Consider the following 69,984-nt stretch of genomic DNA (forward strand, 5'->3'; position numbering starts at 1 on the left):
TACCCCCTACTCCCCTCGCTTTTCTTAGTCAAGCTGAAATAATTAGTAATGAATTGTCTTAGTAAAATAATTAGTACCTGATAAAATTCTCAAGTTGTATAATTAGTGCATGAATTTTCTTAATATTATATTATTTACTTGATATTTCATGTCAGCTCGTACAATGGGAGTACTTGACAGCTTGCGCTATATAAAGGGACTTAAAATGGTCTTATCTATGAAATTATACAAAGGATTTGAAGTAAAGAGATGGACAAGATTAGTGAAATAATTAGTACCGATAAAATTCTCAAGTCGTATAACTAGTGCATGAATTTTCTTAATATTATATTATTTACTTGATATTTCATGTCAACTCCTACAATGGGAGCACTTGACAGCTTGCGCTATATAAAGGAACTTAAAATGGTCTTATTTATGAAATTATACAAAGGATTTGAAGTAATAAGATGGACAAGAAAGGGAAAAAGCCAACCTGCAAAAGTAGAAGTCCACGTGGGGGCCACTGTAAAATAGAAATATGTAAGAAGTAAGGACATGATTGGATGAGCTTAAAAAAAGCAGCTTATAAGCTGTAAAAAAAAAAAGTCGGAGTAGGCCAACTTATTTTATTGGCTTATAAACTGTTTTCAGCTTATAAGCTGTTTTTTTTAAGTTAAGCCAAATGGGCCAACTTATTTTAAACACAAAATGACTTATAAACTGACTAATCGAGCATTTAAAAAGGTTGAAAACAGCTTATAAGCTGTTTTCAACAGCTTATAAGCAAAGCCAAACGGACTCTAAAACTACAGTAGGGACCCATGTAGAATTAGTAAGGATTCAATTGGTTTTTCAGTCGTACAAGGATACAACTTTTGAAGGCTCAATTTACAACAACCCTCAACAACAATTTTATTTAATTTCCTAATTACCCTCACGAGCCAGCAATGACCAATATACCCTCATAGCTGACAGGCAGGTATGTTGACCTTGACCTACTAGCTTATTCCCTCTTATGTAATAGTAGTGGATATATCACTGTAATAACACCAACAGACCTAGTAATTGAGCTACTTTCAGTATTATCAAATTATAGAAATGGAGTATATATAGAATTTTTTTGATAGATTCTGATCTAATCAAACCTGTAAAATCGGATCAGAGGGAATTAAATAAAGCAATAAGTTAGAGGATAAGATCATAAAAGGAATCAACACGTGAAGGGAATACTAAGATTATTAAGTGAAACGGACAAGATTGTGATGAATTATTGTTTAACGCTATTCATTAATTGATGTTTTATTTAGTTTACATATAGGATTAAAGTTATTTTTTTGGTTAAACTTTGTCTTCCTTGATCATTTATGTGTAAAAAGTTAAAGTTTTAAGTTTGTTATACCAAACTTTATACATGATAATTGAGGTGAGACCAGTGTTTTAAAAATCGGAGGCGCGAAGTGAGGCATTTTACGCAGCACAGGGCGAGGCGTAAGCCCCGACACATGGGGTGTAAGTCACATGAATCTTCAATTTTATAATTTTTATTACTGAAAAAATGAGTAAAAGTAAAATTTTCATTAAAATTTGCAAATAAATTCAAATAAACCACTAATAATATATATATAAATTTTTTTTTATAATTATTAGGGATAAGACACTATTACCCCCTGAACTATACCCGAAATTGCTATGACACACCTTATCTTTCCCTGGGTCCGATTACCCCCTTAAACTTATTTAAAACAGAATATTTACCCCCATAAGCGCTGACATGGCAAAGAGAGTGTGTTTCACTCTCTTTGAGAGAGTGAGAAACATAAAAAAGGGGAAAACTTATTTTTCTTAAAAATTTGTATTTTCTTAAAATATGAAAAACTGAATTGTTTTTAAAAAAAAAATGAAAAATCCATTTTTTTTAGAAAATAAATCTGGAAAACTGAGTCTTCTTATTAAAAAATTTGGACATTCTTTAAACCTGGAAAACGGATTATTTTTTTCTATATATGAAAATAAATCTTTTTTTTTCAAATTAAGTTTTAAAAAATGGGGTTTCCACATTTTAAAAAAATAATTAATTTTTCCAAAATTTTATAAAAATTCAGTTTTTTCACATTTTGACAAGAAAAATATTTTTTTCGGATTTTATTTGAAAAATAAAAGTGTCCGAAAATGAAATCATGAAAATCAAGATTTTTTAAGACATCTTAAACAAACTAGTTATGTGAGGCCCGTGTTAAACTCAAGATACAAAAGTAGATATTTTAATTAAAGAAATATAATTTGTGTTAGTACAAGTGTACAACAACCATATACTCATTGTAGTCCCACAAGTGGTTAATTACGTTAGTAATAATTAAATTTCATATAAGTATATTTTCAATATATGAAAGCAAAATTTTCATTTCACTCCTTTAATATTTTAACTTCCATTTTGATGAAATTATTTACTTCAAATCAAATGTGGAGCCAGAATTTGACATTTATAAGTTATGTATCCTAATTTTCTGAAGTTATTTAGTTCTAAATAAATAATCTATACATAGTTAATGAACTTTTAAGACAAATACATAATTTAATTTGTGCCGCGGATGGAGCTGCTCCTTCCTTAATTAGGGATTAGGGGTTCGAACATGGATATGGAAAAAGTCTTTGGAGGGAGTGCTTCCCCCGAATAGGTGCGATACAGTGCGAATTATCTGGATTAACTGGGCTCAAATGCGGATATCGAGCACCAAACAGAAAACCAAAGAACATGAAAAATGAGGTAGGAGGTTCGATAGCTTTTGAAAAGTAGACCTTAAAAATAAAAAAATAAAAAAATTAACTTAAATAAATAAGATTAGGACTTAAAAGTAATTAATTAAAAAGTTTTTTAAAAAAATGGAAATTCTTGTGAGGACTGCAAAAGTCCCTAAGTTTGCTCTTATATATAGTAGTAATAATCAAGTTTTCCATATTTTTAACAAATCCATTTTTCCATATTTTTAAAAAAATCATGTTTTTAGTTTTTTTTTTAATAAAAACAAATGGATTTTTAAAAAAATCAAATTTTCATTTTTTTTAAATGGGTTTTAAAAATCATTTTTTTAAAGAAAATTCAGGTTTTCAATTTTTTTTAAAATGGATTTAAAAAAAAAATCAACTTTTAAAAAAAAAACCGGGTTTTAAAAATCATAATTTTTTTAAAAGAAAATTAAATTTTTTTCTTTTAAAAAAAAATTGACACGTAAGCTGGAAACAAAAATACACATGTGGCAAGAAGAGTGTATGTCGCTCTCCCATATGAGAGTGTATGTCACTCTTGACCATCAACATTTAGGGGGGTAAATATTATGTTTTAAATAAGTTTAGGGGGGTAATAGGACTCAGGAAAAGGTAAGGTGTGTCGTACCAACTTCGGGTATAATTCAGAGGGGTAATAGTACCTTATCCCTAGTTATGATTTGAGAAAGGTAACAACAACACAAAAAATGATAATAGTCTAGATAATTTTTAAAATGAAATCTTCATCCACTTCATCATCAATCTCCACGTCTATTAGTCTGTCCCACCCTCAACTAATATTTGTAGTTTTTATTTATATATTTCAAAGAAGGAGATGAGTAAAAAGTGGAAGAGCAATAACAAAAAATAGATAAAGCTGCTTCAAGAATATTATGCTATGAAATGTCTATCCTATCAATTTCAGGCATAATTATCTAAAAAAATTATTTATGGAAGTGTTACTTTCTATAAGTGTTGCTTTCTTTATTTATATATTTTAAGAAAACTCACTACATCATGAAAACACAATAACATAAAGTATAACATTACATACCTAGGGCATAATCTACCTAGTTTTAAAACAATAACAATCGAATTTAACGCTCTTTACGCCCGGGGCTTATGCCCCAAATTTTAGGGTGTACGCCCTATGGATCTACGCCTTTCATTTATGCATCAAAGCGTTTTGGTACGACCTGCCCCGAGATTCGCCCCGGGACTATCCCCAAAAGCACTTCTAAAAACACTGGGTAAGACTATGCTATTGCCTAACCAAAAAAATAATTAAAGCAGTAAACTAAGGAGGATCATAAACCATTTGGACAGATTTTAATACTCCCTTTGTCCCAATTTATGTGATACAGTTCAGATTTTGAAAGTCAAACTTTTTTATTTTGACTGTGAATTTGGACAAACAATCTTTAAGCTTTTTGGAAAATAATTTACATATCTAGAAACCACATAAAATGTTAAGTCACAATTATTAAATTTAAAATATTTAAAGGATATATGAATAAATCGCGATCAAAGATTTTCTTGTTGACTCTCGAAATCTGAACTGTATCACATAAATTGGGACAGAGGGAGTAATTCGATCTTGAATGATGGTAGATTCCACCTATCCATGTTAATGAAGTCTTAGATATTCTTGGGAAGATCAGCAAAAGAGTTGAACACTTGCATTTCATCAATGTTATGGCTTAAATTAGCCAATTTATCTGTAGGTTGTTGGCTTCTCTGAAGCAGTGATTGATATTGAATTCATATTCTTCAACTAAGTTCTCAATGTCAGTGATGTAACTAAGATTCTCCAGGGAACTTTCCACTCACTCGTTGTACTTTTAACAAGTAGAAGTGAGTGAGTTTCTCTCGGCAACTCTATAACTACTGGCACACTATTTGATTCCAAACAAAATGGCTGATACTTCTGCCACATTGTTGGTTCCAACTCCCGAAGGGAATATGTAGGCAAAAATGAATCTTAGTAGGCGTTTGGCCATGAAAACCAAATATTTTTCACTTTATTTGGTATTTGGAGTTAGAGTTGGGTTATAGTTTTTGCAAAAAATATTTGGTTGTTTGAATGTATTGAAAGTGAAAACAAGTTTTTTGTTTTTTTTTTTAAATTCCAAATACAACTTCAAATTGTATTTGGAATTTCCATGGCCAAGCGTTGATTTTCAAATAAAGTGAAAACATTTTTCGAAAAAAAAAGAAAAATTTTCAATGGCCAAACGGGCCCTTTGTCCTTGATAATTTCTGACTAGTCCACCTCCTCCACAAACACATTGACTGCAACTTTCATCACTATTAATTTTCACAGTTTGAGGTGGAGGTTTAATAGATGATGCTTGATTTCTGTTGTAGTGTAGCTTCACACGCTATGTCACCTAAAAAGCCACTCTATCAGTTACTATAAAAAACCGCGCGTCCATAACGTGAAATTAGTAACAAAATAGATACCGATGATACTAAGCTTAATTTACCGTGTATATAAGTAGACATATATTTATGATGACTCATTGACAATTTTGCAAGACATGGCCAAATAGTACACACAGGCACAACGTATGAGGTTCTTTTTGTTGGGCAATTTGCAGGATTGATCTTCGCTGGGTGATTTTAATTTTTGCCCCTCAAATTGGTGGTCTTTAATTTTTGTCCTCTGCTTTGAGACAGAATTTGCTTAAGACACAAATTCTACCTTATTGACAGATTTGCAACAAAGGCAGAGGACAAGAGTTAAATACCATTAATTTAAGGAGCAAAACTTAAAGACTACCAATTTGAAGGACAAAAATTAAAGACCGCCCCAAGTGAAGGACAATCCGCGCTAAAAAAAAAAAAAGGTTTTTTGTTCAATGCATGTGTGTGAATTTGTTTTGTTTGGATTTTGAGGGCGTGAGGGTGACAGATGCTAAGGAGGAAGCTTCCACACACCTCACTAAATATATGGAAACTAACGTTGTTGTTATTGACTTATTGTTGTTTCTGCTACCTATAGCTACATTACATATCATCAAAGATTATTCTTGAATCTTGATGTTCAATTTAATTCTAATGACCACACACACCTTCATCATTTGTCACTCTTTTCAACTCATGTGTATTTATAACACGTACGTACATACCTAGTGTACTCTGTCCTTCCCTTAAGCTCTCTCCCACACGACACTACTTCCTCTCTTTGTTATTTGCTTCACATGAGTATTAATTGATCGAGACCAGAACTTATGCAATTATAGAATTCCGTTCAAGTAAAGAAAAAAAAAATTGGCCGGTCCAAGGACGTTAGTCCTATTACGGACTCGGAGCACCATCGGTTCATCTGCATGAAGTAGAGATATATGCATGGCTCGTTTTCTCTCACATACCAGGTTTCATTCCTCTTCCCTTATTCTAGTCGTCTGAATTTATTCGGAATCACTATTAATCTATATAATGAATGTACCTATAATTTCATACTAGTTGCGGAATATGCATTAATTAGTTCACGTAGAAATACAATTTGTCAATGCTTTAATTTAGTTATAGGAGCGGCAATTATCCATGAAAACCCTGGATAAAGAACCTTAGGGTTTATTTTTAGAACGAGTGATCAAGATCATGATTTGATCACTTTTTTTTTGGTAAATAATTTTTTTTAATGATTTGATCACTTATATATTAGTGTGTAATATACTTATATAGCTGACTCTAACTCATACGACTCGTCAGTCAAGTTGACACACTGTTTCTTATGTAGTTTCTTGCATCCAGAATAAGTAGCTACTATTATGCTTCACAAATGATGAGTATATATATGTTTGTGGACGAATTAGTGTTATATTCTACTCAAAGTTATTAGACGTTATAACTTTGACTCTTATTTAAATCAGCTACATTTAATTAGTCAAAATTGTGAATTGTTTCATAAGAGCACCAGGCGGATCGCACAAATTAATAGACGAAAAAAGAGCTCATTACTCCTTAATAAACGGTTAAAAGGTGAGTTTAGGATCCGTGAGTTTTCAATTGCGAGAAAAAGGACTATCATGTGAATTACTATCTCATTTATTCGCTTGGGGTGTATTTGGACATGAAAACTGAACTTCTATGTAATTATACGATGTGGCTTGTTTAATTTGTTTGGCGAATACTAATTACTTGAACAACACTGAATTGAGTATATAATTGAACAAGTATAATTAAATTCGTAATTACAATAAACCTGTGACTTTAAAATTGCTTTTCAAATGTAGTTCTTTCATAAGCTAGCCCCATTTTGCTGTTCCTATATTTTTATGATTTTCTTTTATAAGGATCCTTTAAAAGCAATATTTATTGAACTAGTTTTATTTTTTATTCATTTCAATAGAGATTTCACATATACAGATCTAATTTTTTTTTTTTTGTTATATTCGCATGGTTAAAAATAAAATAGAAATGTAGTTGGATCTTTAATTGGAAAAGGGGCAAAAATGTCCTTAACTAGTTAACGTATTAGAAATGATTAAAAAATGCTCTCCTTCCACATATCGGATCAAATTTGCCCTTCCCTCCCCCTATTTGGATAAAACGTGCCCTTCCTTCCACCTTTTTGGATAAAAAATGTCCTTAATGTATTAGAAATGACTAAAAAATGTCTTACTTCCACTTATTGGATCAAATTTATCCCTAATATTATTTTTAGGCTTAAAACTACCCTTTTATTAACGACACAATTATATGATATTTAATTAAATTTTAATTAAACATGTGGCCTTCGATCTTTTTAATATCAGTCCCATTATAGTATTTATATGTTAAACAACGCATACATCTATTGGAAATTGTTTTACTTAATATTTTAGAGATTGAAATTGCACCAAGTGTTTGGCAGATTTCTCTAGTGCATTTCTTTGCATAAACAATTTTTTGAATTCGTAAGCAATGTAGGCTAGAATATAACAAAACAAATCACGACTTGGGTAAATTGATTTTTTATTTTTGGTGATAAAACGTACTTTATGTTAAACATTGCATACAACATGAGCATCTCCTTGCACGATATTTAAACGAGGGAAGGAAAGGCTAGAACTTCTACTTACTACTACATTGTCTACAGGAAACAGTATAACATAAATATTCACAAAAACCAGTATGGTGGGGAGCATTAGTAGATATCCCCATGGTGGGTTCTTGATTTGCAAAATTGGTTCGAAAAACCCCACGACCCGTTTGTTTTTTACAATCCATACTCGAACTAATCGTTACATAACTGGAATCTTAAACAATTTTTGTATACCTGAACAACAAAAAATTATTATCCACACTTTAAACCAATCATGAATATCCTGTAAAATTCATCAAGCTATTTTAACAAAATTTAAACAAGAAAGATAGAAAAATTAACAAAAATTTATGTGATGGAAGTGAGGATATTTTCGAAACAAACTAATTGTGCTACGGGTATGATTAAAGGAGGCCACGTGTTTAATTAAAATTTCAATAAATATTATATAATTGTGTCGTTAACAAAGTATTAATTTTAAGCCTAAAAGTAATATTTGGGATAAATTTGATCCAATAAGTGCAAGAAGGGCATTTTTGAGTCATTTCTAATATGTTAAGAGCATTTTTTATCCCAATATGTAGAAAGAAGCGCAAATTTGATCCAATAGATGGAAGAAGGACATTTTTGAACCATTTCTAATACGTCAAGTGTATTTTTAATTACGGAAAAGGGCCAAATATATCCCTCGTTATACTTTGGGTCCAAATATACCCCTGCCGTTATACTTTAGGTCCAAATTGACCCCTCCTCCGTTAAAGTTGTCCAAGATGGACATCTAATCTTACGTGGCACTGACATTTGATGAGATGGATGCCACGTGGCATGCGACCTCAGTACCCCTAACCCATTTTACCTTCCTCTCTATTTGCTCTTTCACTACTAAAATTTTCTTTCTCTCCACCACCATCACCACCACTAATTTGCAGATTTGGTGAAACAGAGATTTACGTTGATTCACACATTGATTTATGTTGTGCTTCCTTGGAGTTTTTAAATCAGAAAAGTCGAGCCTTTTGTTCAAAGAATCAAGGGAAATGGAATTATATGCATAAAGCACAAAGGTTGCTTCTTATGATAAATTTCCAATCCAATCTAAACCTAACCTTATTTTGTTTTTCTTGGCTGCCAGCTATGATCTTTCTCATTTCCAAGAGAAAAATCTCATGTAAATACAGAAAGAAAAAGAAAAAAAAGGAATCAATTATACAGAGAGCGATACTATTATTCCATTTATTTTGGGATTTAAGATATAAAATGAAGTTTGTTGAATAAATGGACGATATTTTGTTATTATATAATCTAATTTACTAATGAAAACAAATTAACTGAAAGATTTGTTAAGTGGTCCACATGGTAAGGTCGAACAATTGTTAAGTATTCCGCACTGCATATCAATTGACTTTGCTGCTTTGATGGCTTATAATTCTTGACGCTTGTATGCACTCTAATGGGGGTTTGCACATGTGTGATCAGGGTCGATTTAAATATAGAGATGGTCGTGTGGCGGTAGCGGTGGCAATGGTGGTGGAAGGGAAAGGAAAATTTAGTGGTGTAAGAACAAATAGAGGGAAGGGGTAAAATGGATTAGGGATGCTGAGGTGACATCCACCTTATCAAATGACAGTGCCACGTAGAATTAGATGTTCACCTTTGACAACTTTAACGGATGAATGATATATTTGAACCAATAATATAACAGCAAAGGTATATTTGAACTCAAAGTATAACAAGGAATATATTTAGCCCTTTTCCGATAGTACACAGGTATATTTGGCCCTTTTCCGTTTTAATTATTCAATTATTTTTTCGTGAAAGACATCGTATCAATATTAGTTACTCCATTATGTCAATCGATCATCTTAGATTTGATTTAAGAAAGAAAACTTACTTATTTAAGTATATATGGACAAATACCTTGTTTAAATAATTAAGTGGCAGTAAACTATTTGGGATGAATGACGTAACTGCTACATATAATCCCGATTACTAGGAAGAAGTTTAAAATGCACCAATTAGAAATTACCGTATTGCTTGCATGCGTAAGATCATTGGTTGTCCGTACGTCTTGCAATTATTTCTATACTACTATATATATATATATATATATATATAATTCATTCATTTCTGGTCTAACCATTTTTGGAAAGTCATACCATGTCTCATTCACATTTTAAAGTAAAGCACTAACTCCATTTATGTAAGTCAACTAATTACAAATAAATTTCGTACATTAAAAATGTAAAGCATGGTTGCAGCACCAAAAAGACTAGCCATACTGTTTTTCTTCATTGGGAAAGTGCATCATTGCGCCTTAATGCCAAAAGTTTATACCAAAGTTGAGGGGCAAACGGAGACCTAATCTGATTCATTCCGATCCTTTCTTGCTCATTGCCACCTTCTGTAATTGTTGAAATTTAGGGGTGAACTAGCACATAAAAAGATCACTGTTCAAATTTGTTCATGTTTGGACAAATTAAGTTGGCCATCTTTTCAAGATTAGTTAATTTGGGAACCGTTCAAGTCATATCATTTACAATAAAAACATACCTAATATATTCCCACTCGTCAGGCCATTCAAAAATTGAGTTGTTTTTGGGCTAAATATGCATCCCACATTGATCCTACAAAAAATTGTCAAACTAAATAAACAATTGTTCTTGTTTGATATGTTTGACTAGTTTTGTTAGAAAAAAAATAAATTAATTTGGTTAGAGTTGGCCAGATTGGGCTATGACCGTTGTTATTTAGCTCATGTTGACTCAACTTATCTCACCCCCTTTTGACCCGTATCATGGAAATACTTGTCAAAACTCTTCTTTTATTTTATATTTAATGTCTCCTTTAATACTATCATTTCTCTTTGAAACGACAAGGGTAAATTTGAGAAAAACACTAATAAATGACTCTTAAATTTCTGAAGCTAAATATTGTGATTTGCTAGAATATCCGAAAAATTATTGAGGGAAAAAAATCAGACAAAAAAACTTGTGGCCGCGGATAAGTGTATGACTTGAGCGATAGAACCATACTCGTAGACCTCTTTTGTTTTGTGTGCGCAAATTTTATCGAATGGCCAAATCCATCTCGCGTCGTATCTGGGTGCCAAAACTTAAACGTCATGATTTTTCCTTCAATCACTTCTTTCTTTCTTTTTATAGTAGCTCTCTTCTTTGCTGTCTTTCCTTGGCGCTTTCTTTGGCTACATACGTGGTTCACTTTTATATTTACCTAAGGTAAAATCAAATGGGTAATTGAATTTTGAAGCTTATTTCTTGGCTGTTATTCAAAAGGTCCAATAATGTATATATATTGGACATTTTGAGGCAATTATAGATCCTGGAAGGTAATTCTGATTGAAATTATATTTGATAGTGCAATGATAAAATCTAGAGTCACTACAATTGACAAATTAAATATGTTTCTGATTTCACTAGCAATTGCAGTAAATGATAGTTATACTCCAGACATTGTATCAATTTTTGTTTACATCTGATACAAATTTACATCATCATGTCAATAAGTCATGCAATTATAGGCAATAGTATGTCCAATTTGATAACTTACAAAATAATGCATATTACATGTTGTAACTAATTAAAATACACGAATACTATGTGTTACACGTCAGTGTATGTATGTGACACGAACATCGAGGATGATGTGAACGAGTCCAATATTTCTGGGCTTGCATTCCAACTTCCCCCATCATAAAGAAATTCATAACCAACTTATTCAGAAGCTTATCTATATCGCAAGAGTTCTTCAATATTATCTGATAATCTTTAACATCTAAAATTATGACTAATTAGGTTGCACTTGGATGTGTACATCATATAGCTTCTTTAAGCTAATTAGACCAAGTAGCACAGTGAACATATTATGACAATAAGTACAAAATAAAGAGTTGGCTGATACGTTCTTCATTTGGTCTGTATGTACACATGGGAAGGTAGAGTCACAGAAACAAATAAAAGGGACCCCAAGCTGCACTGGAAATAAGACCCCACAACCGTGACGTTCCGTAAGAGGTTGTTCGTCTTTAGAGGAAAATGCCAACCTCTTCATGTGCTCGCTCCAGAGACGTACCCACTTCAAAATTATTGCAATTATATAGATACATTTTGCCCACTACATCCTCTCCACAAATCTTTACTTCTTCCCTCATCTCTCTCTACACTTATCACCCTCCCCGCATGCATATATTTCTCATACATAATTGAAGCTAATCTACGGCAACCACGAATAGTGTTATCAATTGTCGAAAATCCTCATGAAAACTGTTGCCTTCTTCTTCTACATGCTTCTCTAGATAATTAATTCCCTTGTAAATTTGATCTCTCCCTCTTAAAATTGAGTATTATAAATTACTCAAATTTTGACAATAGTTCTTCTTTCTATTCCATGGTTCCGCTCCTCTCAATATGTCTTCAAGCCAAGACCTCCGCTTCTTCCTCTCAAGGTCAGCTAATAAATAGCAGAGCCAGAAATTCAAATAATGGACGAAAATAGTGCACAAATTTGAATTTGGACTAGTACTAAAGATTTCTAACTAATACATGATTTTTTTGGTTGTTTAATTTCGAAGAAAGGGATTCAATTGAATTCATGGTATTCACTAACTCCTCCCCTGCTTACGTACCCATTTGAAAATTGAACTTTTTTTTTTCTTGCACTCTGTGTAATCCGTGTTACACTTTTTATTGCATTGCACTGATCTTCTTCTTCTTTTTTCAATTTTTTGTATAGTTATAACTACTAAGTACTCCATATGAATTGTGTTTAACTTGAATTTTTTTGAACTGGGGATTTATATCAGGTGGTTTGGAATATTCCGACAAAGATCAGTTCAACCAGACAACAGCGACGACAACGATGACAACAACAACAACGACCCAATCTCAAACTCCATTGAATGTTATGCATGCACTCAAGTTGGGGTCCCTGTTTTCCACTCCACTAGTTGTGACAGAGCTCACCAACCTGAATGGGAAGCTTCAGCTGGTTCTTCACTAATTCCAATTCAAAACCGAACCGGCAAAACCCGGTCCAGCCGCCATAACCGTCATACACGTGTATTAGACCCTCGAAGCAAGCGCGTGCAGAGATGGAACAGAATCATATTATTGGCACGTGGCATGGCGTTAGCCGTTGATCCTCTTTTCTTTTACGCCTTATCCATTGGAGTTGGTGGATCGCCGTGTTTGTACATGGATGGTGGACTTGCGGCTATTGTTACGGTGATTCGTACTTGCGTGGATGCTGTGCATCTGTTTCACTTGTGGTTGCAGTTTCGATTGGCGTATGTTTCGAGAGAGTCGTTGGTTGTTGGGTGTGGGAAACTCGTGTGGGATGCGCGTGCGATTGCTTCTCATTATGTTAGGTCCCTTAAAGGATTCTGGTTCGATGCTTTTGTCATCCTTCCCGTTCCACAGGTTAGCAAAATTTATAACCACTTATGTATTGTGCTTACCTAATTATATTTTTTAAAAATTAATCAACCAAAAGGATTGGAGTTTTTTTTAAAAAAAAATTAACTTATGTCTGGATAAGTTTACATAATACTAATTTGATCTATAATACTCCATCTATTCTAATTTATGTGGCACACTTTCCTTTTTTTTTTTTTTTTTTTTTTTATGTTCCAAAAAAAATGTCACATTTACATTTGGATACAATTTAACTTTGTGAGATGATTTACAGCCACACAAATATCTAATACTTGTTTTGGATCACAAGTTTCAAAAGTCTTCCTTTCTTTTTTTTAAATTCCGTATCTAGTCAAACGATGTCACATAAACTAGGACGGAGGGAGTAACAGGTAACTGCTACTCGTAGTAACTTTGGTACCACAGAAATAAGTAATTGTAACATGATATACCAGGTTAAAATACACATGTAATGTGAAAAATTTATCGTTGTCAATATATATAAGCATTTTTTTTTTTACATGGAGTGGCGGGTTTGGAATAGAAAAAAAAGTAAAGGGTGACTATTAGAAGTGAAAAAGTCATGATAAGAAGGTTTTTTGGATATTCTAATTATACTCCTATAATATAGGAATGTTAGTGAAATGACAGGTTATTCTGCTCTAAAAAGTTCTTATTTGAAGGTCACGGATTATTACTGTTATGTACCTGGTGATATAGTCCATCTAGTATCATCCAAAAGTTGCCAAATTCTTCAAAACAAACAAATAGTGAAAAAATGTACACCTTTTATCGCAAAATGTTTGTTTTCCTTTTTTTCTAATAACACTTGTATAAGCATGTAACCTAAAGTACACAAAAAGGAAGGTCTCAAGTCATTATACTTTTCTACTGTTATCGAAATTATGACTAGTACTTTTTTCTCAATGTTTCATTTTCTGGTGTTTCCACTTTTCCCTGCAGGCTATATTTTGGCTGCTGGTTCCAAAACTAATAAGAGAAGAGCAGATAAAGCTTATAATGACGATCCTTCTTCTAATGTTCTTGTTCCAATTCCTCCCCAAAGTCTATCACAGCATAAGCTTAATGAGAAGGATGCAAAAGGTTACGGGATATATTTTTGGTACCATCTGGTGGGGATTTGGCCTTAATCTCATTGCTTATTTTATTGCTTCTCATGTAAGTTCCACTTCACTTTTGCCTTGCATACTACAGTTTTTAAGTTATATATCATTTGGTCGGTGGGATAATAATAATAATTCCAGTATAAAAATGTGGAATTATTTTATCCGGCGTTTGATTATGAGTAATAATTAACTCCAGGATTATTTTATCCCACCATTTGTACTAAAATGATGGGATTAGTTATTCCATGTAGAAGGTTGAATAGCTAATCCCATGAGATATCCCTATCTCTCCCATCCCACCAACCAAACTACCCCGAATCACAGTTAAAAAAAAAACTTAATTACACTATCTTCTATGTTACCATATCAGACTTGATATAGAGAATTACGTGTTGTTTGTAAGTTAACTTAACCTCATGGTGTAAAACATCTATTTGTAGGTTGCTGGGGGATGCTGGTATGTTCTTGCAATACAGAGAGTGGCATCATGTCTAAGGCAGCAGTGTGAGCGGAGCCGTTCGTGTAATCTATCTTTGTCATGCTCAGAGGAGGTGTGTTATCAGTTTTTATTGCCAACAGGAACTGTTGGAGATCTATGTGGTGGAAACTCAACGACAGTGATTAGAAAACCCTTGTGTTTGGATGTCAATGGACCATTTCCATTTGGGATATATCAATGGGCACTTCCTGTTGTTTCTAGCAGATCCATCACTGTGAAGATTCTTTATCCTATCTTTTGGGGATTGATGACCCTTAGGTAAATATCTGGATAATTGATTAACTTGATTCTTTATATAATAGTTAAGACTTCAATGTTGAATAACTTGGTCTAATGCATCAACAAATGTGGAACGAAATTTAACTTTTGGTTTCCTGAAAACCAGGGAAGTTGTTGGGTTCAACATCTTAGTAAAGATTCTTTTTTATTTGTTCTTTTAGTATGGCGTGAAACATGAAAAACTTTAGTTCTCTTCAAAGTCTTTGGCCAGGGGAAGAGATATGAATAAGGAAATAAACTGTCTGATTACTGTTACTTTGGTGACTACTTGTTGAACTACTAGATTTAGGTTCATTTTGGATATATGGACTTCACTTACAGATTTTAGTGTTTGACTGCAGCACATTTGGCAATGACTTAGAACCCACAAGTCACTGGCTGGAAGTTATTTTCAGTATCTGCCTTGTGCTTAGTGGATTAATGCTCTTCACTTTGTTGATTGGCAACATCCAGGTAAGCTATTAGTACTTGTATCTTTTCAAAAACATGATTCCTTCAAGCTGCTAAATTTGTGTTTTTGATTTCTATTTCAAGGTGTTTTTACACGCGGTCATGGCAAAGAAACGAAAGATGCAATTAAGGTGCAGAGATATGGAATGGTGGATGAAGAGGAGACAATTGCCATCACAATTGAGACAAAGAGTTCGCCACTTTGAACACCAAAGATGGGCTATGATGGGTGGAGAAGATGAGATGGAACTTGTAAAAGATTTGCCAGAAGGACTTCGAAGGGACATCAAACGCTTTCTTTGCCTTGATCTTATTAAAAAGGTACAAGACAAAGTCAATTCTTACTTTCCTTTTAAGCACAGAACATCGGTATATTATAAGTGGAAATATGACGATGAGTATGATCTGGATTTCATTATTTCAGGTTCCTCTGTTCCATAGATTGGATGAGCTTATTCTAGACAATATCTGTGATCGCGTTAAGCCGCTGGTCTTCTCCAAAGATGAGAAGGTTCATGTTCTTACATTCTCTAGAACGAGATACTTATTTTCTCCTTTTTAGTCTGTTTCTAAAAGCTGAATGACGCATTTTATACAGTTGGAAGCTCTCTAATTTTCTTAGTTTGCTCTTATAAACATATGAATATAATGTCATGCTTAAGACAAGTTCTAAAAGCACCTTTGATATGTGTCAAAAGTTAATCTTCTTTCTTAAACACCTTGGCCAGTTAAAACGCTGTCATATAAAATAAAATCGGAGGAAGAAACGTAACTGCTTGAAACTATGACAATTTCTTACCTTTTTGTTCTGTCAAAACAGATCATAAGAGAAGGAGATCCAGTGCACCGGGTAGTATTCATTGTTCGTGGGCGAGTAAAAAGTAGCCAAAATCTGAGTAAAGGAATGGTAGCCATGAGCATACTTGAGCCTGGAGGCTTTTTTGGAGATGAGCTTCTTTCCTGGTGCTTGCGTCGCCCCTTCATTGACAGACTTCCAGCTTCTTCCGCAACCTTCACGTGCATTGAATCCACTGAAGCATTTGGCTTAGATGCAAACCATCTTCGATTTATCACAGATCACTTCCGATACAAATTTGCAAACGAGAGACTTAAGCGAACAGCAAGGTATTATTCCTCCAATTGGAGAACTTGGGCTGCTGTGAATATACAGTTAGCTTGGCGTCGTTACATGATGAGGACTAGACGTCCAGTTATACATGTGGCGGAGAATGGGGATAATGATCGTCGCCTTCGAAAATATGCTGCAATGTTCTTGTCGTTAAGGCCACATGATCATCTTGAATAGTGATAATAACTTTGATTACCAAATCCTCATTTGTCATATTTTTCATCAATAAGCCAAATTTGTACAACGACATTGATTCATTGAACTTTAATATTTGATATAAAGGGGGTTATTTTCTACTCAAATAAATGTCATCGTTTACTGAAATAGGAATCAATGATCCAATGGATGAAACTGGGCGACTCAAACACCTCTTACTTCTATGCTTGTATGAAGAACATGATCGCATAGAATAAAATTAGAATTTTAGTAAATGCAGCAGGGGTATTGACATATTAAAAAGGAGATAGAAATGGCAATCATTGAATTCTATAAAAAGAATGTTCAAATTTAGTAAAAGCAAATAATTCTTGTTCTATATCTTATGTAATCACGTTCGTTTTTAATTTCCAACTTAAACTAATGATTAGTATAATTCGATCACGTTCAAATCCATATCTCAAGCGTAGTTATTGATTCTTTTATTTTTTCTTAATCATTTTTTTTTTGTGGAGTTATTCACGGATGCAATGCAAATAACAAAGAGCTGATTCAGGTTGGATTACCATCTTGCAAAGCTTGATTAGACTCGGGCTGGGCTTGAATCATCAACTCGACTTGATTCAATTCAATTCAACACAAGAGCCTGCATACATTCATTCAACAACATCTAACTATTTCAAATAGTTCAAATCGATATCTCAATTCGAACTATTGATTTTTTAATTTTTTTTCTTAATTAATTTATTTATGAATTTAATTGTTTCTATGTAATCAATGCAAAGCAACATCAAAGAGCTGATTCAGAATGAGTTATCATCTTGCAAAGTTTGATTAAGCTTGTGGTTGACTTAAATTAATATTATAGAAGTTAGTTTTGTATCAAATCGACTTGAAAGCCCATACACATCCATTAAACTTCCTCTTATAATTTCCAATTAGTTTATTAGCTTAATAGATGTACAAAACCAACATTAGTATTGAATCTGTAAAACAACGACTATCATTCAAAGAATTTTACACAATTAGACTCGCTATAATGCATAATTGCAAGTAATGTGTCCAATAAATGAAATTAGTTAACTTAAAAGCAAGACAGATCATCTGTTAGCAAGACGCTAATAGCGTTTTTTTTTTTTTTTCAACGTCTATACATAGAGTTTAAATCTATTTTTTTTGCATCCATATTTATATTAAATCAATAATTTATCACTAATTAAATAATTTCAACCTAATATAGTGTAAATAAACACGCCCAAACCAATTGGGGGTTGGATAATAGAAAGGCAATAGAAACGACACCGTAAAGAGTTACCTTGTAGAGTCGGAAAACTCTTAAAAGTCCTCCTTTTTCATCATCTACTCAAAATTCCAGAATTCTCTCTTCAATATTTTCTCCAATTTCATCTTCTATTTATGCATCTGTTAATTTTTCCAATTTGTACAGTTATATCAATACTCCTTTAACCATATGTTTTCCACTTACTTTTAACCATGGCTGTTGTTTGTAATTTCTAGCAAATTCCTTCTCTCAATCACAAATCATCAGTTCTTGTTTAATTTATTGTTGAAAATCATGTCGACTACTAAAGCACAGCGTACACCTGCAGAGATCGAAGACATAATTCTTCGAAAAATCTTACTCGTAACCCTAGTTGATTCAATGGAAAACGATACACGTGTCGTGTATTTAGAGATGACAGCAGCAGAGATTCTTAGCGAGGGTAAAGAATTAAGATTATCTAGGGATTTAATGGAAAGAGTATTAATCGATCGACTTTCTGGTAATTATGTATATGCTGAACCCCCTTTTCAGTATTTACTCAACTGTTATCGTAGGGCATATGATGAGGGTAAGAAAATCGCGTCGATGAAGGATAAGAATGTTAGGTCTGAGATGGAATTAGTTGTTAAACAAGCCAAAAAACTTGCTGTTTCGTATTGTAGGATACATTTAGGGAATCCTGATATGTTTCCCAATTGGGATATGTCTAAACAGAATGTATCTCCTTTGTTACCTTTGTTGTTTTCCGAGGTTTCCAGTAGTATCGATGCGTTTGGTGGGGGTGGGGGTGGTAGTGGTGGGGTGACAAGTCCGCCTGGATTCTTGGATGAGTTATTTAAAGATGGTGATTTCGATAGTATGGACCCGATATTGAAGCAGTTGTATGAGGATTTGAGAGGGACTGTGTTAAAGGTTTCAGCTTTGGGTAATTTTCAGCAACCACTTAGGGCTTTGTTGTTCTTGGTTAAGTATCCAGTAGGTGCTAAGTCTTTGGTGAATCATCCTTGGTGGATTCCAAAGAGTGTGTATTTAAATGGAAGAGTTATCGAGATGACGAGTATTTTGGGTCCTTTCTTTCATGTTAGTGCTTTGCCTGATAATACAATCTTCAAGAGTCAGCCGGATGTTGGGTGGGTTAAATTTTATCTCTTGTCTCTTTAATTCTGTGTTTTTTTTTTTAACTTAATACATTGAAGAAAGGTAATATGACACTATAAAATCGATTATAGAAACGGAAATCCTTGTTATCATGCTGGTTTCTGGAAGAAGGGTGTATGCTAAATTGTGAAAGAGCAAGTCTTTACGATATTACCTGTAAAGTTCATTCCTTTTTTCTTGATGATCGTGGTGTCTTGGCCAGCTTGCACGCACCTTGACTAATTCCACAACAGGTACGAGATAACTCTGTCCACCAAGGCTAAGGCAAATGAGATTAAATCACCTAGTATTTTGTCTCTACTGGGATTTGAACCTGAGACCTCATGGTACTCAACCCACTTCATTGACCACTAGGCCACACCCTTGGGTTACGTTTAATGTCCATTCTTTCAAGTACAGGCAGCTAGGAGGAAGCATTTCCTAGCTTCTTGTGTTAAAAGGTTGATTCTTCGGACGTCATCAAGCTAATTTATTGTTCTCTTTATTATCGGTGACTTATCATATGCATCTCTCTCATTCTCTAACCAAAAAGTTAGGACAGGTGGCCAGTTAGGGCCCTAGGTGTACAAAGATAGTCTAAGTCCTTTTACGTTGACATACTCTCTTGAAGAGGACTGATAGATTGTTTCACTTGTGTTGACAACAGCCAGCAATGTTTCTCGGATTCGGAAACACGCCGTCCTGCTGATCTCCTGTCTTCTTTCACAACAATCAAAACTGTTATGAATAACTTGTATGATGGCTTGGCAGAAGTCCTTATGTCTCTTCTGAAAAATACATCCATTCGTGAAAATGTTCTTGGATATCTTGCAGCAGTTATAAACAAAAATTCTTCTAGGGCACATTTGCAGGTAAGATTTCACTCCAGATCACACTATGGAGCTGTAAAAAGGGAAACAGACCTGCAAAGTTTGCATCTGTTGGCTCTGCCAGATACTTTATTTGCACTTGTACCTTTTCCCTCTGCTATCAGCGGATTGTAGTTTTGTTTTTGTATGTTCTGGGATTTTCTACTCTGCCGTAACTTCAAAATATTATGCATTGCAGGTTGATCCATTATCTTGTGCTAGTTCAGGCATGTTTGTAAATCTCAGTGCTGTTATGCTTCGGCTATGTGAACCTTTCTTAGATGCCAATTTGACAAAACGGGACAAGATCGATCCCCAATATGTGTTTTCTAGCACCCGTCTGGAACTGAGGTGAAATTTTCTTCTTGGCCACGTGCTCCCCTTTTCATCTGCATGTGGGTTTGTTGCTTTGACATTGCCTCTGATCCATACCAGGGGGTTGACTGCTTTGCATGCATCATCAGACGAAGTCTCTGAATGGATAAATCAAAATAATCCCGGGAAAGTTGACGTCTCTAAGGAAGGCCGTGATGGTGAAAATCGGTTGTTGGCGTCTCAGGAAGCTACAAGCTCCGGGAATGATTCTGGTGGCGCTTCGATTCTCCACTATAACAACCCAGTATCAAGTAGTAGTGAGAAAGCTAAATACCCCTTCATATGTGAATGCTTCTTCATGACTGCAAGGGTGCTCAACCTGGGCCTCCTAAAAGCATTTTCAGATTTTAAGCATCTTGTTCAGGTGAGGAATTGGGACTTGAAGAAAGGAAATACTAAATTATACTTGGTGAAAGAAGGATGTCTTGAACCATATGTAACAGTGGATGAAAGGTTAATGTCAAACTAACTATTTAATTATCATCTTTAGGACATTTCAAGATCCGAAGAGACTTTGTCTACCATGAAAACCATGCTAGAACAAGCACCCTCAACGCAGTTGCAGCAGGAAATATCTCGTTTGGAGAAAGAACTTGAGTTGTATTCACAGGAGAAATTATGCTATGAAGCCCAAATACTGAGGGTATATAAACTTCTCCTTTTGTAATACTTAGTAGGATTGTGCTATCTTGAGAATGTGAAGGAATTCTCTTTTTATAGCTGCTTTTATTTGATTGTACTTAATGCTATACTTTGTTGTTTTCAGGCAAAGTAGCTCCTTAATGTGGGTGTTACCTCGTAGTGACTGTCCTACTTTTTTCTTTGCACACATGATTTTTTTTTTTTTTTGGGTTAAATATATAATGTGCAATCAACAGCATCCTAGGTTTGAATAGATGTAAGTTATATTATTCGTATACAGAGTTAAAAGATTGCCTTGTTTTCAGGATGGAGGGCTTCTCCAGCATGCATTATCCTACTACAGGTTGATGGTTGTTTGGCTGGTCGGCATTGTTGGAGGTTTTAAGATGCCTTTACCTTCCCCTTGCCCTATGGAGTTTGCATCTATGCCTGAGCACTTTGTTGAAGATGCCATGGAGCTGCTAATTTTTGCTTCTCGAATTCCTAGAGCTTTGGATGGTGTCTTGCTGGTAGGTTTAGTCATGTTTTTTGTATGTTCATTCATATTTTGTTCTTCATGTGTTCCTTTTTCATATGCACTTCTCCTTTTGCATTGCTTGACAGGACGACTTCATGAATTTCATTATCATGTTCATGGCAAGTCCAGAATATATCAGAAACCCTTATCTTAGAGCTAAGATGGTTGAAGTCCTAAACTGTTGGATGCCCCGCAGAAGGTGATTCAATTATAGTCACTTGTGATATTGCTTTTTTTTTTTCAAAGTTACTTTCACTTGTATTTGTGTCTGTCTGCTGGGAACTCTTTTGCCTATCTAATTGAATTTCTTATGCAGCGGCTCCACTGCAACGTCAACTTTGTTTGAGGGACATCAACTCTCTCTGGAGTACCTTGTGAAGAATCTTTTGAAGACTTATGTTGACATTGAATTTACAGGTTCCCACACGCAGGTAATGCTTTCGTGCTTTGTCAATTAACATGTATTTTGAGGAACGATCCTGTTCCTACAAAATTTCCCCTACTGAGGAAGTGATGATATTTGATGCTAATTTTTTTTCTCTTGATTGTTGAACGTTAGTTCTTTTCTCATATTTTATCAGACGCTTTTAAAGTCTCACAAAGATATCAGAATGTGAGAACTTACTTCTTTGTCTCGCTTGTGTCGTTCATTTTCAAGACTTCAGGTCATTGACCTTTCACTTCACCATTACCTTCTTTAAGTGGAGATTCTTCAGATCTGGCTGGAGCGTCAATATATATATATATATATATATATATATATATATATATATATAGGGTTTTGCTAACCTACAACATGAAGGTTGTAGGTTAGCATTGTACCCATCTTTTGTTTTCTAAAAATGCCCCTAGCAGTGTATTGCAACATATTAAAAGAGAAGGCTTTATTGTCATTTCATAAATATTATACCCAAAATCTTTTTGCCAACTTCATTCCTTCCCCACCATCCCTCTGCTCCCCTATAGCATGTCTTCTCATTCTTGCAATACCCACAGATATAAGTTCATATACTACAAAAGGAAAGAACAATTCAGGGTCTCAAGAACGACACCCATTTTGCCAGAGTAGTTTTTGTGGAGAAGTAATAAGGGAAAATGAGAAATTGGATAAGAAATTAAAGAGGTATGCGTTTGCTTTCATTTGAAAAATTGAAGTCGACAATGAAGCAACGAATACATTCATAATCTGATTATTTAATTTTATTTGTTCAATTTGAGTAAGAAGATGAATAAAATCAATGGGGTGAAATTCTAATGGATGCAACATAAAATTTCTCGAACATAACAGTAATGTAAGTAAAATTGTGTTGTTTCTTTATTCCATCTGGAATGCTCTGCATGGTGTTGTGCAGGAGAAATAGGAGAAAGATTATTTGCATCCACTAATTACCAGTTATGAGATTTTCAGTTTAATTAAATTGGCTGAAATTTACAACTGTAAGGTCTATCTCATATTGTGACTGGATTCCGTAAGAACTTCGTTTACTTCCAAAAGTTTTAGAAGCTGAGAAATTAATGCTTAAATTTGTTTCACATTTTGACTATAATCTATTCATTTTGCCTTCCTTTCACATTTTAATAAAATGGCTCAGATTGAACTTTGATTTTAATCTATTGAAAGTTACGGCTACAAAGAAAATGTAAGAATAGGTGATGCAGTTTTAGAAAAACGACAATCAACATGGAAGAAAAACTTTAATGTTAGGTTGAATCTCCAGAAAAGAAATAAAAACGAGGAGAGAGAAGAAAGGAGGAGGCCAAATCGCTGGAAAGCGGTCAGACTGAAAGAGAAGCAAATTTAGGTTTTGGTAAAAGACGAAAAAGTCCCTTCTACTAGCGATGTGATAATTAAAATTGAAGGGCATTTGAGTGAACTACAAAATGGGTACATTGCTATCCTACAACCTTCATGTTGTAGGTTAGCAAAACCCATACACACACACACACTCTCTCTCGTTCTCGAGGGCTGTCAGTAATGTGTCAGCTTAAAAATAATTAATCTGTTCCTGTCATAAAAGATGTTTCTCGAACAACAATTAATGTGACATTTTTGGAATAGAGTATTGAAAAGTAGATATACTCCAAGAAACTATGTTTGTCGGTATATTTCTCCATGACTGTTTAAATATGCTTACCAACTTATCAGCATAAATAAAAAGGCTTGCAAACACAGTTCTAACTTCTAAGTAGATCATCTTACCAACAGTTCCTCAAAAGGGCTTTTTTGAAGGAATTTTGAAGTTAAGGGGGTATATCTTTAAAGTATGGCTGTAAAAACAGAACTCTTTCTGCCCAGAGATCTCAAATACTGTTTTTTTCGTTCTCTGGTGATATATTATGTCTTTAGATTTTCTTTTTCCTTTTTTTTTTTTTTAGAAGCCAGAGGTTTTGGGTACTGTTTTCTTGGTTCTTTGATGATACTTCTTTCCCCATAGAGAGGTTGAATGCTGGTCTGTCTTCAAAATTTTCTTAAGAAGTGGGGTGGCCAGGGATGAAGGGGAAAATTTTTGCAGTCTCACTATAAGAAAATGTGGTCATGAATGTTAATCTGCTCTCTGATTCAGCCTTCAGTCAGTGTTGCTGGCATTCCGTATTATACTGTTGGTTGCATGAGTTCAGTTGATGATAGGAGCTCCCAGTGTGTTTTTTAATTGAAATATCTCCGTGTGCTGCAGTTCTATGATAAATTTAATATCCGCCATAACATTGCTGAACTACTTGAATATCTTTGGCAAGTTCCAAGTCATCGGAATGCATGGAGACAGGTTGGAGTTTTTTTCCCTTTTGGGTGATATTTTGATCTGAACTTTTTATCACACAACGCTTGAACTACTCTCCAATAACACTCCATCTGTAACTTCTATATTACAGATTGCCAAGGAGGAGGAGAAGGGTGTTTATTTGAATTTCTTGAACTTCTTGATTAATGATAGCATCTATCTTCTCGATGAAAGTCTTAATAAAATTCTTGAACTAAAAGAGCTGGAAGCTGAAATGTCTAACACAGTGGAATGGGAGCGAAGACCAGTTCAAGAAAGGCAGGAGAGAACTCGGCAGTTCCATTCACAAGAGAATGTCAGTTTTTAATCTAAATGTTTTTTATTTGCTAAAGTTTTGTTCATAGTTTAAGTGAAAGATGTTGGCTGTTTTAGATAATTCGAATTGATATGAAGTTGGCAAATGAAGATGTGAGCCTGCTAGCATTTACTTCAGAGCAAATAACTGTCCCTTTTCTTCTTCCTGAGATGGTATGGTCACTATTCTATATCAATTGTTGTTTTATCGTGTTATAATCGGTGAAGCTGTTGTTTTTTTAAATCTTTTCCCTTAATATTTCTCAAATTGGTTTTCCAGGTGGAGAGAGTTGCTAGCATGTTGAATTACTTCTTACTACAGTTGGTGGGTCCCCAAAGAAAATCTCTTAGCTTGAAAGACCCTGAAAAGTATGAGTTTCGTCCGAAAGAGTTGCTGAAACAGGTGAATGCAGTTCTTTACATACTCCTATATGATATTACTTACTGCAGCTAACAAAGAGCAATGGCATTAAATGTCCCTCAAGTTGGAAAGCTCCTAATCTCTTACCTTTTGACTGAAGTCCTTGCATTTTTACACTTGAAACCTAGTAAGTGCAACTATGCTTTTCTTATGATGGTGAAATTGGAATATCAAAAAGATCTAGGTAAACAAAATATTAAAAATGATGAGCCACGTGTTGAAATGCCAGGGGCACAAACATCTTCATATTTATATCTTCCAATTGACCTCTACTTCTCTGTCCTTCACATCTAGTTCCTCTTTTTCCATTTGCTTGCTCTCCACCTAATTTGCCACCGTTGCCTCATCTCCACCAACAGTACTTGTTTCTAATATTTCCACGTCCCAATAGAGAAACCTAATTTTACTTCCACAGTTACAATATGAAGTGTTAATGGAGTATGTTTGCTAGAAACGTGTTTAATTAATGATTTGGAATGTATATCTCTGAAGAATCAATAGACTGGATATGGAAAGTGGATCACGTGGTTAGTGAAGTGTCAGATCGATTTTGAGATTATAGAGTAATTATTTTGTTCCGGTTTTTATCAGACATATTTCCTTTTGGGTCTTCCCTATATATTTTAACATTCAAATAGTCAGCTGTTTTGGGATTGACCACTTTGCTTGGAAGGATTATGTTCCACCGTGGCAAAAATTATTTTTATTCACTCATTTGTGAAGAAAATTGATGATTACTCTTAATGAATTTGTATGTTGGGAAATGACCTTTGTATATGTATGTTCATTTCTCTATGTGGATGATGACTTGGTATAGAAGTGTAGTTTTACTATAACCATAATAATACATCGGTAGTGAGCCCCCAGGGCTTTCGTCTAGTTGTAAGAATGCAATGGGAAATGTGTGGGTTGGCGAGTTCGAACCCTGCTCCAGACAAAGGCTAGAGAAGCGAGCCCATTATCCAATAGATAAAAAACATATTGGTAGTGATATCTATTCAAGATATAAAGGTCGTCATTTGTTTGATATTAGCACCAAGTATCATTTGCATACAGTGTGTGTAGAGCACTGTATTTTCCAGGAGTATCATTGTTTTAACAAAATCTAATATGATTGTTGATTGGGCCTCTGGTCTGCCGAAGCTCTGTCCGGTTATTCTTTTCTTTCTGACAAACAAAAGTGTATTTCTTTAATATTTAGCCTTTTGGTCTCCAGTTATCACATTGTCTTGGTAATCTCCTGTTCCATGAAGAGGGTCGCAGACATTTCTTTTTGTTCTTGTTGTTTAGTGTGCCTTGTAGACTCCATTGTTTCTTTACTAGAATCAGTGTGCCTTGTAGACGTCATTGTTTCTTTACTAGAATCAAGAGGAAGATATTATGTAGAAGTCTTACAATTTCTTTTGGATGCATGTGAAGATTGTGAAAATTTATGTGCATTTGGCAAGAGGAGATAAGGAGAATATCTTTCCAGGTGCAATTATAAGAGACGGTCGATCGTACAATGAACAGGTTTTTACTCTTTAAGTTAATTGCTTCTTCAAATTCATTCTCTAATTGGGCATTGGAGTAACAAATTGGATTTGCTCCAGATATTTAGTGCTGCAGCTGATGTCCTTAGGAGAATTGGTGAAGATATGAGGATCATACAAGAGTTCATTGACCTTGGTGCAAAAGCCAAGGTTGCAGCTTCAGAAGCAATGGATGCCGAGGCAGCTCTTGGAGACATTCCTGATGAATTCCTTGATCCAATCCAAGTAAGCATCGCCTTTTCACTCAAAAGTCAAATCAAGTAGCTCCTAATTCACGAGAGATAGATGGTGTCCATTCTTGTTTTTCACCTCATCCAATGATCTTTATTTGATTTGCAGTATACTTTGATGAAGGATCCTGTCATTCTTCCCTCTTCGAGGATAATAGTGGACCGGCCTGTTATTCAGCGCCACCTTCTTAGTGATAGTGTAAGCCTCTGTTTCGTAGTCTTTTATTCTGATTAGGAGGAAGATTGCATTTGTTCATTTGTTTCTACTGGTGGTTTACAGACGGACCCGTTTAACCGGTCTCATCTAACTGCGGACATGTTGATCCCCGACACTGAGTTGAAGGCGAAAATCGAAGAGTTCATTCGGTCCCATGAACTGCAGAAGCCTGGGGAGGATTTAAATTTGCAAAACACAAAAACAACAATACAAACAACTGATACTTCAAATTTGATTGAGTAGGGATTTCCCTTTTTGTGCTTTTACCTGATCATTGTATATTTAATTCAAGTGATCGAAGGTAGACCTGTGTTGGCAAAACAAGAAAATCTTATGCCTTGTTTTCTGTATGGGGTAGTTCTTCTTTTACCTTGGGGTCCAATAACTATAGGAATTTATGTGACCACTATTATGTAAACAGGGGAATCATCTGAAAAATGGTATATTAATAATTTCGTAATTTCATTTTTGGTCCGTTAGTGAATGTAGTCCGACTACGCACATTCGATTTCCTGATAAAATGTGTTATTTATCCTTGAGACAATCAAACGGAACCTGTGCCAAGTTTTGCTTTTGGTTTTTATTTTTTTTCCTTTTTTTAATTCACTTCACCGATCTTTTGATGGCATTAGTGAGCCTGAGGTTACAGAAAGAAAATGAGAAGGTCAGAAAAAGACGAATTTGACCTAATATCTATATCTGTGATTCCTATTGATGAAAGTAATTGGATGGTTGCAACTTGCAAGGGAAACAACATCCAGCAGCTCCGCGTTTTAACAATTAACAGTGATATTAAACTAATATTACATACTATAGGATTTGTCAGCTGAATTCACTAGACCTTATCAATGGTGGAACCAAGAGTTGAATGAAATAGAAAATCTCAGGTTCTCGAGTCCACAAGACCCTCGAGTCAAATGGATATAATATATGAGAGGATAAATTTCTTAGGAACTTGAACAATTAGACTGGCAAGTTTGCAAATGCGACTTCGATTGACCATTTTGGGGAACTTTTAGCCACACTGAGTTATTGGGATTCGACTCACATTTCCCGAATTCCGGTTGGAGGTGATCGTCTGCTGTGTGCTTTTTATGCATTTTTTAGCTACACTTTGGTAGAAGGTAGTATGGTGAGAGGGCTTAATTGGAAAATCTCAACTAGAGTCCACTTATTTGATGGCATCTGCCAAAATAGTATGGGCTTTGACCAGAGGTAGGGAATTAACTTTCGAGTGGAACATAGCAGATCTCATTCAGGCTATTATGGGATACGAGCAAATACCCTCAAGCCAAGTGGACATTTTTGTGCTAAGATGAACTAAGAGATAGACCGCATCTTCTGCTGTCTATTTTTCCTACCCTTTTTCTTTCTTTTTTTGTTACACTTGCGAAAAGGGGGAAGGGCTTTTTTGGATCATCAAGAGAAAAGCAATTGCAGGAGGACAACGAAAGAAAGTTCACAGTAAATTCCTAATGCTTTCGTCTAAGCAACTCTTTCTAAACAAAATTACGTAACAAAAATGTTAAAGGCATAAGTCCTTCAACATTGGTGCTATAGTTCAAAAATAACATTAACCCCTAAACATGAGAAAGCGAATCTAAGAAAGATAACTAAGCAAAGCAAACTTACAACAAAATCCTCAACGTTTTTGTAAGCTATTTTCTCTAAGAAGTTAACAAATATAACAAACCATTAATCCTTAAAAAATGGCTTTTCAGTGAAAGAAGAAACAAGTACAAAAGTAAAAGCTATACACTAAGCAGCATCAGAACAAAATGGAAATGCTCAGCTGCTCGGTTGTGTCAAATGTCTGGGCATATACATGGAGGACCTAACAATAATTAAAAACAAAAATCGACAGTCATTCAAAATCTAAACACATGAAATGACAAACATAATCATATATGAAAAAAGATGCTAATAGTATAGTTCATTACTTTTGGTGGGAAGTACCTAGTGCTACGTGCCAATAGGCACACCTTCCTTCTGAAAACTACTTTAACCACTTACTCAAAGCTTGGATTTAAGCTCAGCTATCTTTCGTTTGGAATATTCATGAGCAATTCTAATTGCAGTATCGTTGTGGCGCAAAGAAAACTCTGCTAGCAAGATTTGACGTTCCTCGCAAGTTAGATCCCCATGGCATCCCTTAAAAGAAAAAGAAAAATGAACTCTGTAAGTGGGATTTTTGAGATCATGAATAAAAGACAACTAGATGCTTTTACAGGTACGAGATCTTAAGCAACTATGATCAACCACGGCATCACCTTCATCAACCACAGAAGACACAACATCAAAGTTCAGAATTTTCCAAAGTACAATAATACAGGAGAGAATTCACTTACTTCAGGTTGATGTCGACAACCAAATATGGAACAGGTTCAAAAGATTTAACATCATAGGAATATGTGGGGATCTCAATTGTTAGTAGAGAAGCAACATAGGTAAGTAGATTGTACCATTATTTTCCTATTACCACGAGAGTTAAAAAGAAAAAGATGAAATGCTTTGAAGCTTATGCAACATGTATAACCTTTAGCCCAAACCCCCGTCTGAAAAGAGAGAAAAAACAGAGGAATGCGTGTATCACCAAAATAAAAGGTAATCCTAGTCCTTAGTTTATCCTTTCCATTGGATGTATTGCAATTCTATCATCCACGTCCCCCTCCACCAGAGGAGAACGTATTAGAAAGGGATGGAAAGAGTATGAAATAAGAATTAAGCGAATGTTCTGCAGTGCTACGGGGAACATACCAAGAGAGAAGTTCTGTCACAGACAGCATGGTGCATAAGAAGGCCAGCCGCAACAGAAACATTGAATGAATCTACCATGCCTTTCATTGGAATACTACAGTGCAAGTCTGATGATTCAAGAGCCTCGTCACTTATTCCCCTACAAACAAAAACATGTTATCTAGTTGTGGTCCATCTCAGAAAAATCAATCACATTCCGCCCATGCAAAGAAGCAAAATTCCTACCTCTGCTTTTACAAAGAAATAAAATAAGATCTTCTTCAGCACAAAGAAAATCGTTAAAATAGAGAACCAAGAAGACAAGAAAGACACTGATTACAAATTTTAACATAAAAACTGGCCACATATGCTAATGATTATAGTTTAAATGTGACAAAATATAGTACTCCCTGCAGCAGGTAGCAATAGGATCAAAGCTGAATAACTATTCTTGAACCAGGACATTAGACTATAACACCTACCTAAGTTCATTTCCCACAACAATTGCAGTTGGGCATGACCAGTCCATATCATACACAGAAACCTACAACAGAAAGACAACATTCAAGAAACATCTTGAGAAAGCAATAATAAAGAAAGAAACAAAAATTAGCAAACAAATTTTCACTGGCAATCCAGTATAAGCAATAAAAGATGATCACTATACCGTGTCCATTCCAAGATGTGTTGTTGCAATGCGATAACCACGTGATTTCAAAACTTTGAAACACTCATGAACAGAATCCCATAGTTCGATATCCAACCATTTCTCAGCTCCCATGCTGACATGGCGATTCTCCCTGTACCTGTAGGCAGATGATAAATATCAAGCACTCGGACAAACAATGCCAACAAAGCTCTACTGTAACTTACAAAATACCGTTCTCTTCCTGCAAAATTAAAAAATCGACCAACAATATTGGAGTTCTCTAACATTTTTTTTTTTTGGAGTTAGATACTAAAGCAATACTGGAACTCTTTACACTACAACCTTCAATCAACATGATGAGTAAGTAAACCACAAAATGCATTTTTTTTCACTGATTATACCGTGAGCTGGCTACAACACAGGACCAAGCATTCTTCTTATTTCCCTTGCCAAATGAGGTAAAACTATTCGATTAAATCAAGCATGTTGTCTCGAATACATTGTTGCACGTCATGTATTATGCAAAAGTACCTCTTAAACACAAGTAGATACTACTAAATATGCCAATTATCAAACAATTTCGAGCAATGAGCATGGTGAGAAACAAACAGGTATTTTCACCTAAAGCGCTGAGCACCTTTTCGAACTGTCACAAGCTACAACATGGACTGACTGAATGCCCAGCGCATCAGCAGAGCGAAATGCAGCTGAAACGTTGCCAAAATCACTCAAACCTTCAACCACTAAACATACTGAATATGTCCGATTCTTTACAGCATGGCGAAACCTCTCTTTCCTTGAATCCATTATATAAGGACTCACTGCTTCCAATATCTCCGAACTACTCAAATACACATTTCCCGCCTTAACTTTATCCAAATACGGAAACCAACGGTCCTGATTACCGAGGCCCTCAGTATCGGGCCTGCGTTCCATTTTCATCAGTTTTGATACATCATCTCTTTTGTACAGCAACTCCTCTACTGTGTCTTTGGATTTTTCCTCCAGAATTTCAACATCAACATGCGGTACGGCCATTTCCTCTACAGTTTCCAGTGAAATTGCTCCTTGAGTGCTGCCATATCGTCTTGAAGGAGCTCTACACGGTTCGATCCTAAATGCTACTTGCAAATTAAAAAAGAAACCCGATAGACAACAAGGTTAGTACATCGAAGTACAACAACAAGATGACCAGTGTAATCCCACAAGTGGGGTCTGAGGAAGGTAGGATGTACGCAGACCTTACCCCTAGCTTTGTGGGGGTAAAGAGGTTGTTTCCAATAGACTCTCGGTTAAAAAAAAAACATAGTACATTGAAGTATGTACTTGTTATAATTAAGCAAACACTACAATTGTAGTCCCTCTATTTCAATCTGTTTGTCTTATTTTCTGTTTAAAACAGAATGTCTCTTTTTCTTTTTTGGCAACACTTCAATTTCAACTTTCCACACGACATATTTAAAACCCATTTAAAACCACAAGATGAAAGGGTATTTTGGTACCTGCAACATATCTTTAGTTTAAAAACACAACAGTAAAAAGGTTATTTACTTTCTGTCAGTCAAAACGAGACAAACTAATTAAAAGGGAAGGGAGTACAACATTGAAGCACATGATTAAGTAAACACTATAACTGTAATAGTCTAATAGATACCTACCCAGAGGTAGCGGTCGAAAAGGAGAAATATTGGATGAAAAATGAAAAGATAAACTTCTCTTATAGCTGCTTCGAGTTTGGAACTCAAGAAATGAAATTGAAGAGCGAATTAGGGTTTTGCAGGCGCTCATTGCACCAACTTGATTTGGGCTGATTCTTCACTGCTAGTTGGATAGTAGGAAATGGAGATTAGACTGTAAACGGCGTTATATGTCAAGCCCATATCAACTAACCCGAGAAAATGGTTTGCTGAATGCGGGCAAAAGAGTCAAATTTATCCCTAATGCTTTAAACTATGCACCCTTATCTCTGCCGTTATCAAATTTTTACAAAAATATCTCCAGTCCTAACCGCATGCTGACCGGCTGCCCAGGTGGCTTGCCGTGTTAGTCACCTAGGCAGCCAGTCAGCATACCACGTGGAAAATATTTTTTCTAAAAAAATAAAAAAATGATTTTTTAAAGAAATAAAACAATAATTTAAAAAAAAAAACTAAAAAAAGTAGTTGTATAATTCTTTTTTAAAAAGTATGTTTTTTTTTTATAAGATTTGTAATGTTATGTTTTGTAAATAGAAAACTATCGTCACATTTCGTAAATATTTCTCATTAATATGTATATATATGTACTTAATCCTTCCGAAAATTTAATATCTCCTCATAGGGATTCAATTATTTATCAAATATTTAGTTATTAGGCATTAATTTTTTTTCCCTACATTTTAATTCATTCTACTATAAAAATAAAACATAGTAAATTTGTACAAAAAAATCATGGTAAAGAGAAGACAAAATGATGATAGGTCCCTTGGGCTAAAGATTGTGAGTAATTCACAAAATGATGATAGGTCCCTATACAAAAATAATTTTTTTTTTTAAAAGAATTATACAAATACTTTTTATTTTTTTATTTTTTTAATTTCTTTAAAAAAAATCAATTTTCTTAAAAAAAAACATTTTCAAGAAAATATATTTTCCACATGGCATGCTGACTGGCTGCCAGGTGGTTGATGTTATACCCCAGTTAAACCGGGTCCAAATTGGAGTACAACACATTGGAGATTCCTATTTTATTTATTTTAAGGAGTCGCCATCTAATTAATTTTAACGGTGAATTAGGACATCTAAACATTAACTAAGGCAAGTCAAACTAAGCCTCTATTAATGGTCTGCTTAATCAGTGAGATTCTAGGTAAGAGTTCTAGATTATCCTAAAGGGAAGGGATTAGGCATCCTTTAGAATCCGTTAACTACGGTTTACCGGTCAAACTTAGGTTAATTAATTAAGGTTAAATATAGTGTTTAAATTTTAAAAAATGACTTACAAATATTACTAAAGTTTAAAAGGAAAATTATGTTAGTTAAAATAAGGTTTATAGAAAATAGAAGATCTTTAAGGGCTATTTTAGAATAAGACTTGTAAAGGTTGTTAAGGTTTTGAAGAAAGAATGTAATAATGCTATTTTAAATAGACTTGTAGAATAATTTACATAAAAGAATATTTCCAATGCTGTTTAAAAATATGACTTATGAATGTGGTTAAGGCTTTAAACAAGAGTATAATAGTGTTATTTAAAATAATATTGATAGAAAATATAATAATTCGCCTATAAATAATGGCTTTTAAGAGAAGATTTAGCAAGCATGAACTTTAAATGAGTGTTATATTATATGAATATTGCGGTGTAGAAAGGTCTAGACTCATTTCTTAAATAATGATGAAAAGGGCATGAGTTTTCTTTTTTTTTCTTATTAACTTTATTTAACCATGTTTGGCTCAAAATATTTATAATCGAATTAATCTCAAATGTTTATAAAATATACTTGGATTAATATTTGTATGTTGATGACGTTTTAATTTCTAAGATAGTAATAAATAAAACATAATTCCTTTGATTCAAAATATACTATTTTAAAAATCAATTGTTCTGAAAGTAAATATTAAGCTACTATAAATAACTTTAATGTAAAAAGAAGAAAATGAAATTTATGGTATTAATTGAGTTTCTCTCTTAAATTTACTACCCATTATACTAAAGCTAACCCACTAAATTCGCTAAGGTTCACCTAAATTAAGAAAATAAAAACAAAATAAAAAGTTAGTCACATAATACAAGTTAAATGCAACAACATAAATAGAGGTGTAAAAAATGTAATGAGATGGGCTTAGCCCATTTTTGGGCTGCTGTGAACAATCTACTGTTGAGAATGGCTCAACCCATTTTTTGACTGCTGAGAACTGTTCACGCTATTGGGCCTTGGCCCAGAATTTCCGTTCCTTTTTGTTTTGCTGCGGACTGGGCTGATGGGGGATGACTCGAGAATATTATGTTGGGCTTGTAGCCCAACACCGAATGCGGGAGAGGAATGAGTCCCTCGGACTCGTATGCGAGGTTCATGCATAAAAAAAAGAAAAGGATTAGTACGATGAAGATTTACAAAACCCATACTTCAAATAAAATGAAGGGAATGGCCGAAATAAAAATAATAATAAAAACATCACGTGAACAGTAAAACAAGGTTGAACAAGGTAGAGCATCACAAGTCTCCTCTCAAAACGCAGCTGCCATGCCTAGAGGAAAAGTTTTCCGAAACGAAAAAAAAAAAAGAATATGCACTTGCTAGTTCAAAAAATAAATACAAATAAACATACTTAGTCTTCAAATTTCGAGATAATACTAAGGAGTATTAATCAAAACAGATTATGCCTTAATTAGCAGCTAATCCAAACATCAATAATTCATCAAAATGACATAGTTAGTTAGTTAACAAGGAGGTCTTTCAATCTTGCATTAACATTACTTGACCCTCTTCAAATTAACTAGTTACTCGTAGTTAACTACTAAACAGAGAGCATCCTTTGATCTTTATCAAACTAACAGGTTACTCGTGGCTAAATGCTAAACAGGAAGCACATACATGAATTTGACAAAGTAATATAAAAAAAGAAACGAATCCTTCAAACCACCTGAAGGATAGTTACTCAAACATGGGAGAGCTCAATTGTTTCAGGCATAAGCTAAGTTTAAACAAACTACTAACATAAAAGCTATAAGCAGCAACCTTCTTACATTGAAATAAAGTTTACATGTCGGTTTTCTCTTAGCATGGATTGTTTAGTCTCGTAACGAAATAAAAGATTCTAACGAAATAAAGTTTAGACCTCAAGGACATTATCCATAACTTAAGAAGGAACATTGGGGTTAAATGTAAAAAAAAGAATGAGACAAATATATACATCTGGAAGGTGAGTATTCCACTCAAAGTGAAAGTAGTGTGCAGGACGCAGGACAGCAAGCAACAATTCAATTTAAAACAGACGAAAGGGACTAGAATGTTCTTTCACGTGACCTGTTTGTGCAACTAAGTGAATAGGACCTTATTTCGTTAATAGTTACTATTTCGTTCTCATGACCATAACTGAATTCAGATTCCCATCTTTGTTAAGCTTTACTTTTCCTTTTAAATTCAGTCACCAAACAACAAGCCATAATAATGAGCTTATCAGAGCAGCAGCAATCCAGACCGCAATTTAAAGAGACTTAGGAGTTAGAGTCATTTTACTACTGTTTTAAAGCCTACCAGCAGCAGCTGACTGGAAAAGAGGGAATCTTGACATATCATTTCTAGCTTATACAACATGATGTGGGAAATACAAACAGGGCTAACAATAATCCATAGATGAAATGATTCCTAGAAATTCTACTTGGTTCAAAATGAGTTTTCTGATGTCAAAAAAAGGTACTGGAACTACTGGTTTTGTTGAAATCTATTAAACAAGATATTTACACTTAAGAGATGTATACATTTATTTATTCACCTTAATTTCCATTCTGTTTCAATGCTCTAAGGCAAATAAATGGCTTAAAAGAAAAGCATATCATTTATACGCAAATTACATTTCAGACCATTACGATCACAGTTCGACTCTGCCGAACCTTCTACAAACAAATTTGGACTTTTCAAATAAGAAATCATGATTTAGACAGAACTTCATTCGACATATGCATACTTAATTGGAATAACAGCATCATTAACATACAAAAATAGCTAATTTAGTCAGATTTAAATTTGTGAAAGCATTGTTAACTGAATACGAGCTCGCCATGGTCTTCAAAATAGGACACATATTAATCATATGTAAGTTAGTAACATGATTTCAAGATTGTCATTATCAGTTAATACGTGGTGCACATAATCAAACACATCAAACCTATTTGACTCAAAATTTTAAACAGTAAGTATGCAATTGCCGAACTAAGCATATAGACATAGATTAACACTAAACATGGGTATCTAATTAAACATATAAACAGGTTTGATGCCTAACCTAAATAAGCTACCAATCAAACAACATGATTAACACACTAAACAAACATGAATTTACACTGAGTAGGATTAAGCTGAGATTAACCAATTTTGGAGAAAATAGTTCAAGTAAACACCAAATAGATAAAAAAATGGATTTCAAGGAAGAGGGGAAATTTCCTTCTTCGGGTGCAGCGAAGTGGGGCTCGAGCTTCCGATATACCTCGAAACACTTCGAAATTCGAACTCGCGTATGCTCGAATTCGAGCGAACACCCATAGCAAAAACAGAGCAGGATTTAGTATTTTGTGACTCGATACTGAACAATATTGCAACTGCTAACAGAACTAGTGTTTCAGGGAATTCTAGGCGACAAAAAGACTTATATTTTCAGAGATTTTTGGGGTTCCAAAACTTGTTATTTTTTAGGGATCTTATGGCGGCTCCAAACCCCCCCCCCCCCCTTAATGAATTCAACAAGCCATTATTTATAGGACACATCTAGGTTTTTTTTTTTTTGAAAAGATTAGGCGGGATTTCAAATCAAACGTTAGACGGCTTTTCTGCCCTTGACCAGAAACCAAAGATGAAGAGACAAAAACAATTAAAATCAGTCCTCGAAAAACGAAAAAGCAGCTGATAAGAAAGAAATTTTACCTCACAAATCGACGAAACCTATTAAAAGGGTTTCAGACCGAAGCAGATGAGAAAGGAAGCAAACAAAAAATTTAAACTTGTCAACGGTTGAAACACTGACGAGGAAGGACGAAGGCATTAATTTTGTCACGACCCAACTAGGGGCCGCGACGGGTACCCGGGGCTAGCCACCGAGCACCACTCACTCTACCACTCATCTTACTCACTTAAGGCCCTTTTTTATCAACTTCATACACAAATTATAGGGAAAACATATTTTAGATAGAAATATAAATGCTTTATATACATTTGCCTCTCGGCCATCAAAATAATATACACATATAATAACATCTTGTGAGACCATCTAACCCACACTGCGTATCTACGAGCCTCTACTGACAGACTGTATACATATAGACGGAACAAGACTCCGTCGTGCCCAAAATATGCATATATACCAAAAGAGGAATCATAAGCACCTCCGAACAATGGAGTGCTCTCAATCAGCTGGCAGCTACTAAGGATCTGGATCAAGCTCACCTCCCTGTCTACCTGTAGGCATGGACACAGCGTCCAAAGAAAACGGACATCAGTACGAATATTGTACTGAGTATGAGAGGCATAAACAATGAAGAAAGGCAACAATAATATAATGAGAACATCAATATGGAACATCTGGATCTGAATGACCATCATAAGAGAAGTAATGCATGCTATCTTACTCATACTCATCATCATATCACATATGCATAATATGTAAGCTGCCCGTCCATGTCGGAACGGTGTAATAATCAATAACATTAGCCCGCGTCCAGGCATCCCGCGTCCGGGGTACCATCTCATGCCGCCCACTAGTGGTGTCTGCCCATGCCAACTGGCCATGGTGTATCGTATAGCTGCCCGCTTTCGCGGTGACTGCCCGACCAACTAGGCCCGGTGTGATGCAATCATGACATGCTCATCATAAAATACTTATAATAATATGCTTATCAAAATATACTTTTCATCGTACATGCATAAAGACTAGAACAACTGCATTCTATCGAGGTGACGTAAGGTCGTGAACCCTCGATTCCATTATGAACATATATGAACATGCTGCCTCACCTTGAAAGGATTAGTATATAAGGTGAGTGTATACAAGGAACAACATCATTTACTTTATAAGAACATCATATCATATCTCTTGACTCATATAGCTATTCATAATCTTAGGCTCTTGGCTCTCCGGGATATAGGAGAATCATGGAAAGGGAGAAGAATCATATTATGGGATTCATGCCATAGAAAGAAAAGGACTAGCCTCACATACATTTGTCGCTTAGTTAAGCTATCGTTCACTTGATCCCCTTCAATATCACGTTGCTACCTTCACGAGAGAATGCACATTACGTTAGTTAACCGACTATAGGAACGCATCGTTATTTCTAGGAAAAATTGAGCAGCATTTCCTTTGTTTGTACTACTTTTCCCGTGTCCAATCTCAATTCCCAAACTCTCACAACAACACTCACAATATTGTAATCAACAATCGTCATTTATATACATGGAGCAAAATTCACCATTTTTCTCCAAATTTCCACATTCATGGGTTCTAGCTTATTATCATGTTTTCTCATACCACACACCCATTTCATGGTCTACACGTCATTTATAACATCTTTATACTCACAACACATCAACATTCATGATTCAATCCCACTATCATTCAATTATAACACTATTCACATTTTATGACCCATTTATTACACCCTCTCATAATCCAAGTGTTTCATCATAAATACTTTAGTCATCATGGAAAAGTCATCAAACTTACCTTAGAGGTTGGTGGAACAATCCTGGAGTGAAGCCTCTCCTCTTTCACCAAAACCCTACTTCACCTCCTTTGGGATCTCTTGGTTTGGATGAACTTCACTTGAGTTTCATAGACTTTGATTCATGAATTTGATGTTGTTGATCTTAATTTCCCTTGGTCCTTCTTGTAGATGAAGTGTTTGGAGAATTCTCTAGAAAGCTCTTGAGTTGTGTAGATGAGAAAATGAAATAAAATGAGGCTTGGGTCCCTTTTACTAACTCAAAGTCTGATTTTTAATGATCAACAGTCGGGGTGTACAGTGGTCGTGAACCACAGTTTACGGGTCGTATACTGGTTTACGGTCCGTCCTTCATGGCCTTATTTAAGCATATCAAAAACAGAAGGGTTGGCTGTCATCATGGTGATTTAAGATCGAGGTTTACGGGCCGTATTTTGATTTACGGTCCGTATTCTGGGTCGTGTTTTACCATTTCAACATTTAACAGAAAGTTGAATTTCTTGGAGTGTTGGAGGACGATCGCATTTTACGGTCCGTAAATCACTTTACGGGCCGTATTGTGCTTTACGACCACTGGACTGAAATGAATTTCTGCAACTTTCTTATTTCCAAAAATTCATGAATCGTCATTCCCTACTTAGTAAAACACCGCACACTCATACCCTTCGTTGATCTATTCATTGTAGACTCACGGAAAATTTTCCGAGGTGTAACAAATTTCTTCCCTCAAATGGCCACGCATGGCCTGTTACCACGAAAGGCCCTGTGAGTTTGCTAAAAACGTCGAAGGAAAGAGAAAAGGGGTGCGTCTACTAGGATTCGAAACAAACAAATTTTGCACGGGATGGGGGTGGTCAAACTGTCCATGGTTAAAGAGTGATTAGGGTTTGCAAAAAATGGAAGGGAAGGGAGAGAGAAGGAGAAGGGAGAAGAGAGAGGGAGGGAAACGGCTGAAGGAGAAAAGAAACCTAAGGGTTTCATTTGTTTAATAAGTTGGGCCGGGTCGGGTTTAATGGGTAATGGGCTGGGCGGATTTAAAAAATGTGGGCTAGGTATTTGAATTGGGCTGGCTTTAACGAATTAGGCTTTTAGCCCAAATGGTTGTAGGATTTAATTATGGACTGAATTAATATGGACTAAAATATTACCTAATATAAAATATGTAATTATTAGTGCTCAGATAATAAAATTATATGACATTGTGATAGTCGTGCAAAATATTTTTTAAAAGTTCAATAGTAAATAAAAGATATTATTTAACAGTGCGAAAATAAATGCGATGTGTGTGCATATGGTGGTAAAAATGCTGAAATGATTATAACGCGAATTATAATAATGTCGGTGACAAAATAACAGTAATAATAATAATAATAATAATAATAATAATAATAATAATAATAATAATAATAATAATAATAATAGTAGTAGTAGTAGTAGTATTAGTAACAGTAATAAAATAAAGATAATAACAATAGTGACCGCAACAGGATAATGAACGCCAGTATTAATAAAAGCTAATAATTATAGTAAAAATATAAATAATTATTTTTAAAAAAATTGCACAAAAAATACTAGAAGCGTAAGTAGATATTTTGTAGGAAAGGCGGGACAAAATTGGGTGTCAACAGTTGACATGGCAAGCCACCTGGGCAGCCAGTCAACATGCCGTTAGGGCTAGGGATATTTTTGCAAAGTTTGATAATAGTAGGGGCAGGGATGAAAAGTTTAAAGTATTAGGGGTAAATTTGACCCTTTTCCCTTTTATAAATAAGCAGTTTCGTGTTTGAATAAAAGCGTTAAAAGGGCTTTTAGAAGTAAGGATAGTATTGGAATTAATAGAAAATATAAGACATAAAAGGGTAAAGTTGTTGGTCAAACTAAAATGGCTTTTAAGCCCAAAAAAATAAGTTGGGAGTTGAGCAACTTCTTAGTTTTGGCTTGTTTTGAGCACTTTTTAACTTATACCAAACACCAAAATAAGTTAAAAATGGCTTATAAAATGGTTTGACCAACTTATAAGCCAATCCAAACGAGCTCGTAGTACATTTCTGGCTAGGGGTGGGCATGGTACAGTATTTGAAACTTCGGTACGGTAATTTCGATTTTAGATTTCTAAAAATACTATACCATTATCATACTAAATCTATTCGGTATGGTTCGATATTTGTAAGTTCGGTTCCGGTATTTTATGGTACGGTAAATCAGTACCATAGTTTGTTCGACTTCGACTTATATATACTCATAGCATAGAAAATTATGACTTCCACGACTTAAGAAACGTCTTAATTATATTGTACTAACACCTTACACATGTAAAAATATTCAAAAGAAAATACAAGTAATCCCCTTCACAAATCAATTAAACTAAAAATATTTAAATCAAGATAGAGTTGTCAAAGTTCTAACGTTTAAACAATTAGTTTCTAATAATACTAGTTTATATATTTGTTAGTATTATAATACTAAGATATATGAATTATATATAACTATATACTTTGGTATGGTATTCGGTATTTCGGTATTTTCTTTATGAATACCGAATACTGTACCGTATATCAATTTTTTTTAAAATGCATACCAAATACCATTATCCCGAAACCGCGGTATAAACAATTTTAGTTTCGGTATGGTAATTGATATTTACCATACCATGCCCACCCCTATTTCTGACAGCTTAATGGTAAAATGTCCAAAATTGAACAGCAACATCACACGTGTGAGAATCAACTGCTGTTCTGTTACATTATGCTTTTCTTTTTTCTATTTATCTCTGTGTTTAACAAAAAAAATAAGTGTATATTCATTCAAGTATTTAGTCACCTTAAAATTATGTTTGACACTCTACTCTATTTTTCTGGGAGAGGTGACTAGAACACATTGATCATAGCTCTTGGTATCGTAATATAATTGTATGGTAGTTAAATATTTGCATTAGCATTTCCCTTACAATAATTTTAAAAAAATTCACAAGATTATGTAATCGAAATTTCATTTTAGTAGATGTATGCAAGAATATGTGCATTAATCAACCAAAAAATTTGAAACAATAGCTGGAATCATGCCAATTATCTTTTAAAATTGCACAAACGATGCGGGTAAGTCATAGAAAGCAACAGTGCTCGTGCTCTCAATTTTGAATTTTACTCGCGAGTTTGAGAGCAGTTTCTTCTTTAATAACTGCGGCATCCATACCATCTTGTGCACACCTCAATTAATTCCAGAATGCCTGCTATTATCTATTCTACCAGTGAGAGCAGTTGTACACGTGTAGGAACAAAGATATTAGTTCATGTCATATCATGTTAAAGAATTCGAACATAAACTCAAAGGTTTAAAGAGGTGATACAGATACTACAGTGAATTTCTTTAAAGAATTCTATTACGTACCATAGGTAAAAGAAACGAAAGGAAATACGACTTTATCAATCAACCTAACTAGCACAATGAACAGCCACGTGCAGGACCTGGGTTCTGCCAAAATAAGTATAGCATAGGTATTAAATGCAAGCAAGTCTTGGACCACTAGGTGTTACTATATAAGGTAGAATGTAAGGCTGATAGTCCAGCCTTCTCCAACAAACAGAAACTATGTTAGGTAGAATGTAAGGCTGATAGTCCAGCCTTCTCCAACAAACAGAAACTATGTAAGGCTGATAGTCCAGCCTTCTCCAACAAACAGAAACTATGTTAGGTAGAATGTAAGGCTGATAGTCCAGCCTTCTCCGACAAACAGAAATGTTGGTGGATTCCAGGAATTCAGAAACATATATCATCGCCATTCTTAACCGAGACTCAGAACAACTTCAATAGTTAGATTTTGAACGATGGAAACTCATGTTGCGCTGCTTCCAAGTGCTGGAATGGGGCATTTGATGCCATTTCTTCGCCTCGCTTCCATGTTAGCTTCTCGTAATTGCAAGGTCACTTTACTCACTGCCCAGCCTGCTGTCTCATCCGCTGAATCTAACCATTTGAATAGCTTCTTTACCGCTCATCCACATATTCAACGCCTGGATTTTCATGTCCTTCCAATTCATCCATCGAATCCTCACCATGATCCCTTTTTCCTTCAGTTTGAAGCTATTATTCGCTCTGTTCATCTTCTTCCTCCTCTTCTATCTTCTTTATCCCCACCCATCTCCGCTCTTTTTCTTGACATTGCTGCTGCAACATGTGTTGATCAGCTTTCTGATGACCCGTCACTGTCCATATCTTACTACATCTTAAGTACAACTTCTGCTAGATTCTTTTCTCTTATTAGCCACCTACCTCACTTGACACTTGAAGACCATTCCAAATACAGTAATAAGAAACTGCAGCTTCCTGGTTTACCCCCATTTTCAATATCGAATATTCCTCCTCCTTTGTTCAACCCAGAGAATCTCTTCACCACCCAATTGATCTCAAACAGTCGAGCTATCTCGAAAGTTAAAGGTATTGTTTCCAACACGTTCCGTTGGTTCGAGTCAGAGACAATTGAAGCCCTCAACAGTGGCAATACCAGTATTACTCTTCCACAATTTCTACCCATTGGACCTTTCAAGCCTTATGAGGACGATGGAAAATGCTGTTCTCTTTCTTGGTTAGATGAACAACCTACCAAATCAGTTGTATATGTTAGCTTTGGAAGCAGAACAGCAATGTCAAAGGACCAAATAAAAGAACTAGGAGAAGGGTTGTTGAAGACCACGCAAAAGTTCCTTTGGGTATTAAAATCCGTCAAAGTGGACAAAGTAGAAGAAACAGGACTAGAAGAATTACTAGGAAGTTCACTCTTAGGGAGAATTAAAGAGAAAAGACAGGGAATGGTTGTTAAAGAATGGGTGAAACAGGAAGATATTTTGGCACATCCCGCCATAGGAGGATTCTTTAGTCACTGTGGATGGAATTCTGTAATGGAAGCAGCTCAGAGAGGAATGCCCATGCTGGCTTGGACACTAAACGGGGACCAAAGGTTTAACGCGGAAGTGGTGGAAAAGGCAGGGTTGGGGTTGTGGCCAAAAAATTGGGGTTGGCTGGGCGAGAGATTAGTAAAGTCGGAAGAGATTGAGGAGAAGATTGAAGACTTAATGCAAGATCACAAGTTGAGGTCAATGGCTCAGAAGGTCGGCGAAGAGGCTATACAGGCTTGGGAAATTGGTGGTACATCAGAAAAAGTTCTTGGACAAATAATTGAAATGCTGACGCTCAAAGTTTGAAAGGTCTGATCTCACCTCATGAGTTTTTCCTGTTCTTACAAGAAGTAGTAATTTACAAAGTTAATAAGATTGATTGCCAAGTCCAATCAAGATTATCAAATTGTTTACTTAATATTACCCATATACGCCTCATGTGATTTTTTCTTTCCCGCCAAACTTTAATGCAGTAGCACACAGAATCCTTCAAAATCAAAATTCCTCCTATACTGCAGTGCATTTATGCCGACATGAAAAGGACAGAGAATTTAGCATCACAAGTTAAATAGGCAATGGCAAAATCACTTAGAAATTTGAAGTCAAATCTTTTTTTTTTTTTCAACAAGTCAATGGGTTTCACTTAGCAAGAAAATAATTGATGCGAGCCTCCTTCATACATATGTCGCACCCTCTTTTTTCTCATAACAGTAAACACTAAAATTTGGAATAAGGGTAGAGATTAAAAATGTGTGATAATTTGGTAACTCTTGAGGATTCTAGTTGTTTTAAAATCGGCAACTAACATTTATTCGAAGGTTCTTCTAAATCGAGCGTAAGGTGTTAGGTATCCGCCGAGATCCGTGATGAACAAGATTTCTTGTCTAGTCTAAATTGGTGTTCTAAGTTTAGTTAAGGCATCCAAAACGATAAAAATTTGAACTAAAATGAAGGGAAAAAAAAGAGGATATGAAACTAAATAATAAAGAAACTTTCCACTTTTGGACCTGTGTCACAAATATTAATTTAAAAGAAGTTAAAAGTCATAACCACAAAAAAAATATTCCAATAATTTAGTGGAGTACTATCTATTTGTTCTTTTTCCTAGGTCATTTCAGCAATGAAGATATCTTTCACTAGTATCTATTCCACAACAGACTACAGGGATTAAAACTACTGCAACATGTCAGGACTACAGATATTCTCTTTTCTCTTCACCTAAACTGACTCTCCTTAGTTAAAGCATAATTTACGGGCAGCATAAGGAACAAGTGAATGAAAGTTTAAAATGCTTTTTTACAAGAACAAGGCGCAAAACTCCATTTGGCAGTAAATAAGAAGAGATGAAAACAATTATGCAAAGGATGGAATCCAACATGCAATGCAGAGCATGAGAATGTAGAAGCGAACACATATATGTTATTAGAATCAAATAACAAAACTGGGAACTCCAAATACATACTTATTTCACTTTTTTCAATTTGTTATTCCTCAATATAATATACATGATGAGATGAGATACAAAAAAATTGGACTGAACTGAAGATTGTACGTAGTCTAATATAAATAGAAGAAGAACCTCAGTTAATGACAAAGGCTACTTTCATTTTTCGGCAGAATCCAAATAGCTTTGGCTTAAACTCTGAACTACCATTCAGTTAACAGTTCTCTTTGAAATAACATCAAAAGATATTCCATTCTGTTGAAGCCTATCTTGGAGGTGTGTCGGGCCAAATACAATCCCAGGAGGGAAAACACCTCCCTTTGGAAGATTGTCTCGTTCCTGGAGCAAAGTGAGGGCACACTGGACTAGAATGATTGGAGTTGTCAAATAACCAATCTCAGGTCCCATTACTCTTGTAATTATCTGCATATCAGGTTTCCTGTTCCCTTGTGACGCAAGACTGCCATCAGTAAACCCGTGTCCGACAAACCACATCTTAAAGATAGCACTGGCCACTTCATCCTCGGATGGACCTTTTTTTCTGAAAAATCCAAGACTGAACACTGAAGGGAAGTTCAAGAGCAGCCACCTGCCTATACCAGTTTTTCCAAAGAGAGCAATGAACTTGCCAACTGTAATGAAACGAACAACACCTAACAGAGAATTCGAACCTATCTTCATACCAAAGTGAGCTGGCTTTATGCTAGACCAAAATGCCTCCCTCTTCTCAATCTGTTCAGTGATTTCATTAACACCAGATAAACCACGAGGATCCTCAGCCAAACATGAAAGTGTTCTCCGGACTACAGTTGCATCTGCTGATGGTAATTTTACAGCCCAAAGCCCAACTTCATTAAGGTGGTTTACCAATGGACCTCTAGGAGAAGTACCAGGAATCTGAAAGAAACGGGAAAATATTGGAGAGTGAGAGAAATAGTATGTCTCAAGATCTGATGTGTCATTTTCGGAAAACATGAACAATGCTGTTTCCACAGCTGCATGGTATATGTGTATGGCTTTGTGCATTGTAATACCTATCAAATAATGCAAGGATCAATATAGAGAGTCCATCTAAGAATGAATCTCTATCATTTGGTTTATGAATTCCTATCATCTAATCATTCATTCCACCAGAAATCAGCCATAAGTTTATGAATCCCTATCATACATGCACTCATGCTATCTATCAATAAATTTATAAATCCCCGCCATCTACCCATCAACGTCAAATTGGATTCTCAAAGTTCCAAATGTAAAATACATTTGTATAACACCGTAAACATTCTGCAAAATGAGAAAACGGCCTTAAATAATTGACTGTGGACATTGACTAAAGCTTACACCTTCAAACTCATAATGACTAGTCGACATAATGACTAGTCGACTTCTAAGCTTTAAAGATCAATTGGTTGTTAACATACAACATTTTTTTTTTTTGATGGCATGGGAACCCACAGCCGCTACCCTTCGGGTGCGCACAGGGTAAACCCAGCTCCTGTGCAATAGCTCGCAAACCACATAGGAGAGGTAACCCGCACTAGGCAAGCCCGGTGCGACGAGCTCGACCCAGAAGGCAAATCCCCTGTTGTCGTAGGCTGGCGGTTTCGAACCTGAGACCTCCGTTATGAAAGCCCCATGCTCAACCAACTGAGCCACCCTTGCGGGTAACATACAACATTTCTCCAGTGAAAGAAAAGAGTAGTGAAGAAAGAATAGTTATGCAAGGATTTGACGTGTGTAATAGAACTGAGCCTTCCGTGGATAGAGCACACTCCTTCACTTCTTCTCCTATTCTTTTTTCTTAAAATCTCTTTCCACTGCATTAACATCTAAATACTCTTTCTCGTTATAGATGCAATCTTTTCAAAGACAAAAGCAGTTCTCACTTAGCATCCTCTGAGGAGCCTATCTACTATCATTCCCGGCCACTTGATCAGCCAACCACAGGACTAGATAGTACTATTGCATCATATAATTGTTGGCCGTTGAAAGTAGAGTGATGGAACTACTTGTTGTAAAAGTATTTATCTGTGCATGCCTTCGTAGATGAAGGAATAGAGAAGAGAAAGGGTAAAGCATGAAAAGGGAAATTCTCACAGCAGGAATTGCAGTTTAATACCACTCACAAATTACGATTCAGCTTATAATATCCCTTGTCCCATTAAACAAGATTTAAGTGCCAATCGGTTAAAATCAGAGGGATATATTGCTTGCTTAAAAGCACACTCCCGGTTCATCTGTTTCTGTTTCTTCTGGCTCATGCTATGGAGTCAACCATTTCAAATTACCTAAAAAATTTTACAACAAAAAGAATGCAATAGTTGGCAGAAATGCAGGATTAGAGCAAGCCATATCTAAATTTGTGATTAACACATAAGTGTTGAGTTACATTTGTCCCACATGAGTTGTTTAAGGACTTTCAAAGGAGTTCAAAAAAATCATGGGGTACTCCACCCATGGCCTTAAACTTTTGAATTGGATGTTTAGATTCTTTGATATGGTATCAGAGTCAACCAGTGGCGGAGCCACCTTATGCTAAGGGTGTCAATTAACATCCCTTCGGCGGAAAATTACACTGTTTAGATCGGTCAAAAGTTTAGTTTTATGTATAAATACTATATGTTGACTTCCCTTATTTCTACATGTGTTTACTTTTTAAGAGTTTGACACCCCTTAGTAGATTTCCTGGCTCTGCCATTGGAGTCAACATTTGGTAAGTCTATTCTTACACTTGTAATCCCCTTTTGAAGCACGTAGCCCCAAAATCGGGTTACACTTGAAGGAAGCTGTTGAGTCATGTTGGACGTGCATGAGCTGTGTAATGGCTCTCAAAGAGGCTTATAAAGGTCTTAAAGTTTTTGGATTTGGATTCTATGTTGAATTCTTTCCAATCTAACCTCCTTAAAAAGTTTGAATATATCTTCATACACATTGATCGACACGAGTATACAAGTCATTTTATGTTGCTGACTAACCAGCCTTCCATTTTACCGTGATTGCAGTTTTACAGAGCCATGAAATGGAAAGTAACCAGTACTAAAGGTTGTTTGGATGGTTGTTACCTACTGTATTGTATTGTGCTGTGAGTTTAAATACAATGTTTGTTTTGATTGTTATTTTAATTTTATTGTATCGTATTAATAAGTCCATGTTACGTAACGACGAAAAGTCTCATTTTATGTAACAACCGATTTGGTGTTATTGCATCGTTACCTTATTTATTTTCTCATTTTGTCTTTACTTATTATCTAATAATCATATTTTATCATTTGTCATATATTTTTATAATAGCTCTACGTTGTACCCTACTTTCCTTGTAGATTTGTCCTTCAAATTGTTGATGTCTAACATTATGTAACGATGGGAAAAATGCAATCTATCTAAACGCTGTGTTCATCAAAACAATACAGGACAATACAATACAACACAATATAATACGATGCATTATGGAACAATACGTAACAACCATCCAAACAAAGTGTAAAGAGCAAAGGTGATAGGATCTTACCATAGGACGAGGCCTCTTGGGCCTGGAGCGCCTTAGTTCCTGTAATTTGTCCGCGTTAGCCACACTAAGCACCGCTGACTCGTAAGTGCCCAAGTTTCCAACAATTCTCTTGTCCGATTCTAGACTAATGTAGGCCTCAACCTGATTGATAAGTGCAGGGGGCAGCCACTGTCTTGAGTTGAACATCCAGCCCAATTCAGCAGGAATAGAATCAAATCCACAGGCCGAAACAACTAACGACCCATTTTCCAAAGCCTTATCATGGTACTTCACTTCCATCCTCTCCATAAACTCGGGCTCCCCACTAATATCCAAGTAATCACAACCCGAATCAACACAGGCCTTAACAACGGGCTCACCGTAAAGGCGAAATGGGCCGACACAGTTAAGGATAATCTTAGCCTGGGAAGCGAGGTAACGGAGTGAAGATGGGTTGGATGTGTCAGCGTTGAGGATGGGGATTTGGGCTGGTGGATTTGGGCCGGAGGCCCATTGCAAGGCCCGCGAAAGTTTGGTAGTGTTACGGCCTGCTATGGCTAAGTTCTTTAAGGGGGAAGAGGGGATGTTGAGGAATTTGAGAGCTTCTCTAATGACATACTTGCCAGTAAAACCTGAGGCGCCTAAGATTATGATGTCGTAAGTTGGGCTTGAATTGAGGTTTTGTGACATGGCCCGATTGGAAATCGTAAAACATGTTGGATAGTGTGAGTCTTTGAGATAATGTCCAAAATAGTCCACTATCTTTGGCAAAATCATCTTATTTCTTTTATATAGACTATTAATAGTCCACATCTTCTTATAAAGTACGTGTTAGGCCCAACTTCCCGTCAAATTTTTAACGGCAAAAATCCCACGTATGCCTCACGTGGTTTTTTCTTTCCCGCCAATCTTCAATGCAGTACCACCGAACCCCTCAAAGTTTATTTCTCCTGCATTGCAGCAAGTAGAGGTGTCAAAAAAAATAAAAATTATAGTACTATTTTTGACGTGATTTTTTTACCAGATTCAGGCGCAAAACTCCATTTTGGAGTAAATAAGAAGAGATGAAAACAAAAGAAAAGAAATATTTAAGCTAGTTCCGGATACGGTGTTAAATTAGTTTGTAATATTTGAAGGTTTCAAGAACACACATATACATATATATGTATGTTCATAAAAGAGTATTGACTTTTTATGAAGAGTCATCTAAAAGTTCTATAAATATAAGAACTCGTAGAAAGTTCTATAATTATAAGGATTCTTCTAAAATAGCGTAAGAAGAAAAATTTGTAATAAACTAGGCTTTGTTGGATCTCAGAAGGAGTTGCTTGCTGTAACTCCCTAAAGATAACACATTAAATCACGTTAAATCTTTCCTTTTTCATTTTTGTTTCCTATTTTTTCTAACAATCTTAAGAGATATGGCCGGTCTTACGTTAAAGTTTTTTTTCTTTTTTCTTTTCAATTTTGTTAATTTCCTAATTTTTGATGCATTATAATTTCTTTATTATAAGTAATGACCCTACATCCAACTAAGCCGTTATATATGTTTAAAAGTACATAGTAGCAATAAGATTTATGGTAATGACGGAATCCAACATGAAATATAGAGCGTGAGAAGGTAAAAGCAAAAACATATACGCTATCAGAATCAAATAATATAACAGAACCAGGAAATCCATATATCTACTTATTATATTTCATATTTTGCAATTTGTTATTCCTTAATATACTTGAGATGAGATACGTAAATAATTAAATTAAACGGAAGATCATTGTATTGTAACATAGAATGGAAGAAGAACCTCAGTAAATGACAAATGAGGACCGAGCAAGAGCAAGCCTTCAAAGGTTACTTCTTTAGTGATTTTCACTAGCTAGGACTTCATTGTTTTGGCTCTTCAAAGGTGAGCTCAAGTTGGGGCTTAAATAGGGAGAAGGACCTTAAGAGTGACAAGATCAATGATTTCCTACATTTAATTTGGCCTAGGGAGCGGGGACAAAGCTTATGGTTGTGACATGAATGCCAATTAATGCGATGCTTTTTCATCAAATTATCCAGTACTAAAACGTTTTTTCCATTTATATAACAAGCACCTTAATTTTTTTTATGGGTCAACAAAATAAAATATATTTTCTTTCACATTACAAAAAAAAGGGTAATATGCGGAGGTTGAAAGTTGCAATTCGCAGAGATTTTAGCCTCCGCTAGTTGCTAGAAGAGGCTAAAACCTCCACGAATTGCAATTTTCAACCTCCACAAATTATCCATTTTTTTTATAGTGTCAATAGCTTAAACGATAGAATTTATACTACACGATAAGAGCAGTGACAGGTTCAGAAATTTCTCAAAGAAAAGTCAAAATATTTTTAAAAAAAATACACAAAGGAGTCAACAAATTCAACATATAGATACATACTTTATCTATTTATACAATATAACTTTTCAGCAAAGGGTATCAATTAAACAAAGGGGCTTCTCCACTAGATAAGAGGCATAAATGTTACTTGTATAGTTGCTCAATTGTGAAGTACTTAAAAGGGGAAATAACCCATGTATACGACCCACACATCTAGTTTGCAGGCGTTGTAGCCCACTGTATTATCAGTGTATAGATAATATATCTATTCTGTATAGCTATATATAAATATATGGCCCATACATCTAGTTTGCAGCCGATATATCTCATTGTATCATTGGTGTATAGATAATGTATTTATTCTGTATAGCTTATATAAACATGACATATACTCTGTATATATGATGTATATGTTCTTTAAAATCATGTATAAACATGCGAAACCAACTCAAATTGGAATGTGTATATAACGTATTTCTTTTGTATACCTATATAACGAAGAAAGAAAGAAATGGAGTATTAGGTTTCTATTAACATGAACACTTGCTGAAATCGTTCCCTCGATTCTCACTCAATAGAATATTGTTTACCAATTTCATTGTATCATTGGTGTATAGATAATGAATTTATTCTGTATAGCTATATATAAACATTACATATACTCTGTATATATGATGTATATGTTCTTTAAAATCATGTATAAACATGCGAAACCAACTCAAATTGAAATGTGTATATAACGTATTTGTTTTGTATACCTATATAACGAAGAAAGAAAGAAATGGAGTATTAGTTTTCTATTAGCGTGAACACTTGCTGAAATCGTTCCGTCGATTCTCACTCAATAGAATATTGTTTACCAATTCCATATTTCAAACCGAAATAAAAATGGAAGAAAGCAAAGATGGTCAGTGAAATTGCTGCCATTAGAATCCGCCCGAATAGAAAAATATTATATTATGTTTCATATCTCGTTAAATACAAATTTTGCTTTTGTCCAACAAAAGTACAAAAATAATATAAGAGTTCGAATGGTTCGGATGAGCCCTTAGCCGTATGTGTATGTGGCTCCACTCCCGACTCCCCTGGTGTTTGGGTTATATATTTTATTTATGATTTTTTTCCCTGCATACGAGAGACGTCTTTTGCTATGTTCTAGGCTGCCCATAAAGTCTGAAGCCTTCACAATCGCCATTTATAATTTCAGATTCTGAAGTCGATTCCTTTACTGTTCCTCAAACTACCAAACAAGCAAACGAAAGCGATCAAATACCTAATTGTACTAAACTGCTTTTTAAAAATAAAAATAAAAATTGAAACTGTTACTATTAGAATTGTACTAAACTACTTTTCTCTTTTCCTCTGAATTCGACACAATGTGATCGGCTTAATCTTTAAAAACATTCTAATCACTCTGTTTCTGCAGAATAACTTGTTCAATTCATCCATTTGAAGAGCCATCAAATGTCTAATTCTGATGTCAACTCTGCGAAGCCAGTTCACATATTATTTCTCCCTAGTGGTCTGGGAGTGGGACAAATGGTTCCGTTTTTCCGACTAGCTTCCATGTTAGCTTCACAGAAATGTAGAATCACCTTCATCACTATGCTACTTGAAATATCTACCACAAAGTCGAGCTTCATCTCCAGCTTTTTCGCCGATCACCCAGAAATTAATCGACTAGATTTTCAAATTCTTCCCTTGAATACCTCAACTTCTCCAATTAATGATTCATTCATCATGCAAATTGATGCGATTAGTAACTCACTTCACCAGCTCGGCCCTCTGGTATCTTCTTTGAATGAACCAGTTTCTGCTATTGTCTCCGACTTTATCATTGCTTCTAGTCTTTCGCAAATTGCTACTAATCTCAACATTCCTCTTTACATTATCTCCACAACATCAGCTAAATTTTACTCTATTGTGGCATTCCTTCCTCTGCTATTATCCGAAGATCCTACCGCTTTTAAAAACCTTTCTGGCAATCTTGAGATTCCAGGTTTAGGATCAGTTCCAAAATCAAGCATACCCCGTTCGTGGCTGGATGATTCACCTACAAATTATGTATTGAAAACCTACTTGCTGCCAAATGCTCGAGCTCTCCCTCTAGTGACTGGCGTCTTTCTGAACACATTTGACTGGTTTGAACCAGAAACGATTGCTGCCCTCGATGGTGGAAGAGTGACCAATTCTCTTCCACTTGTTTTTCCTGTTGGTCCTGTGGGAAATAACAAGCTAGGAGGAGACAATCAGTGTTCATGGTTAGACGAACAACCTGCTGAATCAGTTGTATATGTCAACTTTGGAACTAGAGAGCCGATTTCTTCACAACAACTAAGAGAAATAGGACAAGGACTGGAGATATGCGGATATAAGTTTTTATGGGTGCTAAAAGAAGAGCTTATAGAGTTGTTTGGAGATACAGAGATGGAAAAGAAAGGGAAAATAGTGAAAGCAGGGGAGAATGAGGAAGCTATTATGGAACATTCATCCATTGGACTTTTCGTGAACCAGTGTGAATGGGATTCAGTGATGAATGCAGCTTGGTTAGGAGTGCCAATGCTAGCGTGGCCACAACATGGTGATCAAAAGTTGAATGCAGAAGTTGTACAGAAGGCAGGATTGGGGAGGTGGGTAAAAAAATGGGGTTGGGGTGAGGAAAATCTAGTGAATGGTGAGGAAATTGCAGAGATGGTGAAAAACTTGATGGGAGATGTTAATATGAAGGTTAACGCTATGAAAGTGAGGGAACAAGCTAGGAAGGCCAATGAAATTGGAGGGAGCTCTGAGAAGAGGCTGAGGAAATTCATTGAAACATTAATAGCAGAACAAAAATGATGTATCTACACAATTCCTGGAAGCTTCTAATTATCAACACTGCCTTTCAGTTATTCCTTTGGTTGTAAAAATTATAAATGGACCTTGCATGTTGTTCAAGTCAAAAGATTGCAACAGAATAAGAATCAAATGCAGCCACCTATAGCAGGGTTATAGATGTAAACTGGAAGCTCCTGATATCGGATATCAACAGGGGTTAACAGACATAACAAATAGTCAAACTAAATAAAGCTTATCCAGTTATATAAATATGTTAAAAAGAAAGATGGCCGGGGATTCTGGATTTAGTCCTGGAAAGAACAATGTTGAGGAAACACCTTAAGCATTCAGAAAGCATGTCAGAACTTAAGAAAACAGTCGGAAGAAAATATGAAATGAAAGCAAAAGTAATTAGTTTCATTCTCTCTTTGGCAGAAGTTTGTATTTTTCCCTATTAACTAAAACTGCACTGTACGACCATTTAGTTAGACAGTCTTCTTTGAAATGACATCAAAAGATATTCCATTCTGTTGAAGCCTGTCTTGGAGGTCTGTCGGACCAAACACAATGCCAGGTGGGAAAACACCTCCCTTTGGAAGATTGTCTCGTTCCTTGAGCAAAATGAGGGCACACTGGACTAGAATGATTGGAGTTGTCAAATAACCAATCTCAGGTCCCATTACTCTTGTAATTATCTCCGTATCAGGTTTCCTGTTTCCTTCTGATGCAAGACTGACATCACTAAACCCGTGTCCAACAAACCACATCTTAAAGGTAGCACTTGCCACTTCATCTTCAGTTGGGCCTTTTTTCCTGAACCATCCAAGACTGAACAATGATGGGAATTTCAAGAGCAGCCACATCCCTATACCAGTTTTACCAAAGAGACCAATGAACACACCAACTGTAATGAAACGAACAACTCCTAAAACAGATTTCGAAGCTATCTTCACACCAAAGTGAGCTGGCTTTATGCTTGACCAAAATGCCTCCCTTTTCTCAACTTGTTCACTACTTTCATTAACACCAAGTAAACCATGAGGATTTTCAACCAAACATGAAAGTGTTCTTCGGACTACAATGGCATCTGCTGATGGTAACTTCACAGCCCAAACACCAACTTCCTTTAGGTGGTCCATCAATGGACCTTTAGGAGGAGGAGGTCCAGGGATCTGAAACAAACAGGAAAATATTAAAGAGAGATAGAAATAATATGTTTCACAGATCTAATGTGTAATTTGAAAGATGTTGTCCCCACAGCAGCATGGTACATAGGTATGGCTTTGTGCAATGTAATATTTAGCAAACATTGCAGGTATTGAGTAGCGCCCATCTCTAATAATGAATCTCTATTGAAGTATTCAAAGTAATAACAACGCCGATCTAAGGTTTATGAATTCCCTTCATCTACTCATTCATGCCACCAGAAACCAACCATAAGGTTCTCGAATCCCTCTCATACTTGGATTCATGCTATACATCATAAGGTTATGAATTTCTACCATATACTCATCAACTCATCACATATTGACTACGACACACATTTTATGGAAAGAGTTAAATTGGTTCTCAAAGTTCCACATGTAAAATACATTTTTATAATGATGTAAACAATTTGCAAAATGAGGAAAACAAATTAACATGATTGACTTTGGACTTTGATTAAAGTTTACACCTTCAAACACATAGTAACCAAATGACTTTTCTTTTTTTTTGAGAATAGTAACCAAATGACTTCTAAGCTGTAAAGACCAATTGCTTCTTAACCTACTGTATTATTCCTCCAGTGAAACAAAAGAGTAGTGAAAATAAAATAGTTTGTGTCAAGCCTCCCAGGATGGAGCATACTCCCTTCACTTTTTCTCCTATTTTTTTCTAGGTCCCTGCCTTATTTCCACTTCCACTGTATTCAGGTCTAATTCCATTACTCTTGCTCAATACTGATGCAATCTTTTCAAAGATAAAATCACTTCTCTTTTTGCATCATTTCCGCAGCCTATCCACCATCATTCCCAGCCACTTAATCAGCCCACCGCAGGACCAGTTAGTACTGCTGCATCAAATAGTTGTTGGCTGTAGCAAGTAGACTGATGGATTCATGAAGATGAGAGGGGGTCGAGTTATATTTGTCAATTTATCCTACATGAGCTGTGTGATGGCTTTCAAAGAAGTTTCTAGTAGTTTGGGATAGCGATTGTATCTAAATCCTTTAAGTTTTAGCATTGAATGCTTATATTCAATTCAATCAACTTCACTTAAAATTTTGAAAGCTCTAACGCAAAAAAAAAAAGATAGCGATGTATCTAAATCCTCGAGAGTTCCTTACGACTATATAAACTATAAGACTTTACCTGCAATTTTTCAGGGAGGCAAAATAGAGAATGCCTTTTGTTTTGTAATAACCGTAGTGTCTGAGCCAATTTCCACGCACCTCGACTAATTCTACGTAATACCTGACACCTCCCACCAACGACAGGTACTAGGTAACACTGTCCAAAGCCCTTCCATTTTCTATTTTAACTTATAGAAAACTATGCTTGGGAACTTACCACAGGACGAGGCCTTTTTGGTCTACTCCGCCTTAGCTCCATTAATTTATCCGCATTAGCCACACCAAGCACTGCTGATTCATACGTAGCGAAGTTTCCAACAATTCTCTTATCCGATTCTAAACTAAGGTATGCCTCAACCCGATTAGGAACAGCCGGGGAAACCCACTGTCTCGAATTGAACATCAACCCCAATTCAGCTGGAACAGAATCAAACCCACAAGCAGAAATTACCAAAGAACCCTTATCAACAGCCTTATCATGGTAATTAACTTCCATTCTCTCCATAAACTCAGGTTCCCCACAAATATCCAAGTAATCACAACCCGAATCAACACAGGCCTCAACAACGGGCTCACCATAAAGACGAAACGGGCCGACACAGTTGAGGATTATCTTAGTTTGGGAAGCGAGGTGACGTAAGGAAGATGGGTCGGTTGTGTCAGCGCTGAGGATGGGGATTTGGACTGGTGGGTTTGGGCTGGAAGCCCATTGGAGAGCTTGGGAAAGTTTGGTAGTGTTACGGCCTGCTATGGCTAAGTTCTTTAAGGGGGAAGAGGGGATGTTGAGGAATTTGAGAGCTTCTCTAATGACATACTTGCCAGTAAAACCTGAGGCGCCTAAGATTATGACGTCGTAAGTTGGGCTTGAATTGAGGTTTTGAGACATTTTTTGGATCGGAAATTGAATACTAGTTGGATTGTTTTTGTGATTTCGTTAATGGAGGTAATGATCAGAGAGTGGACTTTGGAGGTGACAAGAGAAAAAGGGGACTAGAAATGTGTGCCTTCACTGCCAGATGTCCAGATCCAGTGATTCGTGTCTTTTTGTTATATATTCATCTGGAACTAACCAAACAGGTTCTATGGTGTAGTGGTTAGCACTCTGGACTTTGAATCCAGCGACCTGGGTTCGACTCCCGGTAGGACCTTACTTTTTTAAGCCATATAATGTTCTACATTTTCTTTTTTCTTTTCAAGCGAGGTAGTTGATTACGCCATGCATTTCAGCGTCTAATCATTTCATGATTCACCTTCCATCACTATCAATTACTCCCTCCGTTCCATAATAAGTGTCACTTTAGAAAATCAAGACATAAATTAGCTTATTTTTTTCAATTCTACCCTTAGACAATAAAATAACATTTAAATGATGATTAAAAAAGCCACATGATAACTTGGTATTGTTGGATTCCCAATGTCAAAAGGTTTACTTCTCGTGCATGCTCTAATCAAAAGGTAGAAGTAATTTATTTTTATTATATAGGGGCAATTTGGTAAACTTTACATTGCATTATTAGCTTCTTAATATGCTTATTTTTGGCTAAGATGACACTTATTATGGGACGGAGGGAGTACCACCTTGCAAATTTATAAAACTGCTCTATATTTCTCCTTGTAGCGTGATCTTAAAAGTAACTTCATTAATATTTCTGGCTAATTTTTCTCTCATTATTTACTTCTTAATCAAGAACGCGCATGCAAGAAATATAGAAAAAAGAAATTATGGTCCCTGAATTATGACTATTTTCTAATTTTGGTTATTTGTTACTGTAATAAGTATATCTAATCTTCAATTAATCTAAGGTGTGATTTTGATCCACCAATTAAGCTAAGGTGTGATTTCTAAGAAGCATGAAATTTCAATCTTCTAAACCTCACTGGACTACCAAAACCTAGCATTTAGGGGGAAAAAACACGAAAGAAGGTTTCTCCAACATAGACCAACTATTTCATTTCCAATTAGATTGATCTCCGTAAAGGGGGGAAAAGTAGCATTATTTAATTTAATAGTCTTACAATAGTGTACTCGAAGCAGTGAACGTGACATTTAAGTTCTACACAGGATGTACAAAATAAGCTCTAATTGTCATGAGATAACCTTAAGGGAAGCTGAAAGAACCTTGGTGCTCATTCCACACCAGCTTGTCCATGATTTTAAAATTGTTCTACCCCGGCATTCCACCCCCCTCCCCCCTCCTCAACATTTTTTTGATCACGAAAAATCCCCGAGGGCCAGCTGGCACACAGTTCAGAACTTGATGGATAATGGGTCCGCCCTTTATCCTTCTCCACTCAAATATCAGGCTTTTGTTTGCAACGTGGAACTCACACATCAACATTGCTTCAGAGGAAGAGCAAGATTACTGTTTAGATATCTCTGCCTAGGCAAGCGCCTTGTTCTCTTTCCCCATCCCGTCAGACTTTTTTCCTCGAGCCCCAGCTCGCTAGAACATGGCTGGATTACTGGAGGTGTGCACTCTGCAGGAATTGTTGGGGAGGGATCAGCATTTGCTAAACGCTTCCTTCCCCTACCACTCTTACCGGTTTTCCTATGCGACAAGCTAGACTGCCAAGACAACCCACTAGCTTTAAACAGCTCTTCAAATGCCAGAATATCCTTGTTCACCTCATACCTCGACAGGGAAATAAGACCAGGAAGAACGTCCCTCTGGAAATCTTTCCGTTGCCTGCCCCTTCTTGCTTGACCTCTTCGAGGCCGTTTTGATAAGCTAGTGGCCACTGTTTCTTCGTCTTTATGGCTCTCCAGTGTCGGCATTTTATAGGAATACTCTTCTTCTTTCATATCTTCCAGCTTGAGTGTCATAAACTCAAAGTAATCAAAGCCATCGGGAACGGATTCCTCATCAAACTCGGACAATGTACCTGAAATGATCTTTCTAGCAATGCATTCTTGGCCACTACAGTGAGAGGAGACCAAATCAGCAAACCAATTGAGGCAATCACTAGGTTCAGTTTGCAACACATCATTCGTTTCTCCGTTTACACCAGAAGTTGAGATGGAAATTATAGACTCAGCAGCAACCCTCATGGCTTCTTCATTCGACTTATTAGATTCTTCTAATGTCTGTTCAGAATTCCCACATTCTGTTTTAGATTCAAGGACTGCTGGAGCCTTTAAGTCTCTCTCAGGGGTTGCAATCTTCACCACAGCCTGAGGAAGAGGAGCTGCTGATGGTGCCTCTTCTTCATCTAAAGACAAGTTCAAATCAATCTGATACCTTAAACCAGAACTGCGACCATTTAGTCCTTTTTCTTCAACAAAATCCTTAGCTTCCACCTTCTTCCTAGAAACAGTCTCATCTGCTGCATGCGACTCATTGGAGGCACTGAAAATTGGGACACCAAATATTGTCCTTATTTTAGTGCTGTCACTAACTTCAATCTTCTGGCACTCAGAATCTTTGGTGGATCTCGATGACAAGGTTCCCCATCTCTGGTCTATAGATTGAGAGGAGTTGAATGATGTGTCTTCTCTTCTGAAAAACTGCTGAGAATAATTCTGCAAGGAGTTAAGATTTAAGTGATAACAGTTTTCCCTTCCTTTAGTCTGCTCTACACTTTCCTGTGATTTCCCGACTAACCAAGGCAATGTATCCTGTGAGTTTTCCTGCTTCCTCTGAAAATCCCCAGATACAGGCGTTTTCCGATAAGCCTCAAGGTCTCGCAGAAGTTCAGTATAACTCTGGGAAAGTGGTTGAGATTTATGGGTGGAAGTTTTCAAATTGGAAAAGCTGGCAGATTGTATTTGATAATCTTCACGAATTTCAACGCCAAAAATTGTCCTTCTCCTCTGGTGTTCATTCTTGGTTTCCTTAAAGAGAGAGTGCTTGAACAGTTCATGACCTTGTGATGACTGAAAGGCTTTAGGTAAATTTTCAGCAGTTTCAAGTCTTCCAGCAGACCCATTATCTGGTTGTTTTTCCTCTGTAACAAGAAGTAAGAATGAGATCAAAATTTAAGGCAATAGCAAGATATTAACATTAGACACAACAGATCGGAGAAATTAAAACATTTGCATTCTCACTTATCACAACTGTCTTAAAGTATTGAAAGAAAAGGCATGAAAACAATCTTACCAGCATTTGATCTAAAAGTTAACTGCTCTTCTCCATTCCTGCAAGGCGGCTGGTTGAGGCAAATTCCACCAATCCTTTCCTTGATTGACTTTGCAGAGAACTTCGCCTCATCATAGATGTTATCCTCGAGGCAAGTACTGCTACTTATATTGATATCCGGAACCAAAGGAGGAGATTCTTCAAGTGGTAGAGGTTTATTCAGGTCAGCCAGTTCATCAGTTCTTTTTGAGGAATTGTCTCTGTCAAGATCAGGATAAGAATTAAATTCTAATCTAGAGTCGGACATTTTTCTCTGGAACAAAGTGATACCAGGCTGGTGAGATTCACACTCCTTTGAACTTTTTGCGACTTGGGAGGAGAAATGAATGGACCTACTATCGTTCTTTATAAAATCAAACGATGATTGGTTCTTAGAAGCATTTTTTGTTGATAGGTAGCCAGCTACAGAATCCAATGAAGGAAAATGAGACAACGAGGGACTTGACTGAAATGTTTTCGTTTGATGGTTAATCATTTCTTTCCTTTGATGTTTGTTCATTAGATCTCTTTGTCTTCCATATATCCGGTGGAGTTCTTGGAGCTGCATGGGTAAACCACATCAAAAGCACATAAAATGTTAAAAAAACAATCTCTTTGTTTTAGCCCTTCGAAGAAATGAAACAATTTGAGTGAAATAAAAGTCACAATACCTGATGCCTGAAAATTGTTTCATGCTTCAGAATTGTCTGCCTCATTTTTTCTTTGTCACATTCAAAATATGCATCAACTGGTTGCGGGGACAAAACTGAATCAGCGCACTGACTTCTTTTCCTCGACTTATTTTCATGGTTTAGGAGCCATGGGGTGTTAGTTCCATTGTTATTTAGATCACTCATGGAGCAAAAATCTGGCAAATACGTCTTACATTGTATTTTAGTTCCCATTTCTGCAATCATATAGGGGTAGAAAAATTATTAGGTCAGGAAAAAGAAGAAACACAAGGAAACAGACTAAAGAAACTAAAGAACTCTAAACTAGACAGCAAAAAGACCAAACACCACGAAAAAGACTAAACTCTAAATTGTCTATTACAATTATGCAAAGGGATTATTAACAGTGGCAAGCTCAATAAAGAAAGCAGAAAATCCAATTGATGGCTTAGTGAGTATATCGCAGTTCGAATTTCCCATGTTCAAAAAAAGTAGGGAAGGCTAAACAGAGAAGCGAACGAATTAGCCAAATTTATCAGCATTTTCTGCATTATATTGTTATTATTTCTACCTAATGCAACAAGGATTCTATCAGCTGAAACTGTCCTGCAGGTTGAATGACCTACAAGGTAACTGTCTATAGTAATTCTAATTTGGTAACCTAAAAATTACAGTAAATAACATCAAAATAACTCAATTTCTGGAGATGAGGACAATGCAATCTATGGCTATCTTGAGGTCGGTCAAAAAAATTAATTTTTTTATTTTCCCGTGAAAAAAGTAATTCCATTTTTAACTTTACCAACAAAGATATGAAATATCAGTAGAAAACTTCTGGTACAATTTTCCAATTCTCTTCTATTTTCCTCCTTTCAAATAATCAAAACATAAAGATCAAATCCAATATGAAAGCTCAAAAGAAAAACATAGACAAAAACTAAAAAACAAGTAAACAACATAGGAGAACTAAAAGAAAGTACAGAGAAATTTGTAAACTACCTCAAAAATCTCTGCTAACTCCTCTGACTAGTTGAAAAATTTTAGTCTCAGAATCCCAGATGAACAAACAAGTATGAGAATTCTGTGTCCAGCTGAAGTTCCCTTTTAATAAAACCAAGAAACCCAAAAAAAAGAAAAAATAAACAACAACCTTTGTGTTGTCACTGAAGAAACCTTAAAACAAAAGCATCATATCCACAGTTAAGAATTCAATTAAGAAAAACATATAATTAAAAAAAAGTACCCTTCAGCTGGTCCACTCTGATCAATCAGAAGAAGTTAGTACATGTTAGAGAGATCCCAGATAAGCTTAAGATCTCTCTCTCTCTCTTTGTTTCTCTCTCTACAGAGAAAATGAAGTCTTTGGAAAAAGCAAAGACTTCAAAAATGTCAACATGTAGTCTCTTTGGTATTCCCTTATATTTTTTCTTTCACCTTTCAATCATTTCTTTACCCAAGTGGCTATCTTGTGATAGTTATATAACAACAAAGTATCTAAATGAATAAAATATTGACACCTAATAAAAAGATTTTCTGGGCTTTTGAGGAAGCGAAAGACATAGGTATTTGTAGCTCATTTTCTAGATTCTCTGTGCCCCTCCTCTCTCTACTAACTTCCGTGCTTGTTGGGTACCACATAATTTATCATATTTCTTTATTGACACCTAACAAATGTTATATAACCCATGCGTCTCAATTTATGTGACAATTCAAAAAAAAAAAATCTTTAATCGTAATTTTTTTATATATTTTGAGTTGTCAATTACTGTGACTTATAGTATTTTTTATATAATTTTTAAATATGTAAATTTTATTTAAAGACACTTATAAAGATTCAATGCACGAATTCATGATCAATTTTAAAATGATTGACTCCCGTCCAAACTGTGCCACATAAAATGGGGACAGAAAAAGTATTAATTAATGCTAAAAGAAAAGATTATATTTTTATTATTATGGATTTATGTTTTGTGCATTAATAGTGTACAAATTTTTTACGCTATCAAATTAAGTTTGACTTACAATAATATGTAACTCGCGGAGAGAGCAATAACCTATTATAATTAGTTAAACTGCACTGAACGTGTTAACATTTCTTCTTTCCAACTTAAATTACTGCGAGTATTAGTTTAGAGGGTGAAAAAAAGTATAGTTAATCTTTTTATATATTCTTCTGTAGTCCTGATGGTGTTTTAAAAAAGAACAACAATCTTTAAAATCTGATTTGAAACAAGCTATATATATTCGTGTTACTATAAATTATCTTATTTAAGGTAAAATAAAAAAAATCATTTTCTAAATGAGAAATTATAATATTTTCTTAAAATAGATTAATTAATTTTTTTTCGCATAAATTAGGCGCGTGGGGGTGGGGGTGGTATAACTTCCAATAGCAAAGGTCTTAAAATCCTCAACAGTTTCCTAAAAGCAACTTTAAGTGACCTCATCATTATCATCAATAAAGATGTTTCCATCCAAATTAATGATCACGCGCAGGAATAGTGTTTGGATTGTGCTCTCACTGACTGATAGTACAAAGTGTACGACAGCAGTGGGTCGAAAAATCTGTGTAACTGACATGTGGAACTGTGGCGCGTGGGAGAAGATACTCTTTGTCGTGATTAACTTCAATTTTACAACTTTCTCCGTCCAAGAAAATGGAAAGAATTGGTGAAGCAGAAGTAAAATTTTTTCTATGCTTAAAATAGCATAAGGAAAAAGGTATTAACAAAATAAATTACCCGCTCCGTTACTTTTACTCATTCAGTAAAAATAAATTTATACTTTTACTTATCACTTTTAGCATATCAAAATAAGATAATTTCTTTTTTCTGTTTATTCATAATATTAAATAATTACTTCTAATCATTCTTCAAGTTCAATGAGACTATACACCAATTAATATGAGTATTATAGTAAATTATATATTTTATTTATTAATTTTTAAGGGAGATAAAGTTAAAAGTGAAAGGAGGAAGTAATTAGAAAGTAAACTAATCAAGGAAACTTGAGACTGAGTCATATGGAAGAATAAGAAAAGTGCACACTTTAAATTAAAAATTTTATTTTGAGAAAATTAGTAAGTTGGTTTCGAATGTATCACAATATGGGCCCTAAGCATCGGCTGTCTCGTTTCTCTCCATTAATTAATAATTCGGCTCAGTTTTGCTGATTATTCAACATTTAAAAGATTTTAAAAGCTGTTCTTGTGTTGAAATTTAAAGGGCACATGTCAACAAATATTTTTTTTAAGTCGATCAATGCCTTTAGTAAAATGATAGTAACGCACTTGGTTAGTGAAAACAAGTTGATGACTAACTCATATTTGCGTTGAATCAGGATCCTTTTGAGTAGTTGAGTGGTCGAACGATCAAAGAATGACTTTTTTCACATAAAAAATGAACTTGATTGAAGTAATCGTCATGATCTGTCATTAGGAATGTTAAGTAATTTTCAATTTGGACATATTTTGTGTGCTTGAAGTGGCTCTAAGACAGTTTGTTTTTCGTCAGTAAGGTGATCAATTATGATATTACTTTACTACTATATATATAAGTGTCAATCTCAATTTTTGGTCGTCCTCACATTACAAAAGAAGAATTTTGATTGGTTGGTTACTTACACGTGGCTGTTATTCCTTGCCTGTTCCACTTTTAACACTCATCTGTTTTTCTACGACCCATATGATGTGGGCCCTGCAATCAGTGGCGGAGCCAGGATTTCCGCCGAGCGGGTTCAAAATATAAAAAAAATAAACATACGAAGAAGCCTAAGGGGGTTCAACATCTAATATATATACATAAAAAATAATTTTAACCTTGTAAAAACAGTGTTTTTTCCGTCGAGGGGGTTCGGATGAACACCCTCGACTATATGTGTCTCCGCCACTGCCTGCAATATTTTGTCTATTTTGTTTTAGCCCCTTACCCCCTTATGAGTATCATATTTTTAACTTTTATATTTAGTTCAAAACAAATAGTAATTTTTACATAATCAAAAAAATATTAATGGAGTAGCTTTTTTTCTTCTTTCAAATTTACCCTTATTTAGATAAATGAATTTTTACATAACCAGGAAATTATATTAAATTGGTATTATTTAATTAAGGATAATTTAGTGAAATCGTTCCTCACTCTCTCGGGATAAGTATTTATTTAAGGAGTGTGTCCTATCTAATAACACCATATTATATGAACCGAATGGAGTTTTAGATTACCCTTTACATTATTTATCATTATACATTTTAGCAAAATTTAGTCAACTGTGAAGCCACAATTTGGTTTCTTATGGAGCATTATTAGATTTTATTGATTACTCTCTCTTCATTTCTTTGAAGCTAAATTGAATTAGATCAATTTAATATTTTACATTAAATTAAGATATTTAAAAACTATACAAAAATACTATAATTACAATTTTAACTGGTGATTAATATTTTTAAGTGTAAACTATATATGAAGAACCAGATTGATTCTTGAGGTTCATTTAATGAATTTAATTTTTTCCTTAATTTCGTCTAACACTAAACTTAAATCACCACATTTAACTAACATAAACTCTTGCAGCATGAAATATCATGAGCGAAATTAAAACCTTATAAATACCAAAAAATCTATTTCAATCTATAAATAAGGAAATCATATAGTCAGAAATTCATAAAAACGTCAAAAAAATTCAATTGATGATTTTCATCAAGTTGTAATTATTGTATATAATTTAGATCATGTTACTTTACACAATGTCGAGTCGCTTGTATCTCTTTGATATTTGATAATTCTCCTGCCAGACTTCCTTCCCCATAAAAAAAAAATTGTTTAAAAATTGTCTAATTAAGTGATTAAGAAACTTTAAAAATTTAGAAGACTTATCAACAATACATATTTAACATGCCACTGAATTATATTAAATATGCAGTAAAAAATTATGACACAAATTATACTTCTTTAACAAAAATATTACTACTTTTATATTTTGAATTTGGGTCCGGACTTAGCACGGGCCTCGTGTAATTAGTGTGTATATATATATATAGTCTTGTAATTCTCGATCCATTTTAATTATTCAAATGTCTGTAGTTCAGCCGAAGGGCCTCAAAGGGATTTGTTGAAATTAAAATGCATTGTTTTTTCTCCATAATTCAACTAATCTCTCATATAGATCTCCTATCAATAGTTGTCATGTAATGTATATTCACTCCAACAGATAAAACAAGTGAAATGTGAGCCTCCATTTGTTCGTATGTTAACATGATCCATGTCTGTTTGTTGACATATGATTCTATTTTGCCAAACAGAAAATTCCAATATCTATGCTAAACCAAGTCTCTTTTGTAGCACATTGCACATGAAATGGAAGTAGTAGTCAAATAATTAATTCTTAAAGATCACAAGCCTGATCCAAATTTATCCTAAAGAAAGAAACAAGTATTAAACAAAAATATCTGCTAATGACAAGGGTCCCGTCATTAACATTTGTTAGGGGAAGCTGCTTTATCATATACATGGCCAACTGTCATTTAATTTTTAAATCGACATAAGGGAAAGCTGAAGCTGCGGTGTCTATTATCTAATACTCTCTGTATTCCTGTTTATGTTATTCTATTTCTTTTTTGTTATGCTAAAAGATGATACTGCATTTTAAGTGTCTTAGTTTGATTGGACACAAAGTTTCAGATATAAATATCGGGACATGTTTAAGATCAAAATATTCAGATCTTTCTTTTTTAAATTCAATACAAAATTAAAAAGGTTCACGTAAAATGACGTTAGAAGTACAAGGTAGATTGATAGTGAGGATTTAAATTCGGTGCTAATTGCTTCAAGAGAGAGTAAAAAGAAAAAGAAATGGTTAGTCATATTCGATTTTTGTATTCTAAGGATAAATGAGGAAAGATTCGTGAAGTCATTTTCAGAGCGTGATAGGCCAACTAAGTGTAGAAACCTAAGAAAGAATAATGAACCAACTACTTAAATAGACTAGACGGCTTATGCCCGGCGCACGGGCCCAACACTTTAAATTATAATGCATTTATGTGTATGTAGTTGTCTTTGAATAGTGATTATATATATATATATATATATATATATATAGAGAGAGAGAGAGAGAGAGTATATGTTATGTTTAAAATATGATTAATATAACATTATAGTTTGTGTTCCGTATTTAAAATTTTATTATATTAATGTTTGCTACGAATACAAAATTGGAAAATTTATTAATATTTTTTAAAAGAGAAGACTTGTTGTAGAAATTGATTTTCTATCTAAACGAAGAAATACTATTTTTAAATTTTTTAGTAAATATTCTCGGTTTAGCTCATTTTACTTGTCATGTTGTCTTTTCTATTAAATTTTATCTAATTTCAAAATATAAATATTTTAAGTATATTTAGTGAACATAACAACTTGATTTTGTCAATATGGGATACTATGTTCAAAACACGATTAATATAACATTGTAATTTGCCGTATTTAAAACTTTATTATATTAGTGCTTGCTACGAATACGCATGGTGTTTAATATGGGGCCCACATTTTTTTTTTTAACATTGTTTGTTTTTTTAAATATGGGATTCACTTTTTTTTTTTTCCAATATTGCTTGATTTTGTTAATATGGGGTTCACTTTTATTTTCCAGTGAGTTTGGATGTGGTGGGTTCCACTTTTTTTTTTTTAATACTGAATGGTGTTTAATATGGGGCCCACAATGTGGGATACATTTTTTTTATATATATATTGCTTGATTTTGTCAATATGGGATACTATGTTCAAAACACGATTAATATAACATTGTAATTTGTGCTCTGTATTTAAAACGTTATTATATTAGTATTTGCTACGAATACGCATGGTGTTTAATATGGGGCCCACGATTTTTTTTTTTTTTAATATTGCTTGATTTTGTTAATATGGGGTTCACCTTTTTTTTCCCGTGAGTTTGGATGTGGTGGGTTCCACTTTTTTTTTTTAATATTGGATGATGTTTAATACGGGGCCCACATTTTATTTTTTAATATTAGTTGTTGTTTAATATATATAGGGCCAACAATTGTTTTTTAATGGGTCTGTTTAATATGGGGTTCACCTTTTTTTTCCCGTGAGTTTGGATGTGGTGGGTTCCACATTTTTTTTTAATACTGGATGATGTTTAATACGGGGTCCACATTTTATTTTTTAATATTAGTTGTTGTTTAATATATATAGGGCCAACAATTATTTTTTAATGAGCCTGTTTAATATGAGGCCCAATTTTTTTTATTTTTTTTATATATACTATGTTCAAAACACGATTGATATAACATTGTAATTTGTGCTCCGTATCTAAAACTTTATTATATTAGTGTTTGTTAAGAATACAAAGTCTGCACTTTTTTTTTTTTGACATTGTTTATTTTTTTAATATGAGATTCATTTTATTTTTTTATATATTGCTTGATTTTGTCAATATGGGATACTATGTTCAAAACACGATTAATATAACATTGTAGTTTGTGCTCCGTATTTAAAACTTTATTATATTAGTGTTTGCTACGAATACGCACGGTATTTAATATGGGGCCCACAATTTTTTTAACATTGTTTATTTTTTTAATATGGGATTCACTTCTTTTTTTAATATTACTTGATTTTGTTAATATGGGGTTCACTTTTTTTTTCCCGTGAGTTTGGATGTGGTGGGTTCCACCTTTTTTTTTTAATACTGGATGGTGTTTAATACGGGGCCTACAATTTTTTTTTAATATTAGTTGTTGTTTAATATATATGGGGCCCACATTTTTTTTTATGGGTCTGTTTAATATGGGGCCCAATTTTTTTTTTTTATATGTACTATGTTCAAAACACGATTGATATAACATTTAATTTGTGCTTCGTATCTAAAACTTTATTACATTAGTGTTTGCTAAGAATACAAAGTCTGCACCTTTTTTTTTATATATATGTTGCTTGATTTTATCAATATGGGATACTATGTTCGTATTTATATGTACTATGTTCAAGACACGATTGATATAACATTGTAATTTGTGCTCCGTATCTAAAACTTTATTATATTAGTGTTTGTTAAGAATACAAAGTTTGCACCCTTTTTTTTTTATATGTTGCTTGATTTTGTCAATATGGGATACTATGTTCAAAATACGACTAATATAACATTGTAGTTTATGCTCCGTATTTAAAACTTTATTATATCAGTGTTTGCTACGAATACGCATGGTGTTTAATATGGGGCCCACTTTTTTTTTTAATATTAGTTGTTGTTTAATATATATGGGATCCACAATTTTTTAGTTTATGCTCCGTATTTAAAACTTTATTATATTAGTGTTTGCTACGAATACGCATGGTGCTTAATATGGGGCCCACTTTTTTTAAAAATATTAATTATTGTTTAATATATATGGGATCCATAATTATTATTTTTACAATTTTTTTTTATGGCCTGTTTAATATAGGGCCCAAAAGTTTTTTTTTATGGGGCCCATCAACTACGCCGAAAAGGGACGACCAAACTCCCTCTTCTAAGTGGTAGTAATAAGAGTGATTTAACTATTTGGCATAGTATGGCAAGTGTTAGACTAATTTGGCATATATTAGCCAATTTTTAATAAGTTGGCATAAAAAGGCTAAGATATATGTTTTGGACCAAATATTTTAGCACAACAACAACATGACTCATAACCTTTTGAGAAAAAATAGCTTCCACCTTCTCATTCTCTCTCTATTTTGTTCTCTTTATAGGTTAGTTTCTCCATTTCTTTTGTCCAATTTATTTTCTTAGTTTCTCATTCTCTCTCCAAAATTTCCCCCACCACTTTCTTCTCCTAAACCCACTACTTTCTTCTCCTAAAATCATTCAATTAGAACTCCCATTACAATTAGAACTTTCACTACAAGAATCTTGTTTTTTTTTAAACGAAAAACTA

General features: G+C 34.9%; 8 protein-coding genes and 1 non-coding gene across 15 annotated transcripts; 5 read left to right on the forward strand and 4 right to left on the reverse strand.

Moving 5' to 3' along the window:
- Window positions 1–6,000: 6,000 nt before the first annotated feature.
- On the forward strand, window positions 6,001–16,996 carry LOC132621436 (cyclic nucleotide-gated ion channel 2). 2 transcript variants are annotated; one of them, XM_060335703.1, is made up of 8 exons: window positions 6,001–6,122; window positions 12,597–13,212; window positions 14,170–14,385; window positions 14,774–15,090; window positions 15,453–15,564; window positions 15,646–15,882; window positions 15,986–16,072; window positions 16,382–16,996. In XM_060335703.1, exons 1-8 carry the CDS (start codon window positions 6,097–6,099, stop codon window positions 16,865–16,867), a joined length of 2,097 nt encoding a protein of 698 aa, XP_060191686.1. In that variant the 5' UTR covers window positions 6,001–6,096; the 3' UTR covers window positions 16,868–16,996. The 2 variants fall into 2 exon arrangements, with proteins under 2 accessions (XP_060191686.1, XP_060191685.1); XM_060335702.1 differs by lacking the exon at window positions 6,001–6,122 and adding an exon at window positions 11,911–12,239.
- A 1,136-nt stretch (window positions 16,997–18,132) lies between these two features.
- On the forward strand, window positions 18,133–27,610 carry LOC132623930 (probable ubiquitin conjugation factor E4). Its single transcript, XM_060338747.1, has 16 exons — window positions 18,133–19,261; window positions 19,936–20,140; window positions 20,337–20,488; window positions 20,573–20,876; window positions 21,003–21,155; window positions 21,460–21,663; window positions 21,758–21,870; window positions 21,988–22,102; window positions 24,347–24,436; window positions 24,543–24,746; window positions 24,824–24,919; window positions 25,026–25,148; window positions 26,586–26,678; window positions 26,759–26,923; window positions 27,038–27,127; window positions 27,209–27,610. Exons 1-16 carry the CDS (start codon window positions 18,423–18,425, stop codon window positions 27,386–27,388), a joined length of 3,126 nt encoding a protein of 1,041 aa, XP_060194730.1. The 5' UTR covers window positions 18,133–18,422; the 3' UTR covers window positions 27,389–27,610.
- Window positions 27,611–28,744: 1,134 nt separating this feature from the next.
- On the reverse strand, window positions 28,745–32,485 carry LOC132622408 (uncharacterized). 4 transcript variants are annotated; one of them, XR_009575887.1, is made up of 7 exons: window positions 32,189–32,485; window positions 31,168–31,654; window positions 30,549–30,687; window positions 30,364–30,425; window positions 29,903–30,041; window positions 29,102–29,296; window positions 28,745–28,979 (listed from the first exon to the last, which is right to left on the reverse strand). XR_009575887.1 is itself a non-coding variant. In XM_060337014.1 (6 exons), the coding sequence occupies exons 1-6, from the start codon at window positions 32,316–32,318 to the stop codon at window positions 29,159–29,161; spliced, it is 1,095 nt and encodes a 364-aa protein (XP_060192997.1). In that variant the 5' UTR covers window positions 32,319–32,485; the 3' UTR covers window positions 28,745–29,158. The 4 variants fall into 4 exon arrangements, 2 of the variants coding, with proteins under 2 accessions (XP_060192997.1, XP_060192998.1); XR_009575888.1 differs by having other exon boundaries at window positions 29,086–29,296; XM_060337014.1 differs by having other exon boundaries at window positions 28,745–29,296.
- Window positions 32,486–42,532: 10,047 nt separating this feature from the next.
- On the forward strand, window positions 42,533–48,421 carry LOC132621173 (UDP-glycosyltransferase 708C1-like). The gene is made up of 2 exons (XM_060335338.1): window positions 42,533–44,144; window positions 48,282–48,421. Exon 1 carries the CDS (start codon window positions 42,768–42,770, stop codon window positions 44,139–44,141), a length of 1,374 nt encoding a protein of 457 aa, XP_060191321.1. The 5' UTR covers window positions 42,533–42,767; the 3' UTR covers window positions 44,142–44,144; window positions 48,282–48,421.
- LOC132621172 (probable mitochondrial saccharopine dehydrogenase-like oxidoreductase At5g39410) lies at window positions 43,480–50,684 on the reverse strand. The gene is made up of 4 exons (XM_060335337.1): window positions 50,572–50,684; window positions 48,788–49,716; window positions 44,260–46,176; window positions 43,480–43,539 (listed from the first exon to the last, which is right to left on the reverse strand). Exons 2-3 carry the CDS (start codon window positions 49,577–49,579, stop codon window positions 45,490–45,492), a joined length of 1,479 nt encoding a protein of 492 aa, XP_060191320.1. The 5' UTR covers window positions 49,580–49,716; window positions 50,572–50,684; the 3' UTR covers window positions 43,480–43,539; window positions 44,260–45,489.
- Window positions 50,685–52,195: 1,511 nt separating this feature from the next.
- On the forward strand, window positions 52,196–53,964 carry LOC132621174 (UDP-glycosyltransferase 13-like). The gene has a single exon (XM_060335339.1). It carries the CDS (start codon window positions 52,591–52,593, stop codon window positions 53,962–53,964), a length of 1,374 nt encoding a protein of 457 aa, XP_060191322.1. The 5' UTR covers window positions 52,196–52,590.
- A 222-nt stretch (window positions 53,965–54,186) lies between these two features.
- LOC132621175 (probable mitochondrial saccharopine dehydrogenase-like oxidoreductase At5g39410) lies at window positions 54,187–57,292 on the reverse strand. The gene is made up of 2 exons (XM_060335340.1): window positions 56,493–57,292; window positions 54,187–55,115 (listed from the first exon to the last, which is right to left on the reverse strand). The coding sequence occupies exons 1-2, from the start codon at window positions 57,159–57,161 to the stop codon at window positions 54,429–54,431; spliced, it is 1,356 nt and encodes a 451-aa protein (XP_060191323.1). The 5' UTR covers window positions 57,162–57,292; the 3' UTR covers window positions 54,187–54,428.
- A 59-nt stretch (window positions 57,293–57,351) lies between these two features.
- Window positions 57,352–57,423, forward strand: TRNAQ-UUG (transfer RNA glutamine (anticodon UUG)). The gene has a single exon. It is a non-coding gene; the product is annotated as a tRNA-Gln (tRNA).
- A 777-nt stretch (window positions 57,424–58,200) lies between these two features.
- Window positions 58,201–62,678, reverse strand: LOC132621545 (uncharacterized). Of its 3 annotated transcripts, XM_060335863.1 has the most exons (5): window positions 62,305–62,678; window positions 62,061–62,162; window positions 61,062–61,297; window positions 60,373–60,952; window positions 58,201–60,220 (listed from the first exon to the last, which is right to left on the reverse strand). In XM_060335863.1, the coding sequence occupies exons 3-5, from the start codon at window positions 61,293–61,295 to the stop codon at window positions 58,608–58,610; spliced, it is 2,427 nt and encodes an 808-aa protein (XP_060191846.1). In that variant the 5' UTR covers window positions 61,296–61,297; window positions 62,061–62,162; window positions 62,305–62,678; the 3' UTR covers window positions 58,201–58,607. The 3 variants fall into 3 exon arrangements, with proteins under 3 accessions (XP_060191846.1, XP_060191847.1, XP_060191845.1); XM_060335864.1 differs by lacking the exon at window positions 62,061–62,162; XM_060335862.1 differs by lacking the exon at window positions 62,305–62,678 and having other exon boundaries at window positions 62,061–62,297.
- Window positions 62,679–69,984: the final 7,306 nt, after the last annotated feature.

This window comes from Lycium barbarum, chromosome 12 (genome assembly GCF_019175385.1).
Source record: "Lycium barbarum isolate Lr01 chromosome 12, ASM1917538v2, whole genome shotgun sequence".
In the NCBI taxonomy this organism is placed as follows: domain Eukaryota; kingdom Viridiplantae; phylum Streptophyta; class Magnoliopsida; order Solanales; family Solanaceae; genus Lycium; species Lycium barbarum.

Excerpts from the sequence above, each read along its gene's own strand:
- LOC132621436 (XM_060335702.1), top strand. The coding sequence starts at position 12,202 with ATGTCTTCAAGCCAAGACCTCCGCTTCTTCCTCTCAAG. Across the intron at positions 14,386-14,773 it reads CTTATTTTATTGCTTCTCAT|GTTGCTGGGGGATGCTGGTA; the intron begins GTAAGTTCCACT and ends ATCTATTTGTAG. Across the intron at positions 15,565-15,645 it reads TGTTGATTGGCAACATCCAG|GTGTTTTTACACGCGGTCAT; the intron begins GTAAGCTATTAG and ends TTCTATTTCAAG.
- LOC132623930 (XM_060338747.1), top strand. The coding sequence starts at position 18,423 with ATGTCGACTACTAAAGCACAGCGTACACCTGCAGAGATCGAAGACATA. Across the intron at positions 22,103-24,346 it reads TTACAGGTTCCCACACGCAG|TTCTATGATAAATTTAATAT; the intron begins GTAATGCTTTCG and ends CGTGTGCTGCAG. Across the intron at positions 26,924-27,037 it reads AATTCCTTGATCCAATCCAA|TATACTTTGATGAAGGATCC; the intron begins GTAAGCATCGCC and ends TTTGATTTGCAG.
- LOC132622408 (XM_060337014.1), bottom strand. The coding sequence starts at position 32,318 with ATGAGCGCCTGCAAAACCCTAATTCGCTCTTCAATTTCATTTCTTGAG. Across the intron at positions 30,426-30,548 it reads CACATCTTGGAATGGACACG|GTTTCTGTGTATGATATGGA; the intron begins GTATAGTGATCA and ends TTTCTGTTGTAG. Across the intron at positions 30,042-30,363 it reads GTTGTGGGAAATGAACTTAG|GGGAATAAGTGACGAGGCTC; the intron begins GTAGGTGTTATA and ends TTTTGTTTGTAG.
- LOC132621173 (XM_060335338.1), top strand. The coding sequence starts at position 42,768 with ATGGAAACTCATGTTGCGCTGCTTCCAAGTGCTGGAATGGGGCATTTG.
- LOC132621172 (XM_060335337.1), bottom strand. The coding sequence starts at position 49,579 with ATGTGGACTATTAATAGTCTATATAAAAGAAATAAGATGATTTTGCCA. Across the intron at positions 46,177-48,787 it reads CCAAGAGGCCTCGTCCTATG|ATTCCTGGTACTTCTCCTAG; the intron begins GTAAGATCCTAT and ends CGTTTCTTTCAG.
- LOC132621174 (XM_060335339.1), top strand. The coding sequence starts at position 52,591 with ATGTCTAATTCTGATGTCAACTCTGCGAAGCCAGTTCACATATTATTT.
- LOC132621175 (XM_060335340.1), bottom strand. The coding sequence starts at position 57,161 with ATGTCTCAAAACCTCAATTCAAGCCCAACTTACGACGTCATAATCTTA. Across the intron at positions 55,116-56,492 it reads CAAAAAGGCCTCGTCCTGTG|ATCCCTGGACCTCCTCCTCC; the intron begins GTAAGTTCCCAA and ends TGTTTGTTTCAG.
- LOC132621545 (XM_060335864.1), bottom strand. The coding sequence starts at position 61,295 with ATGGGAACTAAAATACAATGTAAGACGTATTTGCCAGATTTTTGCTCC. Across the intron at positions 60,953-61,061 it reads AAACAATTTTCAGGCATCAG|CTCCAAGAACTCCACCGGAT; the intron begins GTATTGTGACTT and ends TTACCCATGCAG. Across the intron at positions 60,221-60,372 it reads AACTTTTAGATCAAATGCTG|AGGAAAAACAACCAGATAAT; the intron begins GTAAGATTGTTT and ends TTCTTGTTACAG.